Source organism: Herpailurus yagouaroundi, unplaced genomic scaffold, assembly GCF_014898765.1.
Source record: "Herpailurus yagouaroundi ecotype Mexico unplaced genomic scaffold, PumYag 511, whole genome shotgun sequence".
Lineage (NCBI taxonomy): Eukaryota > Metazoa > Chordata > Mammalia > Carnivora > Felidae > Herpailurus > Herpailurus yagouaroundi.
The window spans coordinates 518,998-591,086 of NW_024412728.1; the positions used below are offsets into that span (position 1 = coordinate 518,998).

At 41.9% G+C, this 72,089-nt stretch overlaps 1 long non-coding RNA gene and 1 pseudogene across 1 annotated transcript; both read right to left on the bottom strand.

Annotated features, from left to right (window-relative positions):
- Positions 1 to 10,118: 10,118 nt before the first annotated feature.
- LOC121023091 (uncharacterized) lies at positions 10,119 to 39,527 on the bottom strand. Its single transcript, XR_005787243.1, has 3 exons — positions 39,249 to 39,527; positions 14,804 to 14,947; positions 10,119 to 10,296 (listed from the first exon to the last, which is right to left on the bottom strand). It is a non-coding gene; the product is annotated as an uncharacterized LOC121023091 (long non-coding RNA).
- An 11,849-nt stretch (positions 39,528 to 51,376) lies between these two features.
- LOC121023102 (60S ribosomal protein L6-like) lies at positions 51,377 to 52,804 on the bottom strand (annotated as a pseudogene).
- Between the last annotated feature and the right edge of the window lie 19,285 nt (positions 52,805 to 72,089).

Genomic DNA, 72,089 nt, shown 5'->3' on the forward strand with positions numbered 1-72,089 from the left:
CGGGTAGAGTTGTCAGCATAGGAGCTGAGTTAGCAGAAAGGAGCCAGGGGAGCCAGGTGTCTTTGAGGCCCATGGAGGGAGCATGTAAGGGGGTCATGGTCAACTGTAGCATTTGAGTTCTGCAAGAGATCACTCCTAATCCCTTGACTCAGCCTTTTAAGTATTAAGTTTTATATGTAGATCATCTTAATTTATTTTGAATAGGTAATACATTCCTATGGGTCAAACTTAAAAAGATCTGAAAGTGAATCTTCTCTCCCACCAGATTCTCAGGCCATCCGGTTCCTTTCCCCAGAAGCAATGCTGCCAATGGGCTATTTATCTTTCTGATATTCTTATATCCTTCTGTGTATATACAAACAAATTTATAATATACACATACAAACATACTTTTTTGTTTTTTAAACAAAAACAAGCGTGTTGTGTGTATGTGGATGTACTATTCAGTTTCCCACTTTTTGATATCAGTACATCAAGAGCTTACATATAGTTTTTACAATTGCTAAGCATTCCGTGGTATAGAAATATCATAATTTTTAAAAATGACCTCCTATTGATGGCCATTTTAGTTATTTCTATCCTTTTGCATGAACAATGCTGCAGCAAACCATCTTGTACAGGAGCCATGTCACACATGATTGAGTATGTTGTAGGGAAAATTCACAGAAGTGGCTTTGCTGAGTAAAAGGGAATTTGTAATTTTGATGGACTCAGCCAATTGCCTCCTACAGAAATTGAACAATTTCATACTCATACCACAAATGTAGGAGGGTTTTCTTCGTATAGATTTTGATAGAGATTTGCCCCCATAAATGAACTGACAAAATTCAGAAGTTGAAGAAACTGAGATATAGTTAGAGGCACTGTAATTAAAAAATAAAAAGACAATGAAGGAAAGAAAGAGAGAGAGAGAGAAAGAAAAAGAGAGAGAGAGAAAGAAACCACCTTTTCTTTTGTGTTCAGAAGAGCTTTTGAAACTTTACCACTTTCTCTTTAAAAAAGGTTTTGCTTGGGGTGCTTTGGTGGCTCAGTTGGTTAAGTGTCCAACTTCAGCTCAGGTCGTGATCTCACGGTTTATGAGTTTAAGCCCTGCGTCAGGCTCTGTTTTGACAAGTTGGAGCCTGGAGCCTGCTTTGGATTCTGTGTCTCCCTCTCTCTCTGACCCTCTCCCACTCATACTTTGTCTCTGTCTCTGAAAATGAATAAGCTTGAAAAAAAAATTTTTTTAAAGAGATTTTGCTTACTGCAGCCTACAGATTACTGTCTGAAGCCTGTCCTCTAGGTCCCCTTGCATGGGCAAGTGGCCCTGCCATTCAAACACTAGTTCCATTAGGAATGCTGAGAAGAAAAAAAATCCTGGCTAAGTTAGAAAAGAATAGCATAAAGTAGGACACAGGCATAAATAAAATCTAAATAACTTTTCAAAAGGACTGGAGATATATCAACCAATTACAATATATGGATCTTATTTCTTGATTTTCCAAGAAACTGTATATGTGTGTGTAAAACAATCAGAAAATTAATTCTTTGACCCTGACTTGCTATTTAATGATATCATGAAGGAATAAATGTAGATAGTTTGAGGTGTGATAATGATATTGTGGTTATATTTTTTAAAAAGAGAGCTGTTACTCTTGGAGATCAGAGTAAAATATTAATGAGAGAAATGGCACAATGTTTGAGGCTGCCTCAAAACAATGGGGCAGATGGGGCTGGCAGTGGATGAACCAAGACTGGTCATACATTTATATGCCACAGGCATATAAATGTATACAATGTATAAATGTATACAATGGAGTCTATTACAACATTCTCCTTTTAAATATGTTTGAAACATTCTATATGAAAAGCATTTTTTAATTTAAAATTTTAAGTGTTTTACAAACTTATATTTGCTCCTCAAAATAAGTTTTGATGGGATGCTTGAATTATTCCATCAGATAGATTAATAAAAGAAGGTTTAGAAATTTTTTTTCATAAAATGATTTTGGTAAGAGAAGATGGGGAAGTTCTTATGTGTTCCACATATAGAAGCACTGCTCCCATAGAGATTAGAGCAATGAGGAACAGTGGGAATACAGGAGTGGCTTCCTTGGGTCTGCCTGGGGTGTGTAGGGGGGGGGAGGGGGATACTGCAAAGACTTCACAGAGGAGGCTACACCCAAGCTGGACAGGAAGAATGACTGGAGTTTACAGGTCAAAAAGCAGGGAGGAAGCACTCCAGGCAGAGGGCACTACTACATGCAAGAGCCTGGAGGTGTGAGAGAGACCACTGCAGGCATTAAGTAGAAGGAAAGAGGTGAATTCTTAAAGATTGTATTATGCACATTTATCAGTCAGAATGTTTGTGGCTGCAAGTGCAAAGTTTTTGGGTTTAAAAGGTTTCCAGACAAAAGGTTCTGGGTTAATTTGGTGGCTTGATGATGCCATCGAGGATCTAGCTTCTTTCCATCTCGCTGTTCCCCAATCCTTGGTGTGTTGGAATTCATTCTCATAGACTGTGTTTGGCTGCTGCAACAGCAGATACCACATCTTCAACAACCATGTTCAGAGGCAGAAAGGTTTTCCCAGAAGTGCCCCAGCCAACTTTCCCTCACTTCTAACTGGGCCCAGAGCTCTACTACTAAATAAATCATGGCAAGAGGGATGGAAGAGGCATTAGACCAATCATAGTAATATGTATATCCCTTTGGGCTGTGAAGGGACCTCCATCTCTGAATTTATGAGAGGACAGGATTGAAATAATAAATAAAATTTGTAAAACCTTTGCCATCAAGGAAGCAGGGATGACTGTTTTGTGAGGGCCAAAAGTATCCTCTGCAAAAAGCTTTCATGAGATTATATGGGCTTTCTTAAAGGGACTTGCCTGCCATGCCAAGAGATTTGGATCTGATCCAATAGGTTCTGGAAAGGCTTTTTTTTAAATTGAGCCTGGGTATGATCAGATTTGCATAATGTTATAAAGAATGATATGAAGGGGGGCACCTGGGTGTCGTCTGACTACAGCTCAGGTCATGATCTCATTGCTCATGAGTTTGAGCACCACATTGAGCTCTCTGCTGTCAGCACAAAGCCAGCTTCAGTTTTTGTCTCCCTCTCTGTCTGCCTCTCCCCAGCTCAGGCTTTCTCTCTGTCTCAAAAATAAATAAAAACGTGAATTTTTTTTTTAAAAAAAGAATGATATGAAGGGAACTGAGATCAGAGGCAGGGGTGTCAGTAATACAGCTATTTTTTGTGTGCTTCTAATTCTAAATCATTTGCATATCAGGGAACCAAAGCTGGCAGGTGGATAGATAACCTATCATGACTGCTGGATTGCAGGCAGCAAAAACTGTCCTTGGAGATCTTCCCAATGAACTTCATAGCTCTTGATGCTTGGGTGGAACTAACCTAAGTACAAAGAGCAGACTTAGTGCTTGACTAGGATCCACTGTGGTGGTGGTTGAGGGGGTCAGTGGCCAGGATGGGAGAGGGCTGATAATGTCTTAATCAAAGAAGACTGATACAAGTGCTAAATTCTGCTGCTATGCTCCTGGGACAGACCACCATGTCCCATTCAAGGCACCAAAAGTGACAACCTGGGGCACCTGGGTGGCTCAGTCGGTTGAGTGTCCCACTCTTGATTTTGATTTAGGTCCTGTTCCCAGGGTCATGGGATTGAGCCCTGTGTCTGGCTCTGAGCTGAGTGTGGAGCCTCCTTGAGATTCTCTCTCTCTCCCTCTGCCCTTCTTCCCCACCATCTCTCTCTCTCTCTCTCTCTCTCTCTCTCTCTCTCTCTCTCCCTCTCTCTCTGAAATTAAAAACAAAAACAAAACACAAACAAATGAAAAAAAGTGACAACCTGAGACTTCTAATTGCCTAATTTTAGGCATCATGCCATAGACTATACTCCCATCTATGATACATTCACCTGAGGAGAATGCCCATCTATAATGCATTCATCTCATGCATTACTCAAGAACTTCATAATGACCTGTCCCCTGATCCGAGGGCAATAGTGATACAAGTGGCACACCTCCTTCTCTGTACTGCTGGAGTCCCTCCCTTCATTATAGATAGTTTGCGACAACTACACAACCTACACAACTATACTACACTACACAACTTGATCATCAGCCGAGGCTTGAAGTTTACATCATGTCTCTGGAAAACAGCGTTCAAACTTCTCCACTGGAGGAGTTGCCTGTCCATTTGCCACTAACCACAGCAGGGGCCACATTCAGTGTAGCTGCCACCACCTGCAGGTATTCCTCCAGTATTGACGAGGTGTCCACCTGGAGTGAGGCGTGGCCTATGTGTTCCACAAAAACCCTGTATGGAGTAGTGAGGGGTTAGAGGTACAAGGCAGAGGAGGAAATTTCTCTACCGAGATCTATCCTCCCTTTAATGGGATGGGCCTTTTAAGTCGTTGAACTTACTTTATAACATCATTTACAGAACACTCTACTCATAGAATGAAATTATTCAAATTATGAAAGAATCTCTCACTTGAGGAAATAATCACATGAATCCATCAGGTAATATCTTGTCTTAATGTTATTATAGGGTATGTTTCTTGATCAATAGACACTTCACAAAAGGAGGGACTGAAAGTTTCTGTATTCCAAGCCACAGAACCAGAAATTAAGAAAATAAAAAAGGTGTCTACAGTCATACCACCCTGAACACTCCCAATCTCTTCTGGTCTCAGAAGCTAAGCAGGGTTGAGATTGGTTAGTACTTGGATGGGAGAAAATAAGAAAGGAAATCTGACATTTTAATGGTGTAAAAAAAATTATATATCTGGATTTTCTTGGACAGGAAGCTAATATTCCATGCTGGATTTCAACCCCGGATGACCACCAAACTGAGTTTAGTTTCTCTGGGCTACATGGAGACAGACGTGCAGTGGGAAGACCTGGGAGAGGATGAGAAGCAGACAAAGGGTCTCTCAGTCTTACTGTTTGTTCACTGGATGTTTTCTATGAGGTCCTTTCATTTCCATAGAAAGTGAGGTAAGAATACATCTCCTTCATGTGTTATTTGGTAGCTGGGGAGACTTTTCATTCTCATGTAAAACCCCAAGGAAGATTGGTACTCAAGGTTTTCAAGGCCCAAATCCAAACAGTATAGAGTCTCAGAGGGATGCACTAGGTGCTTCCTGCCTTGTACCTGCTGCCCAGAACTTCGGTTTATCTCTGTGTGGGGTTTCCTAGGCCGACAGAGAATGTGCCTCCAAGACCTCCCTCAGTTCCTCCCGTACTTCTTTCTTCAACCTTCCACTTCCCCCTCTGTGAGCCTTCCTTTCACCTTCTCTCAAAATTTCCTACCTCCCCATGTCTGCACTGGCCTGCCTCCCTCTTCTGCCAGGGTTAACAAATCCTTGGCCTCCTCTTACAGTGTTATTATCAGAGCCACCAGACCATTCTCTTTGCTATCCAGTTTTGCTTCAGGAAATGGAGAGTTTAGGAACCATGGTGTGGAATGGTAGGGAGAAAGCTCTTGGGAAAACACAGTTCATGTTTTTCTTTAACTGTCACTAAGTGTGAAAAAAAATCAGACAATTTTAGCACAGCAAGGATTAATCTCCTGCACGAGGCCCCATGGGATAAGGAGGGGTTGTGCCCCACATGGTGAGGCAGACTGTCAACATCTATTTGCCTGAGGGTTGCCAAGCTTCATGCGCAAAGCTCACCCAAGCAGAAGCAGCAATCATCCACAATGAACTGGACCCAATAACAAAGTCTTGAATGTAAAATTTTAAGTGACTTTTGTTGTTGTGTGTTTTGTTTTCGTCTTGCAACAGGCTGTAAACTCCATGGGTACAGAGACCACATGTATCTTGTACCACATGGCTAGCATGGAAAAGGAATTCAGGAAATATTTGTTGAATTAAAGAGTAAGTGGATGTAATTTGTCATCATCTCTAGTCCTCCTTCCCAGGCAAAAGGAAGATTGAATGTCAATATGAATCTGCAGTTCCAGAAGTTCTGTAAGACCCTGGAGCGCACAGGCATTGCTTGGGCAGCCCTCTAATGAAGTGGAACATTAAAGAGAGGGAAAGCCCTTTCCCCCCTGGGTACAGACATACCCCAGTATGGGATTTTGTACCTTGAGAACTTATTTATTGGGGGCGATGCTCGCAGGAGCAAAATGAAAGTATACCTGGATGACTGGATTTATGAGCATCTGTAAGACTTTCCTAAGAGCCCAGCAGTACTTGGACAGAGAAGGAGGCTTTTAGGAGTTTGGAAGAGACACTGAAATTTGGCTTACTACCTTATGGTAGCCCCATTTGCGCATCTGTGTAGACTAGAAAGAACCAGGGAAACTCAGCTTACGTTTTTGGAACTCACTCTTAAAATACTACCTGTACCAACTCTGGGATCAGAGCCTCTGACCTGGTGGGGATGACAGCAGTGACAGCAGCACTGGTGGAATCCTGCTGCATGTGGCCCTGGGTGAGGTGGCCTGGGAATTCAAACAGGAGAATATGGTGGCACCTGGGTTGCTCACTCCTTTATTCAGACCCTGTTGCCAAATTATTCGTATGGCCACACCTACTTTCAAGGGATGCTAAGAAATGTAGTCTTTATTTGGTGTAGCCACAAATCCACAAAAACTTGGGAGTTCAATTAACAAGAAAAAGGAGGAAAATGAATATTGGGGGACAATAGGAGTTTCTGACACAAAGCACAAAGTGGGAAATGAGAAATCTCTGCATACCTCAATTTCCAGTGAGGGCAGCTGGTCTGTAAATGCCACAAAGAAAGGGGAAAGGCCTGGAATTTAAATAAAGTTTGAAGTTTTTACCATTACATGAGACTAGACCATTTAATTACTGAACTACTTGGGGAATTAGAGTGACCAGATAACCTTTTATTATCTACACATGACCAGAAAGGTCACAGAACCTGCCTTAAATTTTATCTAGGGGCAGAATGAGACTGTATTCCACAAAGTGGGTTTACATAGATACAGAGAAATGAAAATAAAATTGCTTCCTGATCCCACCTTGTGTTAGGGTAGAATAGGCTGTAGTAACAAAAAGACCTTAAAATTTCAGTACATAACATAATACAACATTATTTCTTATATGTAAACTCCTGAGGAGGTTTGGATTCCAAGGGCAGCTCTCCTCCTCGTGGTGAATCAGGAACTTAAACCAACAGTGGCTCTGCCATTTTCAACTATGGCTTCAAAGGTCATCTTGGGTATCAAACTCTCAGTTAGCCAGAAGGGGGAAAGAGAAAGGAGGAGGAATGTGGGAGGTTTTTAATAGAACAAACCTGGAATTTGGTGCATATACATCTGCTCACCTTCCACTGGAGAGAATTTGGTCATGTGACCACACCCGTTTGAAAGGAGGCTGGGAAATGTAGTCTGTGTACAGAGAAGAAAAGGGCATTTTGGTATGTAGTTGGCAGTCTTCACCCCATACCTCATGATTGTTGCTTACCCAATATAATGGTTATAACAGTGAGTTACCAAAAATTCAGTCTTTGGACCAAAGATGAAAAGGATGGAAGTGTTGTGCCAGGTCCAGAGAATAAGATGTTTAAAACATTGGCTGGAACTTTCCTTTAAGACACCAGAGGAGTGGCAGAGTCATAAAGGAGAAAAGAGAAAGAATGAGGCTAGTATAAAGCTTATGGGTGCCACATCAGAAATATGCCTGGTGTCAGTACAGACTGGACTCTGGGGCAGGATGCTGGGGATGGCATGTATACAAAGTTTAGGATTGTGGAGAGCTACAGGGCCATGCCATTAAATTTCAGAGCAGATGTTTGAACACAAAGGAGAATTTCCACGTGTAACTCTTAGAAACCTCTTCACAAAAAGTAGAAAAGAAAGGAACTCTCACATGACAGAGGGCAATTCTCACTCACCCCATCAAGTCAGGAATGGTGGGCAGGAGTGGCCCATCTATCTCCCATGATTAGTAACACCAATACAAAAAGAGATAACAAAAAGAGGAAACCTAAAACATGTGCAAGAACCATTAGAAACTCAGGCCATGGGTGTAGTGCTCAGTAAGTCTCGAAAGCCCAGCACCACAGAGCATCATCCAGGCAGTGACTTTAAAGGTTGCCAAGACTAAGAGGGAATCTGTCCAGCCCCACAAGGGGAGCACTTCTAGACCACTGTCTAACTACTGTTGTAGTCAGGATGGCCTTTTCCTGGCAAAGTGCAACAGTGCTGCAAACAACTACTAGTGACTGAGAAGGTATGATCTCCTGAGAGGCTCCAGGAAATATCAAGCAGCCGCTAACATGAGCCACCAGGATCTTTTTAGGATCAAGCATCATGGCCATCTCCAAATACTTGGGCCATGGGGAAGTATGGCCAACAATATGGTTTTATGAAATAGCCTCCCACGCCAAATGTCCTAGAACACTTCAGAATCTTCCACTGGTGACTCTAAGAGAGATACAGCCCTGCAGTAGGAATGTGAGTGGGTGCTTGCCCTGCCTCCAAACCAAATTGCCACCTTCATGAATGACGTTTCTATGGCCTGTAGAGATATTGGCATGAGTCTGTTCAGAGCAGCCATCTCCCATCATTTTTTTCCCCATTCCTTGTTGCTCCTGACTGAGTTCTTTCCCCTATTCCAAACTTGCCTGGGAACTCAGGCTCCCTTGCTTGGTGCTCAGTTCTCTCCATGCTTTATCTGGGGCCTACTCTCCCAAATCTTCCAATCTTCAGTTATCTTGGGTAAGATGCTCTACTCTACCAGCCCCTGAGGACCTAGAGCTTCGTTCAAATCTAGACTGGTACCTCAACCATCTTCCAAAGAGGAGGGTTCAGGCACTGGTCTCCTGCATTTCTTAGGGCAGCCAAAAGACCTTCAGGCATGAGGAAAAAGCTCAAGGCAGGTAGGACAAGACTTACATGGACCCTGGAGCACCCCAATATTTTCCAGTAGGAGATACAAAGATCTTTAGATGGGACTCCAAAGGGTTTTGAAGGGTTAAGACTCTAATGGTATAAGTAAAGCTACCCCCGGTAATGGATACATCTGGCCTTTTCTGTGGGGTGTGCTTCCTCTGAAGCACTCTGTTTAGGTAGGCAGAGAGAAACTAGCAAGATCAGGCTTCTCTCTACCCAAATGCATTGGGTCACCACCTGAACCAATTTTTCATGTAAAAGTTTGACAATAGTGTTTTAAATTTTAGTTGTCCAGATTAGAATCCTGAGTGACAGTCAAAATTCCAGATCCTAGTGTCTGACTGATAACTTCTGCCTGATAGCTAAATTCCACCAAATGCCCAACACAATTCTTAGCGATACAGTACCAAATAATTCCCATGCTCAACTTTATTCCTTTTTAGCTTTTATATTCAGACAGAGGCCAGAAACAAACACCACGTTCTCAGCTTCACCTGAGCATGACAAGGTCCAGGTACACAAAAATTGTCCTGTTGTACAAAGAAGCTGGGAGTTTTATCAGGCTGCCTGAAGAAAACCCCAGGAAAACCTTGGAGGCAAGCACTGTATCTCCAGGGCAACCTTTTGAACCAACAGGCCTTAGGTCTCCACCCTTGACTCAATGAACTGGCTAGTTAGGACTCCACCCAAAGAATGGATTGTATACCTGGAGGGTGGTTTCCTTAACTTGTGGGCTCATAGTTGTCAGCTTGCAGACTCCTATCTCTTCTTGTTTCAAGTTCCACTTATGACCTGTGCCTGGAGCTATGAGCACACACCTCTGGAAGGGCATCTGCATGCTTTCCAGCACACTGTCCTTCAGCTGTGCTTTTTGAAAAAACATTTATGAAGGTATACTTGATATAAAATAAACTGGACAGATTTAAAGTCTGCACTTTGATAAGTTTTGTCAGATGTAAATCTCTGTGAAACCATCACCATAATCAATAAGTGAACATCCCAGGGGCGCCTGGGTGGCGCAGTCGGTTGGCGTCCGACTTCAGCCAGGTCACGATCTCGCGGTCCGTGAGTTCGAGCCCCGCATCGGGCTCTGGGCTGCTGGCTCCGAGCCTGGAGCCTGTTTCCGATTCTGTGTCTCCCTCTCTCTCTGCCCCTCCCCCGTTCATGCTCTGTCTCTCTCTGTCCCAAAAATAAAATAAACGTTGAAAAAAAATTAATAAGTGAACATCCCAGAAGTTTTCATTCCCTTGTGTAATTCCTTTCTTTCTGCTCCTCCCCACACCCATTCCCAAGCATCCACTGATCCTCTTACCAACACTATAGATTAATTTGCATTTTCTACACCTTCATATAAGTGACATCATGAAGGATGTACTCTTCTTTATCTGGCTCCTTCACTCTGGCTGTCCACTTTTAAGAGACACCATTCTGAGGAGAGACAGTTCAGCTTAGTGAATCCTGTCAAGAGCTCATGTGCAGAGACTAGGTGTCATGAATTCTGGTTAGGCTATATAATTTTTCTACAAGGATGCCAAATCTACTTTCTGTTCACTGGACCTCTCGTAACTGGCAACAAAAATAATTTACACTCTTAAGTTATTGCCAAAACATATAACCTTGAACATTGTTCCCTCTCCCTAATTCTTACCAAAAACTCATGTAAGTAAAACAAAGTCCATGTGGGATTCATTAAAGGGTATGCAGTACCCAGTTTTGTGGATTATGTAGTTCCAGACATTCACAACACTGTGAATTTTGTTCACACTGTTTTAAACCTTTATGATGAATTGTGCTTTGTGATTATGCTCTCAGTTTGCAGGAACTCAATAAGAATCGGGTATAATGCTGAAGAATTTATAGATGAAATACTATGATATCTGGAATTTGTGTTGAAAGATCTCCAGGATTGACTGGGAGGTCTCAGTCGGTTGAGCATCTGACATCAGGTGAGGTCATGATGTCACGGTTCATGTGTTTGAGCCTCACATCAGGTTCACTGCTATCAGTGCAGAGCCAGCTTCAGATCCTCAGGTCCCCTCTCTCTCTGCCCCTCCCCACCTTGTTTTCTCTCTCTGTCTCTCTCTCTCTCTCAAAAATAAATAAGCATTAGGGGCGCCTAGGTGGCTCAGTTGGTTAACCATCCGACTTCAGCTCAGGTCATGATCTCACGGTTCATGGCTTTGAGCTCCACATTGGGATCTGTGTTGAGAGCTCAGAGCCTGGAGCCTGCTTCAGTTTCTGTGTCTCCCCCTCTTTCTATCCCTCCCCGGCTCATGCTCTATCTCTGTCTCTGTCTGTCTCTCAAAAATAAACGTTAAAAAAAAAACATTAAAAAAATCTCCAGGGGCGCCTGTGTGGCTCAGTCGGTTAAGCGTCCGACTTCGGCTCAGGTCATGATCTCACAGTTCGTGAGTTCAAGCCCTGCGTTGGGCTCTGTGCTGACAGCTCGGAGCCTGGAGCCTTTTTCAGATTCTGTGTGTGTGTCTCTCTCTCTCTGACCCTCCGCCGTTCATGCTCTGTCTCTCTCTGTCTCAAAAATAAATAAACATTAAAAAAAAAATTTTTTTTAATCTCCAGAAAAAAATAAAAGTGGTAAGAATAGGTTGTGAGAATGGCCAAATTTTGGCAGTTATTGAAGCTTTGTGATGGACATAGGAAGATTCATTATACTCCTCTTACTACTTTTGTGTGTGTTTGAAAATTATCATCACAGGCAGAGAGTTTTTTCAACAGCTGTAAAGGTCTTTGTTATAGGGATATTGTTTAAGATTTTGTTGATTTCTCACTATAGTATATTTTTGATGAGAAACTAAGGATAGATTTAAAGCTTAAATAAAATATTTATCTTAAGCCAATGTATAGTAGAGAGTAATTACTTAGTAAGATGACTTTATAAGAATTGATTTGTAGGTATTAGTAGCCTGACCTACTTGGAACTTGGAAGTTTCCTTTGATATTGGACAAAGTACAAAGGGAAAAAAGTGTTTTTCTTCTGAGAGGTTGGTTTAGGAGCATATTGGATATAGGAAGAGTTTCTGAAAAAAGTTTTAAGACTTCCAGAGTCTCAATACAGAATGTAAAAATTTAGTATGAAACAGCAAAAAAATAATACACTGTGACCAATCAAGAGTGCAAAGATAGCTTAATATTTTAAAGTATATTCAAATTTATCATGCTTATAGGCCAAAGGAAATAAACCACATGGTCATTTTTATTATTGACACTTGATAAAATTGAACAATCAATCCTGTATAGATACAAAAACAAATGAATCATCAGAACCTAGGCATAGAAAGATACTTATGCTAAAGAATGTCCATTTCAAATCAACCATCAACATAACACTTACTGAACTATTCCTATGATATCAAGAATTAAACAAATTTCCCACTATAACCACTATTATTATTTATATTTTCTAGATAGTCATATCCAATATAATAAGATAATATAAAATTAAAGAGCCTAAATATACATTGGAAAAGAAGCAATTAACGTATTCTTATTGGAGACTTAATTATCTTCCTTAAAAATTGGGAGAGTAAACTGAAAAACCATTAAGTTCAGAAATGTGGGTAATAACAAAATAAAATATAAAAGCAATAGATTTTCCATTTACCAACAACAGCCTGTTGGAAAATATAATTCAAAAAATTATCATTTACAATATCAATATATAAAATACTTGAAACATACTGAAAAGAAACGTTCACATCCATGGAAAGATTACAAATGTTTTTGAAGGTCCATAAACATTAATGCAAATACCACAAGTACTTGAATGTGAATCCTTAATATTATACACAAGTTTCTCCCAAGTTATCTATGAATATAAGGTCATTATGATGAGGGACAGAAGCAGAGAGATGTTTGCCCTTTGCCCTGAAGGTTGACCTAATGCCTACACTGTTTCAATAAGGATCAAATACCTGCTGGTTGCTACATTCTTTAAGGGTCTCATGACTGCCTGTATATCTCACCAATAGTTAATATTGAACTGAATGATAAGCACCAGAAGAACTTTGCAAAAGTAGTTTTAGGAGTACAAATTCAAAGAAATTCAAAGAAACTTTTGTAACTGATACTCTCTTCCTACATGCCCCCTCCCCTTTGATTACTAAGTATATAACCACCAGCCTTACACAGCAAACAGTGCAGCTCTTACTGCCCACGGGTCCTGTCCCCATGCTACTTAAATAAAGTTACTAAGTTGCACCATAAACATCTCAAGAATTATTCCTTGACCATTGTACTCCATGACCCCAACATCAGTTTTGGTGGCCTATTATGGTGACAGTGACAAAGTGAATCCAAAAGTAGCTTGGTAAGCCTTCTTTGTTTCTTTTTCAGAGATTACCTGAATAATACAACCCTTCAGAAGATGCCTTGTCCAAATGCTCAGGAGAGAACCTCTTGCCTGTGGCTACACTATGGGGAGAGACAAATTCCTGCCATCTGGCCAGACACTAGTATCTTGGCTGTAATAGCATTGGGCTCAGAAATCAGGATCTCCTTGTTTTACTTGTTCTTTTAATACTTGTATTCTTTGGACAAAGGATGGCCATACATGCTATTAGGTAGCCGCTGATCCTAAGACTTGCCTGTAAGGTTTCCTCCAAAACAACCTGGCAGGATCCCTCAATGAGCATAAAATCCAAGTTAAGTCCAACCTCATACATCCCGAAAGGGACTGGTTCGAGCTATTACACAGTTGGGTCATTCACTCAACAGGGGACCGCTCCTTTGGGACCGCTCCATGGATAAAGCTCACAAGAAAGTTGCCCAGATTAGAACTAGGAGTTCCACACTTTTGTTTTCTCATGTCTCTCATTTGTCCTTCCCCATGGGCTGTTTGGCATTCCTGGTCTCAGATTGAAAGTACTTTTAGCTTAGATATATGATGTTTGATATGATATGAAATAGCTGCCTTTCTCAACAAAGGCCAGGACCTTTACCCCATCCATTAACACTATAACTAGAAGCTTGCAAGGGGTATTATTATTCGTTGCCAAATATATTTACTCCCTCAATATTGAAAGAGGCAGCCTCAGTGTTTGTTGTATTTCAGTCCATCTACCGGCCCCTAATGTAGCCTAGGATGCAGGAGGGAAGTGAAGGGAGGTCGACATTCCCTCTCAGGTAGTACAGAGGTGTTAGAGTGGTCAAGAAGAGGGATGCCTCTTGCCACTCTGTACTCCAGGAACATTCGGCAATATTCCTGATGGGATACCATTCGGAAACCAAGGGGGATTTTAGTAATGGACTCTTAGTTAATGTACTCTTTTTGCTTTGTAAGGTTTAACTATGGGATCAACTTCCTCAATCCCAAAGGAAGGATTCTCTCTTTGGCTGTCTCCTAACACATTGGAGTCAATTTGGATTTAAAGAAAAAACTCCAGGGGTGCCTAGGTGGCTCAGTTGGTTAAGCCACCAACTTCAGCTCAGGTCATATGATCTTGCAGTTCATGGGTTTGAGCCCAGCATCAGGCTCTGTGATGACAGAATGGAGCCTGGAGCCTGCTTCGGATTCTGTGTCTCCCTCTCTCTCTCTCTGCCCTTCCCCTGCTCATGCTCTGTGTCTCTCTCTTTCAAAAATAAATAAGCATTAAAAAATAAATAAATAAATAAATAAATAAATAAAGACAAGAAAAGAAAAAGTTCAAAACCCTACTTCCCACCCCAAATAATAAATATTCTGCCCCCTAGTTAACAACTGTCAATAAAAGGTCGAAACCCAACCCCCAGGATGTGCAGCTTGCTTTCCCCTCTCAGAACTCCTGAGTGTTTTTTACTTTAATAAACTTTCCTGTTTCTGTTACTCATCTGCTGTGCTACATGTCTGTCCTTGAATTCCTTTCCATGACCAAGAACCTTCAGCAATTCGTTTGGGTCTGGCTGGGTTGAGGCTCCAGGGCCTGTGGTCTCCCCAGTTTACCCGGCAACATCTTTTTGGTGACCATGAAGGGACCTCTTCATCAGTAAGTCTCCAACTCTTGCCTTTCTTGTGCTGGAGAATTGCGTAGTCACTGTTCTCCTTTGTTCTACTCTCTCTTTCTTCTGATCTACTGGGGGAAAAGGCCTAAAAAAGAAAGAAACAAAAACCATTGGTTCACCAGATTAAATGCAATCTCAGTGTAGGGGAGACTTTTCTCCCATTTCCCAAGGAAACTCATGTTGATTGAAAAGAAGGATTGGCAGGGGTTCCCTCTTCAGGCTGCATGCCAGGCCAAAGAGGTAAGCAGGTTGGGCGGGGATGCCCACCTGCACCAGGGATGATAGTTTGATGGATCCAAAGAGATGCCCCAGGGGCCCAGCCTATCCAAGGCAATGTTCTTGGGGTTCAGCAAGGATGCCTCTAGCCCAGGAGACTCACTGTTTATCTTTCCTCTAAACCCTTAATCCTTATCCAACACTCTCGTTGGATGTATCTTGAGAAACTGGAAACAGTTTGACTCCAACACCTCATATGCTTCCTTCCCAAATCTGCTTCTTTTGTAACTATGTTGGCCTCAATATAAACTAGAGGATGGAGAAGTATGACCAGAAAAACTGACCAAAATGCTGTATGGTTAGGTTGTTATGGCCCTGTACCCAAATCCTGATCTGTCCATACTTCTTTAGGGGGCCTGAGAACACCCCTCTCTTCCCCCTCTACTCCTCAAATCCACCATGAGTTCAGCTGTTTCTACAGAAGTAGAAGCTTCTGTTAATCCGCTATATCATCTGTGTTCTGTCATGTTCTCTCTGTGCCCCCTTTTTGCCTCTCTTAAAAACAGGTTGCTGCCAAGATCATGTACATGCCTCCCTTTTTGTCCTGAGTAATTCATCTCCTCTTTTTTGCTTCTTCTTCTGTGTGTATCAGATTTGAAATACATCTTGAGAGGACTAGATGAATGTTGTCTGACACTTGTTGTATGTGGGGGCTTCTCCCTTATTCGTTTCCAGGTTAATGGCTATGATAATTGGAGCCAATTGTCTGCGGTTAGTCTACCTCAGGATGGGGACTTTAAGGAATATTTCCAAGCAGCTGCTGAAACTCCTTTTGTTTCCCTGTTTTCTCCATCTGAACATGGACTGCCTTGTTTTCACTTTTTGTTGATGGAAAGAAAACGTGCATCTGTTCATCTGTCCAAGTTGATGAGCTTTAGGACCTGGAGTCCTCTTTCTTCTGTCTGGCCTTTTATCCACCTCCAGCCCTGATGGTGGCACCTCACCTCTTCTGCCCCCACTTCCCCCTCCTGCTGTTTCTGCACCACCATGGTCATGGCTTGAATCAACTGGCTCTGATACCATCCTCCAGTGCCATTGGCTCTTGTTCCTCCTTCCCTCACAAGGAGCAAAGAGCACTCTAAGCTGTTAGGCCACCTCCTTATGAGGTTCAAGCTGAAGCACTTCCCAAATCAGTATGAAGGGGCCCAAGAATTCCCCTGGACTTAAACTGTCCACTTTAGATTTCCCCACAGGTGCCCCAAGTAAAATCAATCATGGGGAAACAATTGATTGACTTTTACTGGGCATTGGTGCAACATATTCTGTATTAAGGCTAATGTAAGTTTGTTAGTTTAATTATGATAGACATGTCTATAGAGTTATCAACATTAAATATAAAACTATTTCACCAAGGTTTACTAAAGGTCAAATAAGCTCATGTTATCTCTGTTGCAATTTGTCAGCAAAAATGGCTTAAAATGATGGTTAATTTTGTCTGTCTCATAAGAGTTTTCATGGGTAATTGTTAAGAACAAGTAGGTATAAAAAACATTTTTTTAATGTTTATTTATTTTTGACAGAGAGAGAGAGAGAGAGACAGAGAGAGACATAGCATGAGTGGGGGAGGGGCAGAGGGAGAGGGAGTCACAGAATCTGAAGTAGGCTCCAGGCTTTGAGCTGTCAGCACAGAGCCCGATGCAGGGCTTGAACTCACAGACTGCGAGATCATGACCTGAGCCAAAGTCCAACACTCAACCGACTGAGCCACCCATGTGCCACTAGGTAAAATTTTTAAGTAGCTTTCAAAATCTCTGGTAACCTGAAACTTTATAAAGTTTTGCTAAGTTAAATGATAAGTTGGGTTGAACTCACTGGCTATCTAAATCTTTTCCAAAGAAGATAAAATACTAAAGCATGAGTTAATGAATAAGTTTGTGCTTTTGGCCTCTCATCATGGAGAAACTGAGGATACTTGAGTCTGTTGGTAAACACGTTTTATGCCTTACTGAAAGATTGTACTATGGGAAAACATATATTTTTAGAAATTATGAAAAGAGGGGTGCCTGGGTGGCGCAGTCGGTTAAGCGTCCGACTTCAGCCAGGTCACGATCTCGCGGTCCGTGAGTTCGAGCCCCGCATCAGGCTCTGGGCTGATGGCTCAGAGCCTGGAGCCTGTTTCACATTCTGTGTCTCCCTCTCTCTCTGCCCCTCCCCCGTTCATGCTCTGTCTCTCTCTGTCCCAAAAATAAATAAATGTTGAAAAAATAAAAATTAAAAAAAAAGAGATTATGAAAAGCATTTATAAATTTGCCAATCTAGGGAATTGTTATGTGACAGATAGTTCACAATTGGTTACTACTTAATTTTCACTGGAGACTAAGGTTTCTAAGTTAAAATTCTGCTAAATGTAATTAGGACTGATGGAAATGATAAGGAAAGCAACTTTGTATGCACAGAAGTCAGAAATGTGTAAGGAAGGTATAAGAAATAAGAATACATTTTGTTGACAGAAAAAGAAAGTTTTAGAAGGTTTGTGAAGGAAAATCTTTGGAGAAGATTTTGGTGGTCAGGACTAAGACCGAAATGGATGGATTTTTTTTTTTTTTTTTTTTTTTTTTTTGGTAGATGACTGTTCATAGCACCTTTGTTTGTGATAAGTAAAAACTGGAAACAGCCTAAATGATGAACCTGTTTAGGACTTTTTTTTTTTAATTAATTAATTTATTTATTTATCTATTTATTTATCTATTTATTTATTTATTTTTAAATTTGAGTATAGTTGACACACTGTTACATTAGTTTCAGGTGTACAAGTTAGTTATTTGACAAGCTTATGCTATATTCACCACAAGTATAGCTACCATCTGTCCCATTACATCACTATTGGTTTTTTGTTTGTTTGTTTGTTTTACTTTGAGAAAGTTGTTTTTTTTTTTTTTTTAATTTATATATGAAATTTATTGTCAAATTGGTTTCCATACAACACCCAGTGCTCATCCCAAAAGGTGCCCTCCTCAATACCCATCACCCACCCTCTCCTCCCTCCCACCCCGAAATGGATGGATTTTAAAAGTACACTAGTGGGGCGCCTGGGTGGCTCATTCGGTTGAGCAACCGACTTTGGCTCAGGTCATGATCTCACGGTTTGTGAGTTCGAGCCCCGCATCAGGCTCTGTGCTGACAGCTCACAGCCTGGAGCCTGCTTTGGATTCTGTGTCTCCCTCTCTGCCCCTCCCCCACTCATGTTCTCTCTCTGTCTCAGAAGTAAATAAACATTTAAAAATAAATAAAAAATAAATAAAATAATAAAAGAACACTGGTAAAGATAAAAATCTGCCTTTCTCTCTGTTAAAAAGAGAAAGTTTTCTTTGTTGGTCTGCTCTTAGTAAGAAAGTGTAAACAAAGTTTTTTTCTTCTTGATCTGCCCAGAAAACTAAAGCTTCTATGTGTTGTCTTTATCAGGTCTTTGATTACTTAATAGAAATGAAACTTGTCAGTATTAAAGAAGCTGGGTTTTGCTAACAACTATGTAACTTCCTATACAATCCCTCACTGCCACCTTGGTTAAATGTAAATATTAAATTTATAATCATCTGTGATCTTATCTAGGAATGTACTTTGAAATTTCCCCCAGATTTTAATCATAAAGTCTTTTTGACTAATTAGGCTTGTCTATTTGGTATGTTACATTACATGGGAAGCACTGTTAAGCAAACAATGATAAAATTTCTTATGTTGTTCAGGTAAGTGCTATAGTTCTAGAAATTACATGAAATTCCTGAAGTTTTAATATGTTCTGGTATAAGGGCTTCACTTGACCTTCTAATTATATTTCACCCTACATGTTTTTTCATTTGGCTGGTACTGTTAGCCAAGATGCAATAAGAAGCTATTCAAATCAAAGGGCTAAAATCTATCAGAAGGGAAGAGCGGTAAGGGGCAAAAGCAGGGAAGAATGTGTTTTATTTTGCAGAACCAACAGGTTCAGCCAAGGACACACTGGTTAGGTATTTCACCTGACAGCCCCTTGCTATGTATGTCTCACCTGATAGCCTCTTACTGAGGACCTGCACAGAAGGCCCCCTGAGTTGTCCCGAAGATATCTTTAGCTCATTATAAAACTAAGATCTTCTCCTATAGGTAGTTTGCCACCATTTTTTGAACATACGATGCATGCACTAGCAGGTTGATGTGCTAGGCATGCACAATTTAACTGAAGTGCATAAATAATAGAATATGTATGAGTTCTTTAATGTTGTGGGAGACATGCCTCCTAAAAATGGGCCACTTTGACATGAACATTGAGTTAAAAACAATCAAAATCCAGCCAATTGAGGAGAAGCTCTTTACCTTCCCCTTAATGGCTTGCCTGATATTCATTAGCCTGCTTTTTCATCAAAGAGAACTATTAACAGAAATTTCTCTTTACCTTAGAAACTCAACTACATAATAGGGCAACTTTGTTTTTCAAATATCTCATTTTCATCTTCCTGCTAATGGCCTTCCGCCCCTTTATATCCTTAGACCCTACCAGCTCTCTAGTTCATAGAAGCTTCAAGTTGCCTCATTGTCTTTGGAATTTCCATGTCTGTGTGGAATCCCCATAGGTACACCTATTTAATTTCACTTTCTCCTGTTAATCAGTCTCATGTCAATTTGATTCTTAGTCAAGCTAGAAGGACCATGAAGAGCAGAAGAATTTCTTCTTCCCCAAAAACGTATATGCAAGGTCCTTGCCCCTACCCCGTAATACACTGAATAGAAGCTTCCTGTACTAACCCCACAAGGACATAGTGTTTTGAGAGCTATCTTGCTGTCTCCTTACCTGTAACAAATAATAAAAAGCTCTTTGCTTTCAACACTTCCTTGGGTTGTGTTCAATTTGATGCACTTCAAGTACTGAACCCCTTGAGTTCAGTTATGGTCTTTATTAGTATCATTTATAATAAACTGTAATTCTAAGTATGGCATTTTCCTGAGTTCTCTGAGTCATTTTAGCAAATTATCAAACCCGAAAGGGGACCCTCCATATTTAAATCCAGTTGGTGAGAGAACAAGTGGGGACCCTCAAACTTGTGGCTGACATCTGAAATAAGGGCAGTCATGTTAGGGACTGTACCCTTAATCTGGGAGTCTGATGCTAACTCCAGATGACTTGTGTCAGATTTGTGATGCAGTATTCCAGTTCTTTATCCACCTACATTCATGTATTTTCTGTCATGACCTTGCTGGGGTGTCTCCACCTGCATGATTTCACAAAGGTCAGAGGCCAAGGAAGAGCAAATTTACCCAGAGAAACAAATTCCAAATACCTTTTGATATGCATTCCTAAATTTTTACAGTTTCTTGCTCATCAATTCTCTGTTATGCCTTTTGTTTCTCTGATTTTACTAGATTATCTAGATTTTGACAACACTAATAATGTATTTACATAAGTTTAACCTGTATGCCTTCAGGATACATTCTCCTACTTTCTCCATTTTTTTTCCAGAATTTCCTCAGCTGTGTGTGTGTGTGTGTGTGTGTTGCTTATGCAAAGCCTCAAATCACCAAGCCAAGACCTAACTTAATTACAGTTTCAGCCTCTCCCAGAAATAGAATCTTAAATCAGTCAATCAGGAATCACCTGATCAGCGCTAGTTGGGGATCTGACAGACTTCTGCCATCTCCTAAAGGAAAGTGACCTTGCCATAATCAATCTGCTTTCTGCCTCCTTGTTCCAGCTGACATCTGCCTAGAAATGTCTTTTGTTTTATACAGCGCCTTGGAGCTCCTTTTCATCTGCTAGATGAAATACTGCCCAATTCATGAATCATTGAATAAAGTCAATAAAATCTCAAATTTTGAGAGTTGAATTTTGTTTTTTTAAGTGTATATTCATTAGCCTGACTTTTCATCAAAGAGGTTTGTCATCTTGATGTTTCTTTTTACCATGAACAAAGGAATGGATGGATTACACAGAACAAATAAGTGAGTGATTATTATACGATATTGATCACTGCCACAAAGGCAAAATATATATTGCTTAAATTTTCTGGATTGGAGGGGGCATTTTACTTTCCTATTTTTATTTTGTGCCATGAAAAGCTACTCCTACCCTAAGCTACATTGAACTGAGCTGAAAGACTTAATGCTACCCATCCCACAGGTGGTCTTTTCATTGCACTGAGGATTCTTGTATCACTGAGACTTCTTGTCTTTTCCACACACTGTGGAATGGTCTCAGCAATGGTCACAGCCTGAGATAGTTCCTTTCTCAGTGTGGCCTCTTTTCTCGCCTCACAGATTTCCATTAGCTGATTCTCATAGTGGCTTTAGTTGACTACTGGCATCTGGGACCAAACATCATATTAATGAAGCTACCAGCCAGGATGGTGCAATGGTGCATTTATCAACCACATTTCCCATTTTATTTTAGCTTCTTCAAGAGCAAAGCAATCACTACCTCTAGCTCTTGGAGGAGGATTTTAACTACCTCATTTAATTTTATGGGAACTTTCATGAAAAGCAACCATATTTGATCTATGTCCTTTGAGCTGAATTGAAGGCCACCTGCTTGCATTACACGAAAAAGGAAACAATCTGTTTATAGCCTGGAAGCTCTTTGAAGAGATTCCTCTGATGGAAACTTGCTGAGTAACACCATTCCCCCAAGATGGCAGAGGACAAGGTGCTGACACCAGATGTCTTTGTCATTGGCATATGGTTTCATCAGCGGATCCATCCCTCCAGCATTTCTTCAGCCATCCTGTTCCCTCATGGACTTACCAATTCATCACAGAAATGTTGAATATCAGACCAAAATGAAATGTTGTAAGATAAATTCTCATAATAGTTAATTCTGAGGCAGCAAAAACTACACCTAAGTAGGACTATAGGTCTCATATATCAGCAAGAGAGGCTGATCCAGGCATTCTCCCTTGAATCCTTCACTCTGATGGGGTTTTTATACCCTGGTTATTACTCCTTGTGATGGTTCATTTGATGTATCAACTTGAGTTGGCTAAAAGATGCCCAGATAACTGCTAAAACATTTGTGGGTGCATCTGTCTATGAGGGTGTTTCTGAGAGAGATTAGCATTTGAATCAGTAGACTCAGTAGATTGCCCTCCCCATTGTGGGTGGGCATCATTCAATCTGTGAGGGCCTGATGGAACAAAAAGGAGAAAGAAGCTCTTTGCCTGAATTGAAACATGTGAGAAATAAGCCCACTGACCCAATCAAAGGAAGGACGCGGAGATTCAGGGCACAGTGAAGAGATGCTTTAATCAATATTCTTGCAAGAGCGGGTGTCTGATGGACAGGCACACTCAGGGAAGTTACAGTACGCAATTTATCTCCTAGCATGCAAGTCCTTCCCCTGGTTCCTCATTGGCTGAGCACTACAGAAGTTACAACCTTACCCAGAAGTTGCCTATGCCCACGTAAGGCAAAAAGTAGTCTGACTGGAACAAATGGACGGACATTCCTTGAGGTGATGCAGAGACTTCAGTTCTTTGGTACATGCTTATTGCAAAGCCTGTGAAAAAACCTTGTGAAATGGAGAGGGGAAGAAAACCAGGAAGTGAAGTGTCTAAGGGTTTGGGACTCCATTGGGGGTAGAGGAGTTGTACATATTTCCAATAGATTATAAACCTATTGTTAACTAGACAGCACAGCTTTTATTTGGTATTTCTGAAAATGAATCATCTCATTACTTCTCACAGAACATCTCTCTCTCCCGCCCTCAGAGGTCACATTCCTGGTTCTTGAGACTTCATACTCATACATTTTAACATACTAATACACCATCACCTCTTCTGATTCTCCAGCTGCAGACAGCAGAGCAGGTTGGAACTTCTAGATCTCCATAATTGTATATATATATATATATATATATATATATATATATATAATAACCAGTACAGAACCAGTAAGGAAAAAGATACTGCTTTTATTTTTTTATTATTTTTTAAAATGTGTATTTATTTATTTTTGAGAGAGAAGGAGAGCACAAGCAGGGGAAGGGCAGAAAGAGAGGGAGACACAGAATCAAAAGCAGACTCCAGGCTCTGAGCTGTAAACCTAGAGCCCAATGTGGGGCTTGAACCCATGAACCGTGATATCATGACCTGAGCCAATTCGGTCACTTAATCAATGGAGCCACTCAGATGCCCCTAGATACTGCTTTTCAAAAACATTCAACTAAGCCTGCTTTGGATTCTGTGTCTCCCTCTCTCTCTGCCCCTCCCCTGCTCACACTTTCTGTCTCAAAAATAAATAATTTTTTTTTAAATTTTTTTTCCAACATTTATTTATTTTTGGGACAGAGAGAGACAGAGCATGAACGGGGGAGGGGCAGAGAGAGAGGGAGACACAGAATCCGAAACAGACTCCAGGCTCTGAGCTGTCAGCCCAGAGCCCGACGCGGGGCTCGAACTCACGGACCGCGAGATCGTGACCTGGCTGAAGTCGGACGCTTAACCGACTGCGCCACCCAGGCGCCCCAATAAATATTTTTAATTAAAACAAATTCATTTGAGTAAATTTAAATCTAATTGGTTTTATCAAACGATTCAATCAAGCAGCATCCCATCTTTTTTTTTTTAATTTTTTTTTAACGTTTATTTATTTTTGAGACAGAGAAAGACACAGCATGAACGGGGGAGGGGCAGAGAGAGAGGGAGACACAGAATCGGAAGCAAGCTCCAGGCTCTGAGCCATCAGCCCAGAGCCTGACGCGGGGCTCGAACTCGCGGACCGCGAGATCGTGACCTGAGCTGAAGTCAGACGCTTAACCGACTGAGCCACCCAGGCGCCCCAAGCAGCATCCCATCTAACAAATAGAAGAGAGCTCTGAAGATTTTGTACAAAATGTAAGATTTTTACAGACAAAGAGAGGGACAGGAAGTTAAAAGAGTGGATTATTTCAGGCAATGTTACCTCCCCTTCAGGGAAGGCAAGAGATCTTACCATACAGATTACCTCATCAGTATGGATCAGGAAATAACAGACTGATTGGTTAAAAATTCCAGTCCTAGATAGTTGAAGCTGATGCTGGCAGGCCAGGTCCAAGGACCCACAGGACTAGCCGAGAGGGTCCTTGGCTTCAAGAAGGATGGAAATTAGATGGGAGCCAGCAAGAGGTAAAAGCAGAGTTTATTGAAGATAAGATAGAAAGATATGGACCCAGGTCTGGGAGACTCAGAAAGGAAAAGAGAATGAGTCTTATCTTTGCTTGGGGTCTGGAGTTCTTACTGGTGATTGTGATCTAGTGCACATGTTCTCTTAAACATCCAGGAACTGGTCAGAAAAAGGACAGGGTCCAGGTGTCTTTCATAAGTCACTAATTCCCTGAAGTCAGTGGTCTTGGCATCAAGGTGTTTGAAGTCAGTGGTCTTGGAAAACATTTATGACAACCCTCCTGGTCACTCCTTACATGCTATCTATTGTACTGGGAGATTCCAAAGATATCATTATCTATGCCTTCCAAGGAGTACATGTACTATTTGCATTACAAGGCACATGTAGAGTGGGCTAGGGGTGCAGATCCTGGCAAGAATGGAAGCCAGAAAAAAAAGGCAAAGGAAAACAAATGGCTTTTTTTTATGGGATACCTTCAGTTTCCCTATCTCAGAGGTAATTAAGTAGTCTAACATGAAAGAAGAATCTGAGGATGCTCTTAGGGAAATGCCAGAAGGAGAATTAGACTAAGTGCATCCATGTTAGATTTATATAAATCTTTCATTGGTTGGCAAAAGTTCAAAGGTGGACATCACAGTGCATGCGTGAGACTAAGGAAACAGACTATCCCATACATTGCTGGCAGTAGTGCAAATGGCACAGTCCTGAGAAGCAGAACATGTAGTATATGCCAAAATTATAAATGCATTTACCCTTTGATCCAGAAATCTCCCTTCTGGCAATCTACCTTATAAATTTGTCCACACAAACACAAACTTGTTCAGCTTTAAGGTTAGTCATTGTGGCATTATTTGTAATAACAACTTATTATATTGTAATGTAGCCCAAGTGTCCAGCAATAGGGGACTGGTTGAACACATAACTCTGCTATATGTACCGATGGAATACGATACAGCTATCAAAAGGGACCAAGACATGAGGAAGACCTTTATGTGCTTTGAATTTTTTTTTTTTTTTACATTTTATTTATTTTTGATAGAGCACAAGTCGGGGAGGGCAGAGAGAGACAGAGACACAGAATCCGAAGCAGACTCCAGGCTCTGAGCTGTCAGCACAGAGCCCGACATGGGGCTCGAACTCACAAACCATGAGATCATGACCTGAGCCAAAGTCGAATCCTCAACTGACTGAGCCACCCAGACGCCCTCCTTTATGTGCTTTGATATGGAAGTATATCCAGAATATTTCATTAAAATTTTAAAAAGGAAGGAGAATATATAATATTTTTTTAAGATTATATATACTATATATACACTTATATAATATATATATATATATTTATAATATATATAATATGCTCTTTTGTGTAAGAAAGGAGGAAATAGGAGCACCTGGCTGGGTCAGTGAGTAGAGCATGGGACTCTTTATCTTGGGGTTGTGAGTTCAAAGCCCCATGTTGGGCACAGAGCTTACTTAAAAATAATAATAATAAATAAAAATAGAAGGGACAAAATAAAAGTATTTATATTTGTATAAAAAAACTTTGGAAGAATAAATAAGACACTATTACAATAAAAATGGTTACTTACATGGGCAAAGCAAGGGAGAACAAAGGTAGGGATGGGGTGGGAATGATATTTCTCACATACCTGTTGATATCACTTGCATTTTTAACTATATAATTTTAATATCTATTAAAAAGTCTTCCTAAAACTAATGCAATGTTATATGTCAGTTATAGCTCAATAAAATAAATAATATATTTAAAAAAATTTTTAAGGTTTATTTATTTTTGAGACAGAGAGACAGAGCATGAATGGGGGAGGGTCAGAGAGAGAGGGAGACACAGAATCCGAAGCAGGCTCCAGGCTCTGCGCTGTCAGCACAGAGCCTGATGCAGGACTCAAACTCACAGACCCTGAGATCATAACCTGAGCCGAAGTCGGAGGCTCAACTGACTGAGCCACCCAGGCGCCCCTAAAATAAATAATATTTTAAAACTAAATTTTAAACAATGCTGCTTTGGAAGATTGTTAAAAACCTAAACAAGAAGACTTCCAATTTGGGTAAGCTATAATAATTTGTGACAAACTAAAGTGGCCACAAAACTATAGGGGCACCTCGCTGATTCATTTGTAGAGTATGTGACTCTTGGTCTCGGAGTCGTGAGTTCAAGCCCCATGTTTGGTGTAGAGGTTACTTAAAAACAAACAAAAAACAACTAGAAAAACAATGTTTATAATCACCAGAGATCTGAGGAAGCAATTCATACTATAGAACTAATTTTTGTCAAAGTTCTAAAGGGAGAACCTAAGAAAGTGAGCTTTTGATCTGAAACTGCTTTTTTCCCAGAGGCATTTGCTGACTCTGGGCTCAGGAAAAAGGTTAAGACTCTGAGCTTGGTTCAGGCAGAGTGCCATGGATGGAGATAGGGTGACAAAACTGGAGAGTTAAGAGGTCTCAAAACCACAGTATCCCTTTAAGACATTTGCCAAATTTTGAATGCACATAGGGCTGCAAGCAGAAACCTCTGAAATGAATAATGTTTTCCACAGTCTTTCAGAGTTTTGAACACTAGAGATTAGAGTTAAGGACCCTCCAGGGGAAAGATTCCCAGTGAATACACTAGGCTCTTACAAAACCTTGTAGAATTATACCCTAGGAACAAAAACAAATAAAAGGTGGACTACAGTCTTAAAAACTAAATACATAAATAACTGCAATTCAGCTTTAGCACAGCTAGGTCACCAATTAGATCAATGTGGTCAGCTTCCATTCTGTTTGCCTAGCAGAAAAAAAAAAGTGAACTCTGTAGTAAAAGACATCATCATCTGAATAAGTCACAGTTTTTATTTATTTTTTATTTTTTAAATGTTTATCTATTTTTGAGAGAGAGAGAGAGAGCGAGGGAGGGTCAGCAGGGGCGGGAGGGGTGGTTGGGGAGAGGATCTGAAGCAGGCTGCGTGCTGACAGCAGAGAACCTGATGCAGGGCTCAAACTCATAACTGTGAGATTGTGACTTGAGCCAAAGTTGGATGCTTAACCAACTTTTATATATATATATATATATTTTTTATATTTATATAAAAAATTTATATTTATATATTTATATATATATTTTTTTATAAATAATATTTAATATCAAATCAAAATCTGCAGACATGGTGAGAGTCACTTCCATAAAAATGAAAATCAAGAGAAAAACAGGCAATAAAAATAGAAACACAAGTGATCCCAACATTGTGTAACACAAAAAGGGCTTTAAAAGGACTATAGTTAATAGGTTCACAGAAAGAGAGGAAAAGATGGAGAAGCTATATTAAAATGGAGACTTTCACCACAAAATTGAACTCTATAAAATAATCAAATGGAAATTCTGGAATACAAAATTACATCTAATATTAAGAACTCAATAGACGGTTAACAATGGGTCAGAAATAGCAGAAAACATACTTGGTGAACTGGAAGACATACCAGTTTCTGAACAGAAACAGAGAAAAGAATGAAAAACCCAAGAAATATTTGTTAGGAGAAAAGAGTAAACTTTTTAAAAATCTCTAATGATTTATTAAAGATTAAAGAAATAACTGGGGCGTCTGGGTGGCTCAGTAGGTTAAATATCTGACTCTTGGTTTCAGCTCAGGTCATGATCTCACAGTTCATGAGTTTGATCCCTACATTGGGCTCTGTGCTGACAGCATGGAGCCTGCTTGGGATTCTCTGTCTCCCTCTCTCTCTGCCTTTCCCCTGCTCACTCTCTCTTTCCCTCTCTCTCACTTAAATAAATAAACTTTAAAAAATAAAGAAATACTGAAAGCAGATATTCAATAAGCAAGAAATAAGGGACATGCATCAAAAATACTTGGGGTTTCTTTTTCTGAGGAAGCCTCTCTTCTGTTTCCATTCCCTTCTTTTTGTAAAAAATAAAAAAATAAATAAATAAAATAAAATAAAATTTCCAACCTTGGAGACATTTCAGGAGAATCCTACAAAGGAAAATGCCTAGAATTAGATGGACATAGGAGCCGCAGTGCAAAAAAGAGAAGGTCATAAAATGTTCCAATGCCTTGAGAATCATGTTTATTGATTTTGGTTATAAAATTTATACCAAATGTCACATTCCTTCTTTTTTCTCAATCAAATGGAATCTACTCTGTGCCCCAACCTGCCAGGCTGGGAAGAAATTCAATCCTCGTCATTAGTGGGGCTCTGTCCTCCCTCTATAAGGTTACAAAATATCAGGGGCTTATGCGGTATCAGAAAAATTGAAAGCAATGCCAGGTCCTTTTAGTGGTAGCTGCCTTAGCTCAAGCTGCTATAATAAAACACCATAGACTAGGTGGCTTAAACAGTAGACATTTCTCTCACATTCTGGAGTCTAGGAAGTCCAAGATCAAGGTGCTGGCAGATTTAGTGTCTAGTGAGAGCTCTCTTCCTGTTTTGCATGCAGATGGCCATCTTCTCACTGTAACCTCACATGGCAGGGGTGGGGGGTTGACTCTAGTCTTTTCCTCTTCTTATAAGGGCACTAATTCTATCATGTGTGGGGAGGGGGCCCCATCTTCATGACCTCATCCAAACCAAATTATCTCCCAAAAGCCCCACTCCAAATACCATTGCACTGGGGATTAGGGCTTCAACATAGGAATCTTAGGGTGGCATAAACATGCAGTCCATTTCAGCAGCCATTGTTTTTGTTGCTCCCCCTGCTTTCAAGCCCTCCAGTCCTGGCTGACAGAGAGTCTACCTGGGAGACTCTGGCTTATTTGCTCCTACTAGGAGAAACTGCGCCCAGCCTCTCTAAGCATTCTGTAGCAATCCCTCGGACTAAGAATGTCCCGGACAAAATTAGGTGCCTGGGTCTCCACCACTGATAGGGAGAAAGTCCCAAATTTCCAGATCCCAGAGAATCTCAGCCTCTGCTCAGCACACACCCAAAGGCCACTTCTGTCTCTGTCAGCCTACGTGTTAGTACATAATCCAGATGCCAACAACCACCCATCTGCTCCATACCCAAAAAGAAGCTCAGAATTGAGAACAACTTCATAATTTTCTCAGTGAGGAAAATGTACATAGAGCAACAAAAACAAAATAAAAAATAATTCCACAATAAACTATCTTGCCACAAGCCTGGCAGCTTAGATAAATTCTAATGGAATGAAGAGATAATAAATACTGTAGCCACAATTTGGCAAAGTGAGTTAAGTAAATGAGTTCTTACAGAGCCAACAAATGAAGGCACAGGTATGAAGGCTGTGCTCCAGGTAAAGATTAAACTTTTCCAGTTACCTTTTGTTGAGAAATAACTATACCAAATCCAGTAGCTTAAAACAACAACCAGTGCCTCATAGCTCATGATTTTCTCTGTCAATTTGGCAATTCTACTCTTTTTTTTTTTAATGTAAGAGTTACAGTTAATTTATTTATTTAAGTAATCCCTACACACAATGTGGGGCTTGAACTCATGATCCCAAGATTAAGAGTCGCATGCTCTACCAACTGAACCAGCCAGACACCCCTCTTCTACTCTTGATGTTGACTGAAATCACTTGGCACCATCAGATGGCAGATGGGCTTGGTCTAGAGTGTCCAAGACAGCATCCCTCACATTTCTGTCTCTGGTGGGGACAGCAGGACTCTGATGGTAGTTGACAAGAGTGCTACACATGACTGCTCCAGGCTGCAGCCTTGGGGAATTTGAACATCTTGCATGGCAGGTCAGGGTTCCCAGAGTGTTCCAAGAGACAGGAAGTAGAAGTTGGCTAGGTCTGGAAACTAGCTCAGTATCACTTTACTGAATTTTGTTGATCAAAAAGCCATAGAATCCACCCAGATTCAAGGGAACCTCAACTCTTAATGGGACAAGCAGCAAAGGATTTGTAGTCATCTGTAATCTCCTTCACTGGATAGAAGTGGACCCCTCCCTCTGGGTGATTCTAGGTGAGTTGTGTCCTGCTTTAGCAACAGCACCTATGAAACTTGATGGTTCTGGAGAAGATAGTGAGAAGACCTCCAACTCGATCAGTAGTGTCTGTGTGGCTGCTGTGAGCAGCACACAGGCCTTACTCATGGATTTACAAATGCTGATGCTCATGCTCAAGAGTCCAGCTAGTATTTTATAAAGGAGGCAGCAAATTAGGAGCTCTCAATAACACAACCTGTCTAATTCATTTCAGTTTTTCCAGGAGCTTAAAAATGCATGAGATCAATTCAGGAAGCCATTAAAAGGGTAAGCAAAAAAAAAAAAAAAAAAGTCCTTCATGATTTAAATTCTGCACCACCTCCCCTCCTCTTGATGAGACAAGAGCAAAGATCCTACGAGAAGGGCACAGAGGACAGTGAACACGGAGATTGACTAAAGACCATTCCCATGTTCCTCACTCCATTCTGTAGTTTCATTTCTCATACTTAAATCTTTCTAAAACTGTTTTACATAAATAGAGTACACATACAGAAAGGCACACAAATCGTAAGTGTGCAGACGATGAACTTTCACACACTGAGCACATCATGCAACCAGCGCCTAGATTAAGGAATAGAACATTCCCAGGATGCCAGGGGCCTCCTTCATGTCCTCTTTTAGTCACTACCCTCCCCACAGAGTAACCACTCTCCTGACTTCTGCAGTCTTGCCCGGACTTGAGCTTTATATAAATGGAACCTGACAATATGTGCCCTTGTATAGACTTCATGCCTGCAGATTCACCTGTGTTGTCACAAGTTGCTGTGAGATGATGCATTCTCATCCCTGAGAAGTATCTCACTGCATGAAGCCATTACAATTTTTCTTCCTGTTCTTTTGTGGAAAGCTTTTTGGGCAGTTTCTGGTGTAGGCTGCAGCATGGTCCCTCATAGGCATATCTCTGTCGGGAGCCGTTCTGATTGTCTTGCTTCTTCCTGAGGTGCAGGCCCCCGCCAAGACACAGGGCCCCACTAAGATGCAAGGCATCACCGAGGCACAGGCCCTGACCAAGACACAGGGTGCCACCAAGGCACAGGGCACCAGTCTGAGGCATTTGAGACCTGGCCCAGCCGGCAGCACCACACAGTGCTTCTTTCCCAAGGGCTCCAGCCTGCTAGGGCTCAAATAAGCAAAGCCTCCCTCCTATCCCACAAACCATCCTGGCACTTCTACCACCTCCCCAGAGCTTAGCCCAAAGACTCTTTCCTCTGGACCCATAAATGTCCCCAGCCTCATCACCTTCCCTCTTCCCCTCCAGTCCAAGGGGAGAATGTTGCTCTCAGTCTCCCCTTCTCCTAAATCCTGGGCTTTTGCTGTGAACCTTTTCAATTCTCTCAAAGGTCTAGTATTTAAAACTCAGGAGCCATGGAAGGATCACCATGTCCTATCTGCCACCCTTTCTCCACTTAGAGCCCTCCTTCCTCCCATCTCTTACCTGCAACGTGGGCAGCGCTCTGTGGAACATGATACTTTTCCTGGGAGAGCTTGGCATTTTCTCAGCCTGCACCAGAGAATTACAAGCCCCATGACCCTGAATTCCCCCTGACTTACTTGACCACTTCTAACAGCACAACCTTACAGTGTTTTAACCCAGGCAGGGGAGCCTGTGGTGCTTTGTAAGGAGCCAGACTGTCTGCTATCTAAGCAGTTAAAGCTGGAAAGGTTGCCCCCACCTTGCGCTGCTCAGCCTCTCTGCCAGCTGTCACCCAGCTTGCTGCCCCTAGTTGCTCTCCAGCACACGCGAGGCAGGGTTAGCCACCTCCCTTCCTCAGATGTGACCACAGCATCCTCGCCCAAGCAGTGTCTTCCTTGAGCACTCCTTGAACCGCCCCACCCGTGGTCTCCAGAGCACAAGGCAAGAATGGAAAGGGAGAATTTGTTGGTAGCCAGGGCTATCTGTTCTAGTGGGGATGCCTGCCTGAGAGCAGTGGAGCCCATCGAGCACCCGACATACTGATCCACCTCCCATGCCTCTCTCCTCCAACTGTCTGGGACCCTGAAGCTTCAGAACATTCTCAGAATCTTGGTTACCAGGTGGGGTGGACAAAGCAGTATTTGGCGAGTGAAGATACATCACTCTCGTTTCTCTCTCACCCCACACTGCAACATAAGCCTGTAATGTTACGTAACTACAGTCATAACTACTCTTATCTGAAGCACGATAGAACCTGAACCATGGCAGTAGATCAAGTATAATATGTGAGTTAGGAAAAATGGAGGCATGGTTCAATGTTGTATCATATAAAAACTACATCAGTGTGCACCCACACAAATACTCTGGGAGGCTGACGGAGACTCACTGGGGCAAGATGTGGAAGGGGCTCCCCCTGGTGGGATTTCCAGCAACTCCCCATGGAACTGCAATCCTAACTCAGGCCAAAGGCCCAAGCTAAGCAGTCTGCCATCTCAGGCAGGATTGGAAGACTTTCATTTGCTGCAGGGCCAAGTTATGACTCCTGACATTCTCTGTCCTGAAATGACACTCAGTTCCAGGAAGAACTGGCCTCTGGGACAAACTTGCACTAGTGCCCAGTCTGACCAAGCAGGTAGCCCAGTGTGTCTGGTGTGAGGGAAGCCAGCTCATGTCTGCTCCTCAGCCTCACTGGGCCTGAGCACAGACTGCTCAAGGGGAGCTAGGGCCTTTGGGTGGGGCAGAGGTTGCTCCCTACTGCCTCTCAATTCATAGCCAAGAGGGGATTCGAGCAGGAGCCCTGGTTCTATTTATATTGCAAAAGAGGCTGGTGTAGTTCTAAGTTTAGATCACCTTGCTGTGCCACTGAGAAAATGGGTGTAGCAGGAGAAGGGAAACAAACTGGAGCCATGCATGAGCCCTGCCTCTATCTGGAAGCAACTGGGAATCCCGGGCTCACTCAGACCAGAGTGGATTTGGAATATTGGGTGATTTGCTCACTGGGTCCCAAGGACATGGCTACATAATGCCTCAGCTGCATCCTGCTATCATATACACCCATGACATATGAAACTTGTTTGTCCATCCAGGGACCATCTCCAGCTTCCAGTGTTTGCTCTCACATCCACCCTCGTGCTGGATCCAGCCTGGCTTGAGATCTGTACTGAAATGTTGGCATGGAAGCCCAAGCAGAAACCTTCCTCCTATCCTAAAACTGCCATCCCAGGGCCCCTTGCATGCATCCTCAGGTTGGGTAGGAAAGAGCACCATTTTCCCCATCCTCATCTTGGGTAACTGCTGTAGTATAGAGCCTCCTACCTGATCTAGCCTTGAGGAAGTTATCAGAACTTTTGGAGGAACTGGTCAGAGCAGCCCCCTAGCATGGAGCATAAAGCTACAATTAATGCTTGCACAAAAGACACAGACACGTGAGGGAAACAGAACAGCAAAAGAGGCTGGTGCAGTTCTAAGCTTAGATCACCTTGCTGTGCCACTGAGAAAATGGGTGCAGCAGAAGAAGGGAAACAAACCGGAGCACATGGTAGCCCAGAGGCTACCATGCAAAGCAACGATGAATAAAATATTGGAGAAAATAAAACTCTATGTTCAACAAGGGAAGAATATCCCCATAGGTATTCTCAGAAGTGGGATATAAATGCAAAAAATGAATAGGGCTGAAGCTGTGATCTGTGGAGCTCTGCGTCTAGATACAGTTAAGGACAGCTAGGAATTCAAGGTCTGTCAAGTGATGAGAAAGAATTAAATTGCCCACTTGAGGTGGGGGACCAGAGTCATGTTCACTGATCAAAATTCCAGAAGCTGTGACTGGCCTCTCCCTACCCTCTTCAAGAAAATATATGGATAGGGACGCCCCCGGACACCAAAACGGGTCTGCGTGTAGACCTGACCCAGCCTCCTCCTGCCCTGAGTCATCCTCAGGGTCATAGCAGGGCAGCAGCCCTGGCTGCCCAGGAGACCTCACTCTGGACGGACCCCAGGGAGGGTAAATGCTCAGTCACTGGAAGAAAAGAGTGAAGAACAGAGAAGGGAGGCAGAGAGAGAAAATAACGAAAAATGAACCTGGAGGCTGAGTTCCAAACTACACGAAAACTCACACTGAGAAAGGCAGCCAACAGCATCAACAGTCTAGAGACAGATTCATATCAAATGAAGTGAAAAGAAAAGAGCAACCAGAAAGAGACTTCAGTATCCTCAAAGAGGTGACTGAACATATAATGCTCATTAAAAAACAAGCAATTATGAAATAAAACCCAGGAGAAAGGGGCCATTCTGAAACAATGGAAGCAAAAATATCATTTGATAAACAGTTTGAGAGAAATAATTGATTATTTGGGAAAATACATATATGTATAAAACATCTAACATACTAAAAAAAAAATCCAAATATTTTCTGATCTCTAAAAAGAAGAGGATGTCCTAAGCTGGCTGAAAAAAACAAACAACAAACAAACAAACAAAAAACCCAGGCCAGCAAAAGAAAAGAATAGACTAATAGATTTAACTATAAATTTTTTAATATTTATAGTTAATAAGGGGAAACAGTCAAACAAATAAATTCGGGAAATATTGCCCATTTAGTAGTTTGCACAGGCTTTGAATCCAAACTTTCTTGGTATGACCTGGGACAAGATACTTGATTTGTTCATGTTTCTGTGTCCTCCATAAACTGAGACTAATCATTGCATCTGCTTGCTGGTAAGTCAAAATTAACTGACTTACTACCTGTGAAGCTCTTAGAACAGTAACTAGCACATGGAAAGCACTCAACAGCTATTTTTATGTTTTACTGTACTGTGTGAGAAATTCAGACACAAACAGTTCACAGCAGAGAAGCCATAACTAGTTAAAAATCACAGTCAAAAACTTCAACTTTGCCAATAATGAAAAAAATCAAAATAAAATTTAATTTTTACCTTTTTAGTTGGCAAACATTGTTAAAATGACAATAGAGTATTCCTTCTCTAACCATCCTAAAAAATCTCCTTGGATGAAAGCATTATGATTTTTTTAAATTTCTTAATGTTTATTTATTTTTGGAAAGAGAGAGCACGTGGGGGAGGGGCAGAGAGAGAGGGAGACACAGAATCCGAAGCACAAAGCCCAACGCAGGGCTCGAACCCACGAACCCTGAGATCATGACCTGAGCTGAAGTCAGACGCTTAACTGACTGAGCCACCCCGGTGCCCCTGAAAGAATTATGATTAAAGAACTTAGGACTTTATGCAAAGTTTGGGGTAGGGGAGATCAAAATTTTTAGTAAACCTATGTTCTGAAAAGGCTTTATGCCACCGCTTACCCATTAGGATGACTACAGTAGACACAGAGAGCAACAAGTGTTGACAAGGGTGTGGAGAAATGAGAACACTTGAGCACTTTTGGTGTGAATGTAAAATGACAAAGCCACTATGGAAAACAGCATGGTGAGTCCTCAAGAAATTTAAAATAGAATTGCCATATGATCCAGCAGTCCTACAGTTCCCAAAAGAATTGAAAGCAGAGTCTCAAAGATACAGTTATACACTCATGCTCATAGCAGCACTATTCACAATAACCAAAAGGTGGAAGCAACCCAATTATCCATCCATGGATGAATGAACAAAACATGGCAAAACATGATATATATATATATATATATATATATATATATATATGGAATGGAATACTATTCAGCCTTAAAAAGAAAGGAAATTCTAATACATGCTACAACGTGCATGAACCTTGAGGACACTATGCCAAGTGAAACAAGCCAGCCACAAAGACAAATACTGTAAGAACCTACTTATATGAGGTAGTCAAATTCATAGAGACAGAAAGTATAATGGTGGTTGCCAAAGCCTGGGAGGAGGGTGCAGTGGGAGTTGTTTAACCGACACAGAGTTTCCATCATGCAAGATGAAAAGGGTCCCAGGGATTGGTTGTACAACAATGTGAATGTACTAAACACTACTGCATTGTACATTTTAAAATGATTAGGACGGTGGGGCACCTGGGTGGCTCAGTCGGTTGAATGTCTGACTCTGGATTTTGGCTCAGGTCATGATCTTGTGGTTTGTGAGATCAAGACCTGAGTCAGGCTCTGCTCTGACAGCATGAAACCTGCTTGGGATTCTCTCTTTCCCTCTCCCTCTGCCCCTCCCCTGTTCATGCTCTCTTTCTCTCTCTCTCTCTCAGAATAAATAAATAACCATTTTAAAAAATTGATTAAGATGATAAATTTTATTATGACAAATTTTAAATGTTTAAGATTTTGTTTTTTTATGTTTAAAAAATATTCTTTATTTTTAGTAAGTTAAAATTATAGATTATCAATTTTACAAAACAGATTGGTAACTTCTTATTGAATAATGATTGTCCATTAACCTTCCCTTACTGCAGAGCAGCTTCCTAAGAATCCCTCTCCTATAGTTTCAATGAGATGTTTGCAAATTAGTTCTAGTTTATTCCCACTAATGGGCCTATGAAGAAGGATTTTGGTGTTTGCTTACATGTAGTTCTCCATCTAAACACTCAGAGCCTTTCCACTATCAGTGGGACTATGTAATGTATTGCGATTATGTAATGTAATTATGAAACAGAGAAAAATAAAGTGTGGTTCAGGCAGAACCACCTATGGAAGATCATGGCAGGAAGAGAAGCTTGTGTGCTCTCCTGGAATGAGCCAGTGGTCCCAGCCCAGGGATTCTGATTGGCTAGGTCTGGGCCCAGGCACATGTGTTTGGATAGGCTCCCTCAGGCGGTTCTAAAAGTGGGGTCTTTGTTCTATGACAAGGCAAAATGACATCTCAGAAAAAAAACACAGGCCTTGAGGTCAGGCCACCGAAAGTGATGTCCTCTCCCATCATTCTTCCTCTCCCTCAGCTTTATATCCATCCTTCCTACCCGGAAATCTGTCTCCTATCTGTCCCTGACTGCCCTTTGGCTGTTGTCTTAATTCAGACTTTCATTGTCTGTCAGTGAGACAGTTTCCATAGCTTCCAAACTATTTTTCCTGACACCAGTCTTGATCTTCTCCAATACACTTCTGCACTGCCTTTTGGTATACATCTTTCTTTCCCTGTGGTTGGAATTTCTGGCTTATAACAAGGGTGTATTTGCTCTGCTTTATACACTAGTTGTTTTCTCAGATCATCAAGATCCTGGCAATGACTAGGAAGCAATTTACACTTTTGCAACATGGTTCCCATTATGCTGCTTTTTCCTTCTTGCTTCAGCAAACCCTCAGTATCTTCCCTTGTATAAGAAATGAACCAGGATGTTATCATGAATATTTGCCACTTTGATTTGTTCCTTACGATCAACAAAGTTTGAAAGAAATTTTGCTTCAATTTAGAGTTGTGTCTCCCTCCATACTTGTGGGCATTGAGTGTTTCCTAGGACCTCAGGTGAAGAGCCTCTATTGGGATCTCATCTTGTCCTTGTAGGACTAAAGACCAAAATTAGAAAGTGCCTTGAAGCATAGAGCTCTGCTTTATTTACTATTGAACCCCAACTCCTACAGCATGCCTGGGATATTTATTGAATTAATTAATTAATTAATTAATCCATCCATCCATCCATCCACCCACCCACCTAAAATAAATGTTAGAAATAGTTCTTTAAAATTCCCCAGGGTCAAAAATGGATAGAAGCACAAAACAAGCATTGAATGTCTTTACTGTTCTCAGTTCCCTCTTGCCTTGTGCCTCCTACTCCCACATTCTCCACCACAAAGACCTATGGCACACTCTCAGGCACTCACTTCTTACCTTGGACTACAGATTCTACAAGTGCCAAATCCAATCTGAATGTAACCAAAAGATATAGGCTAATACTCAGGGTCAAGTCTACTCCTCTTCAGACACCCACAGGACAGTCAGCACTTCTCTTCACAAAATGGGATACATATTTTAGTTCAATAATGTTGATATTAGCAATAATTCCTCACTGACCTCTTCTACTCTAGTATTCAATGGCTCAATGGCAAGGAGACCATAGCAAAGAGAAGTACACATTAGATGCAGATAAAGACAAGCCCACTTCCAGTTTTTACTCCCAGGTGGCTTTCTATACACAAGGCAGGAAAGGAAAATACAGACTAAACAGGGTCAGGAGGCCCATATTTGTTATTTTAAGGTTAAGAAAGGAATTTGTCTGTACCTTGATGGTAAGAAAACCACATCAAAATATCAACTGTGTCACTTAGAGCAGACACGTGAAATGTGCTTTCTTGTGGGCATTTTCAGCGTTGATTACAGGTTTCCCTCCCTTTCCAAAAATAGAGCATTCCTATGAAAACTTTTGGAAGCCAAAACGGCATAAAGCAAAGAAACAATTAGTATTAACTTATATGAAAAAAAAATTTAGCATCCCCAGAACCAAAAAATAACCTCCCTTCGGCTTTTCTGATACCTTAGGACACATCTTGCTAACGGAAACACGAAATAAATCAAGATAAAGCACAAGATGCTCACGGACACAGTTCAAAGCTCTGGCAGGTTGATACCGAGATGCTGAGCGTAGTTCCTCGCGAAGGCGCTTGGTGGCACCACTCTGCTGCTCGTGGTCGCTGCTGCTTCCATAAGGGCTGCGATGGAAATCAGTGCTGAGTGCTACCTTCACTTTTTTTTCCGTAAAAGCAAAAATCCTTTTCAGATTTCTTTCGGTGAGCGCAAGCAGGTACTAATGTAGGTCTTTTGTAAAAGTGAAATGGCATATGGGGCGCCTGGGTGGCGCAGTCGGTTAAGCGTCCGACTTCAGCCAGGTCACGATCTTGCGGTCCGTGAGTTCGAGTCCCGCGTCAGGCTCTGGGCTGATGGCTCAGAGCCTGGAGCCTGTTTCTGATTCTGTGTCTCCCTCTCTCTCTGCCCCTCCCCCGTTCATGCTCTCTCTCTGTCCCAAAAATAAATAAAAACGTTGAAAAAAAATTAAAATAAAAAGTGAAATGGCATAACGCAAACTTCCAAAAAGCAGGGTGTACCTGTGTCTAGTAACTGTTTTGTTATTGTTTTCTTAGAATGGCGGACATCCTTTTTTTTTTTTTTTTTTTAAGGCACACTGTTTCGCCATCTGGCGGCCAAATAAATTAGAAACACGCAATTACACTGACCTTGAATTCTGCCTTTGTAGTTGCAGAACGTGTGAATAGAGTTATTCCCTTTTCCTTTTAATCCTTACCCCCATTTTCCCATGAGAATATGTCAGTCATTGGGCGCCTGCGTGGCTCAGTAGGTTGAGCCTTCCACTCTCAATTACGGCTCAGGTCGTGATCCTAGAGCCCCGGGATTGGCCAAGTCCGGCTAGGAGGTGAGAGCCCGCTTAACGTTCTCTCTCTCCCGCTGCCCTTCTCTGCTCGCCGTGCTTGCTCTCTCTCTCCCTCTGAAATTAAAAAACAAAACATTTTAAAAAAAGAATATATCAGTCACTGCATAGGGAGTGGCAGGGCATTGAGCTTGATAGTATCTGGTTCCCTACAGGGAAAGATAAGGAGGTTTGATCTTGGGATGGTGTGAAACTGGTTATGACAAAATTAAAAAGGAAGAAGGAATGCGTCCCGCCCTCATGCCAGTCATACAGTATTCCCAGATGAGGGATGGACAGCAGAATCTTTGAGTGCTTTCAGTTTCTCAACAAGAACCATGGCCTTTGAATGGAAAGGGTAAGGTGACCATTGGTAAGTAGGGGTCAACCCCCCACCCCAAAAAAGAAGGTAAGAGAAACTGTAATTGCACCAAATGTGTTCAAATACCTGCTATGAATGGACTACAGGCCAGAGTTAAAAAAAAAAAAAAATTATGATACTAGGAGTATCACCAAGTCACCATCAGTGATCTTTGAGAAATCATGGAAAGGAAGACAGGTGTTAGAAGGCTGGAGGTAGCTTTGACTTCCAAAGATGGACAAAAGGCGAATGTTGAAAATTACAAATCAGTGGCCTTAACAATGACCATAGGCAAAAATCCTCAAATGAGATACAAAAAGGTGTCTTGTGGGGCACCTGGTGGCTCAGTCAGTTAAGCATCCGACTTTGGCTCTGGTCATGATCTCGCGGTTCCTGAGTTGGAACCCCCGCCTCGGGCTCTGTGATGACAGCTCAGAGCCTGGAGCCTGCTTCGGATTCTGTGTCTCCCTCTCTCTGCCCCTCCCATGCTCATGCTCTGTGTGTGTGTGTGTCTCTCTCAAAAATAAATAAACATTTTTTTTTTAAGTGGTGTCTTGTGAGACCTTAAAAGAAGTAAATGTGGCCACCAGGGTCATGCCAGACTGTCCTCATTTATGTTGTCTTGTCAGGGAGACTGACAGAATGAGGCACTATAGCAGACCCAAGGGGGTGCATTTGATTAAGGCATTTCATGACATGTCAAATTATATCCTTCTAGAACAAATGGAGAAATATGGAATTGATAATTGTACAGTTAGGAGAAACTGGAATTGGTTAAATGACAGAATTCCAAGGTGCTGGAGGGTTCTCACGTCAATCCTGCCCTGATCAACATTTGTATCATGTCTTGTGTGTAATACAGAGGATGTGTTCAGCGGATATGAGGATGGCATGGAGTTTGAAGGCATAGAAAATCCTTTGGATTCTGGAATCAGTACACCAAATCCATCTAGTCAGACCAAACAGATTCTAACAGGAAGAAGTGGGTCTTCTATCTCAGATCTCTATCTCTATCTGGGTTTTGCCCAGAGTTTCTCCTCTTTTTACAGCTCTGCTAAAAGTTGCCCTGCTTCCCCCAAATCCTCACTGGAGGTGAAAGCATCTAATCCACCTTAACCTCGAGGATTCCTGCTTTCCTCTCTCCAGCAATTGGTCACTGAAGTCCCTGAGCAGAGTGTTCCTCACTTCCTTGACTACCCCCAAAAACAATCTAGATTCACCCAATCAATATACCATCAGCCTCAATCTCAGAGACTGAGCAACTGATCCCTCTTATTCCAAGCCAATCACTCTTTTTGGCCTTAAAGTCCATCCTCCGCCTTCTCCCCAGGCTTCACCTCCTAACCATCCTGTCCCCTTCCAGTATCGTCAAGCACTCCCTCTCCACGGGCTCCTTCCTCTCCTTCCTGCTCTTAAAACAAACAAAAGAAAAAATTTTAGAAACCCTTCCTTACTCCTTCCCACTAAACTCTTCAAAGACTTGTTTCCACCACTGTGTCAGAGATTGGGTTCTCTGGAAGCAAACACCAGGATGGAATTTGAGATGTAAGATGTTGATTAGAAATCAACCTCTATGACGGTAAGGGGAGGGCCTGCAGAGCTTCAGACAGCTATGGAGAGCCCCCACAGAGCAAACCAAATTGGGTGAAAACAGCCAGGCCTTTCCAACCCCAGCCCTGCTCAGTCATCATGAGGGGCTTGCCCAGAAAAAGCAAGGACCCTGAAGGAGCTGACATTTGGTGACCGTCACCCTACTTCTCTGTCTCCACACTCTCCTTGTTTCTCCTTTCTGGCACCTTGGAAATTCTCCTTTCATCTCCACTTTTATCCCATGTATCCCCTCCATTTGCCCCACTCCAAATCCAATTGATACTTTGTGATTCTCCCCTTCCCAGAAACTCTGTTTGCATTCATTGATGTTATTTCTGTCTCTCTGTCTCTCTCCTCTCAGAAGTCTCAACCCTTGATTTCCACAATAATTTCCTCTCCTACTTAGTTTTTTGTTTTTGTTTTTTTTTCTTTTTTTAAGTAGGCTCAGGGCTTGAACTCACGACTCTTAGCTGAGATCAAGAGTCCAATGCTTGGGCACCTAGGTGGCTCAGTTGGTTAAATATCTGATGTCAGCTCAGGTCATGATCTCACGGTTCGTGAGTTCGAGTCCGGCTTCAGGAGAACTCAAGCCCCGCTTCAGGTGAACACAAGACCATTTGAAGTGAGCTCCTCTTCTCTCTCTCTCTCTCTCTCTCTCTCTCTACCTCTCACTCACTTGCACCCTCTTTCTCAAAAAAAAAAAAAAAGAGAGAGAGAGAGAGTCCAGTGCTTAACTGACTGAGCTTCCCAGGCTCCCCATCTCCTACTTAGTCTTAACCTCTATGGCTGGCCCTTCTTGGCCTTCTCCAGTGTCTTGTCCTCTACTCACCACCTAAGTGTTCAGATTCCATCCTCCCCTTCCTTCATACCCTCCCAAGGTGATCTTGCCCAGAGTCAGGGTTTAATCTCCATTTACGTGCCAGTGACTCCAAAATCTACTCTCCAGCCCATTCCCTCCCTCTTCAGCTTCCAATTCTCACATTTAATTGGTTGCTAGACATGTCCACACTAACACTGTCAAGACAAGGAAGTTCTGCTTCTCCTTTCCTGCTATGTTCCTATCCTTAAGAAGACTTCTCCTAGTGCAACAATTGGATCCTTTGAATCTGCTCCATCAAGTTCCTTTTCCAGGCAACTACCGTTGCTTCATCCTGTTTGGACATGTGTGTGAAAGCACTCTGAACAACATTAAGGACTCTACGTGGAAACCTACATCACTGCTGTAGAAATAGCTGATGCTGGGTGCTGAATCCAAAAGAACATTCATCACTTCTTCCCTGATCACACCCACTACTTACCTAACCAGGTGTGAACCTCTGACTCACTGGATCCCCAGGAAAGAGTTATTCAGAATTTCCTTATTACAGGTGATAAGAGGTGATCGTGATTTCTTTTACAGCTTGTGTTTCTCCTGAATAAAAGGGTTCTCCAAGTGGGTGGTTTACAGCTATGCCTTCTTTCCCCCTGTCCTGTATATGTGTGGCAGAGGCCTGTAGAGGAGGCATTTCTCTAAGAAAATGAAATCTCCACTTTATTTAAATACATCGTGCTTTGTGTGTATCTATGTGTCTTCTCTTCTCAAATTGGAATTTCCAGTTGAATTCAATGAATACTCATGGGCCACATACAATGTGCTAAGGGCAGGGCTGAGTACAAGACATTCCCTGCCTTAAGGAATTTAGAGGGTAATAAAAGGAATAAGTCTAATCAAGCACATGCCAGTATGCTGGTGATCATAGAAGCCACAGAAACTACGTGCTGTGGGGTTACAGAGAAGGGAAATGTCTCCATCCAGGCTGGTTTCCCAAAAGCATCTGGGACACACCTTGAAGGCTAGATCAAATTTCAGGGAGTGAGCATGTAACAGAAATAAGCAAGAAAGAATGCTGACACACAAGGAATAGAGAAAAAAGAGTGACAAATGGCAAAAAGCTATCAGAAGAATATCTTCAGAGAACTACAAAATAAACAAAGAATAATAGTAAGAAATTTTTCTCATAGCTGAGGCCAAATACTGAGACTGTAGGAATATCCTGGGAGACAGAGTGGGAGAAAGATTATTAGGATAATATTAGGACAAGGAGGTAGGTAGGAGAGGCAAGATCACTGCCCAATTAGCCCTTCATAGGCCCCAGCTGAGACCCAACTTCTTTGGATTTCCCTTTCTTACCATCAGGCAGGATGGGTGTTAGTGGCTCCAAGACCCCACCTCTCTCCAGCTCTGCAAGGAGGACAGTGCTCACTAAGAAAGACACTGCTGCTGTGTTGACCCATCTCTTCTGGTTTGGTAACATGTCCCCAATGTTGCCAGAGGTGTTACCTCACATCTATACCAGTCCATCCTTCTGCCTCATGGGTGTAAGGTAGCTGTTCTGCCTGCAGGCATCATACCCACATTTCAGGCAGAAAGGAAGAGGAAAGAGCAAAAGGTATGTTGCAACTGAATCTATCTGAAAGCAACAGAATTCCTGAAAGCCACACCAAACGGACTTCTGCTGATGACTCATTATCCAAATAGTCATGTGGCCACCCCTAGATGCAAGGGAGTCTGGGGAAGTAAGTGTTCTTAAGTAGCACACTGTCCCTCATACAAGATTCAGATACCATTGCTGAGGGAGAAGAGGATGATGGAGTTTGAGGCAGCAATCAGCTCTGTCAGTGTCAGAGATACATAGCCATCAAGATAAACAGTCAAATGATAAGACGGAGGAGGCTGCTGAGAAAGGACCTTCTGAGTAGATGACAGGGAGGGGACATCTGGGTAATTCTCCACTGGGGTGTAGGTGCCTGTGTGGGTTGTTCTCCCATTCCTGCGGGTGTGGGCATGAGGCTAACAGGGAGTGAGTGGCTTATTTCACTTGCCCTAGGTTACTCAACAGCAAAGCAGGAACGCACACCAATCCCCAACTTTGAGTCTGAGTTCTTTCCACCACCCTATACATTTGCAAACCATGTTCAAGGGACACTTGGAGATCCACAGAATGGCCTCCAGGGGCCCTGGCTAGTACGCAGATTGGTACACAGTGGCCAGGCCTTAACTCCTGGGCCTCTTCATCCAGAGAGGTTCCACCTCTGTGTTTTTCTCGTATAGTGAGCTTCTTTCTCTATGAGATTTAATTTTATTTTAAAAATGTTTGTTGGGGCGCCTGGGTGGCGCAGTCGGTTAAGCGTCCGACTTCAGCCAGGTCACGATCTCGCGGTCCGTGAGTTCGAGCCCCGCGTCAGGCTCTGGGCTGATGGCTCAGAGCCTGGAGCCTGTTTCCGATTCTGTGTCTCCCTCTCTCTCTGCCCCTCCCCCGTTCATGCTCTGTCTCTCTCTGTCCCAAAAATAAATAAACGCTGAAAAAAAAATTAAAAAAAAAAAATGTTTGTTTATTTTGAGAGAGAGAGAGAGAGCAAGTGAGAGAGAGCAGGAGAGGGTGAGAGAGAGAGAATCCCATGCAGGCTCTGCACCACCAGTGCAGAGCCTGACACGGGCCCAGTCCCATGAACCACGAGATCACGACCCAAGCCAAAATCAAGAGTCAGACACTCAACCAGTTGAGCCACCCAGAAGCCCCTAAACTGTTACTTTAAAAACCATTCTGGGGGCGCCTGGGTGGCTCAGGTCATGATCTCACAGTTCAAGCCCCGCATGGAACTCTGTGCTGACAGCTCAGAGCCTGAAGCCTGCTTCAGGTTCTGTGTCTCCCTCTCTCTCTGCCCCCTCCTGCTCATGCTCTCTCTCGCTCCCTCTCTCCCTCTCAGGAATAAATAAACATGGAAAAAAAATTTAATAAAATAAAAAATAAACCATTCTGCTGTATAACTAACTATTGTGTACATTCATTATTTGGTGAGCATTTTAAGATAGATCTAATTATTTCATACATTCAATAGGTCCTCTGAGTTTGAAAGTGTGACCAGTGCTCAAGGGGCTCCAGAAATAGCTCATACCTGTTTGGTGCCAGCATCAGAAGACAACACTGTCTAAAATGGAATTAAAATGAGGGGGGGATGGGGTTAGACACCTCCAGAGGCAATCTGGAGGGAGCCAGGATATGCCCCTGACAAGAGTCCCTCAGTGGAGTACAGTATGGGCTACATGCACTGTGAGCTTTGTAAAGGCCTCTTTTAGGCAGCAAGCTTGAGCAATGGAAAACTGAGTAAGGTAGCAGGGCCCACAGTGACCACCAGGCAGAGTGCAAACAGGCCCATTTAGGTGACCCACCTCAAAATAGCCATAAGTCCTAGTTGACCAATGGGCTACTTGCAACTGGGCACAGGTACCAAAAAAGGAAAATTCCACACGTTCCCATACGTTCTCATACCCCCCCTTAACTATAGCCCCTCCCCATCCCCCACTGCCTCCAGGCAGAGTCTCTTCTTTGATCTCCTGGCTGCTGCTCCCTTACAGTGTATTCAATAAGCCTCTATCTCCTTTGTCCTGCCTTGGGTGAATTCTTTCACTGCCCGCCCAACCAGCTTCCAACCCATCCAGTTGCCCCACAAGCTTGGCTTCATCTCTCTGGCAGGGCAGCATGCCTAGGGAGAGACAGTCTTACTTAGAAGGTGTTGGACTGTGTCTGTCTTCCGCTTATTTTCATTCAATAGTCACACACGGACTAGATGAAGGAAAGAAGGAAGGGAGAGAGTGGGGATTTCAGTGAGGACTCACATGCAGATCTCTGGCTCTCAGACTTAGTAGGGGAGAAATCTACTGACCTCCATACAGGAGAGCTGGCTACAGCCTGCTTACAGAGAGACTTTGTGTGCATTTTTAAAAGACTCCTCCTGGGTTGAATTAAATAGGCGCAGGCAGCCCATAGGTATGTGAGCTTCACAACAAGTGGCACCTTTTGTGCAAATTAGGAAAAAAGCCACCTTCCTTTGGGCAGGCAGTCTGTGCCCTGCTGGTGCATGAGGCCAAGGGAGCTGAGGCTGAGGCTGGAATTTAGCCACACTCACCACCTTTGTGAGTTCATAGGCAGGGCCCAAGGTGCCCAATTCTCCCTGTGCCTCAGGTTATCTGTTGGAATGCACAGTCCTGCATTGTACACATCAAAGCATTTTTTAGCTCCAGACAGCATCTGCCTTGAAAGGGAGGAGGAAGAGACAAGGAGAAGCTTCTGTTCCCTTCCCCTTTTTTTGTGATATGTGGACACAGATCTGTGCACATGTGAACCCATGCATACACACTTGCATGCCCATGCATACATGCAAGCACACACAAAGTCAGAGGCCTGTTGGGTAGAGCTTAAGCCACTGAATGTTTCAAAAAGAATAGCAATACCTAAAATAGAATAATTGGTAGATTAAAGATGAGGCTTATCTTACTATTCATGGTTCTTAGTATTATATGCAATTACATTTTAGAAACCCAACAGGTAAATGGTAAGTATGGAATTAAGGAATCACAGTGTAGTGAATTCAAGGAAGCTGATGTTACTCACAAGAGTAAATTAAGTAGGAGGCATAGGGCATAGGGCCATGGTCAGGAGCTTTGTGTAGGATTTCTGGAGCTTCATGCATTCAGAGAGTGCATCAGAGCCATCTTGCAGAGACCCAGTATCCATTCTCCATTCCTCATACTGACAAAACTCCAGTTTTACTTTGGTTAGAAATGTTCCTCTGTTTTAAAAATAATTTTTTCCCTCAGCTTCCCATGCAAGTAGGAGTGGCTCTGTGACACAGTTCAGTGAGACTCCTAAGTTACTAAGTGGGACTTGCAAGAAAATCCTTTTCTGGAACTGACTCTACAGGCTTGGGTCTTCTTTGGCCTTTTATCCTCCCATTTACCCCTGCCTGAAGCATCAACATGATAGCCGGACCTCCAGCAGTCATCTGGACAGCATTTCTTCATTTACTCAACAAACACATGGTGTTTTCAGTGCTAGGGACTCCTCATGAAGAAAATAGACAAAAATCCCTTCCCTCAGTGAACTTAGTCTAGTGAGAGGAGACAGATCATCAACTAATTGCTATATAATATGTCAGAATATAGTAAGGGTTAAGGAGGAAAATAAATGAAGAGATGATGCAAGACACAACCAGCCCTAGAGAAGAGACGGTTCAGGGGCTGAGGGAGCCAGCTTCTTGCTACACTATTAGGAGCTCTGTTCTCACCTTGAGATTGATTTTAAATGCAGAAAAATTAAGCCCCTAAATTGTTATGTCACTGTTTTTCAGGTTTCTGTTACTACCAGCTGAATGCCATCCCCAAGCTGATAATGATCCTAAAAGAAGGCTGTCTTGGGCATGCACAGTAAACATTTCCTCAGCTCTTATCCACATGAATAGGTTGTTAACCAGATGACACAAATAGCAAGACGAGTAATAGATTCTCAATAAAGTAAATACTCCAATCCATGAACATATACAAAGCACCACTGCAAAAATATGATGATTTTTCACAGAACTTTTCTGTAGATTGAAGATTGAAAGTTTCAGTAGTGGTCCTGAAGTTACTTAACCTTACAGTGCTGCATTAAAAACTAATCTTCGCACGAACAAAATGTGGGCGGGGTACTACGGAAAAAGAGGAGGTGAGGGTAGAGAAATGGGGAAGGGAGATAGGGGTCTTTGTCTATAGCAGAGGTTGCAGACTTTGCCGCCTGCAGAGGCAAAGCAGGAAATGCAAATGATAAAGCACTCAAGGGTGAGAAAAAAACAAGGCTTTTGCTGTCTCTTTGTTCTCCCACTTTTGATTAAAGATGTGGGTTAGAACAGAAATTTTTCTGCTAATGGAAAAAAAGCTGCTCAAACTAAATGATAATTGCTAACTGACATTTTCCCTCAGTGTGAGGGAAACCAGGGAACACCAAGTAGACTCTGGTGACCTGAGAGGGGCCGCCACCATCCTGCTTCCTCGACTGTTGCCGTTATGGGCCTCATGATGCCAGATAGTTTCAATTTTTTTAGAAATTGAAATCTGGATTTTTTTTAGGTGAAATATCCCATTTTTAAATGTTGGGAATGAATTCAATATTTTTGGTAAGCATTCTGTTACATATTATATGTCTCTGCAGTTATCAGGCAGCAGGCCATGAGTTTGCACCCTCGGGGTATGCTGAATGGATGGGATAAAAAGCTGTTGCAGTGAAAAGTGGGAGAAAGCCAAGAAGTTAGGTAAGGCAAGGAGATGGGAAACAAGGAGGAAATGGAAGAAAAGACTGAAGATGGTGGAATGGAAAGATTAAAATATAAGTCAAAAGAAAAAGATGTTGAAGAATGTGAGCGAGAAGAGATTGGGAGGGAGTGAAGAAGAGAGGAAGAAGGTAAAAAAAAAAGTGGGAGAAGAACTAGTTTAAGGGGAGGATATTTGAAGAGGTAGGAAGTAGTGGGGCCTCTATAGACTGAGGGTGGGGATTTGGAATCATTCCACAGAGACACAGGAATATACAGGCACCACAGGGAGAACACCAGCTCCATATGGTGAAAGGGAAGCCCGGGTTCTCAGCCTTTGGCCATCATTTTCTTTTTTTCCTTCCATCTTTCTGTCTTTCTATCTTTTCTTTTCTTTCTTTTTTTTTCTTTTCTTTTTTTTTTTTTTTTTTTTTTTTTTTTTGAGAGAGAGAGCACCCAAGCAGTGGGGAGAGTCAGAGGGAGAGGGAGAGAATCTTAAGCAAGCTCCATGATCAGCCTAGAGCTTGAAGTGAGGCTTGATTTCACGATCCTGAGATCATAACCTGAGCCGAAATCAAGAGTTGGACGCTCAACTGAGTGAGCCACCCAGTCTCCTCTCACTTTCTTTTGATAGTCAAATTGAAAGAGGACTGCAACTACCTCCATTCTGATCGCAGTCAGTATTTTCTGATTAAGTTCCTCTTTCCAGTTTCTCTCTTAACTCAGATAAAAGACCCTTTGGGCAAAGCATCCACTGGGGACAGAAACTACCCCCTCAAGCAATAAGGAGTGCTCTGACCCAGCAAGACCCCACATAACTGACTCCAAGACAATGAACAACCTGATTTTTGCTGCCCACCTGCACATACCCACCAACATTTGTCCCACATTTTCCCTTTATAAACCTAGAGGCAGGTGCCTGGGTGGTTCAGTCATTAAGCACCTGACTTTGGCTCAGGTCATGTTCTCACAGTTTGTCAGTTTGGGTCCCACATCAGATGAGTTTGAGTCCTGCTTTGGGTGAGCCCCACTTCTCTTTCTCTCTCTCTCTCTCTCTCTCTCTCTCTCTCTCTCTCCCTCTCTCTCTGCCCCTTGCTCACTTGTGCTCTCTCTGTCTCAAAATAAAATATAATATAATATAAAATTAAATAAATAAATAAAATAATAAACCTAGAGGCTTTTCCAGCACTTTGGAGACAGTCTTTGTGACACTAGTCAGTCTGCCATCCTCCCAGTATAGGCCTCCCTGAAATGAATTCCTTTCTTGTTTCACCACCACTCATGTCTCTGACTTTCGATTTTGTCAGTGGAAAGTGATCAAACCTCGTCTGTTTGGGACCCCTGCAGCAGGTGCTCTTGTACTCCTGTGCCCCAGTTACAAAATAACTCAAACCCCTACTGTTCTACAGCTACAGGAAGTCTAGGACCCTGACCCAGGAAGTGCCACCATTTTTCTGGTCAATATTACCTCTTCCTTCTTCCTCTTACCACTTCTCTGTGAGCATCCAGGCTCTGTAGCCCTTCCCTTCCTTTACAAGCTAACAACGGGCTAGGGGTCAACTCAGCTTAGTAGAGGCTTGAACCATGGATAGGCCAATGAGTAGGGGAATTACAACCCAGAACAGGGACACATTAGAATTCCATACCAAAGGTGACTGTTCCTAAAATGATTTCTGTCTCAGGGGACCCACTCTAGACATTTCTCACCTCTCTGCTCAAGGAATTGTGCTCAGCAATGGAACACCTCTTGGATCAGCCTCTCAGTTCAGACTCTGCCTTAATTTCCTCTCAGTTCAAACTCTGCCTTAATTTCATGTAATCAAAGAGTACATTATAGATTTTCTCTTACAAAGAGCAATAACTCCCCAGAATTAATGGAGCACCTGGGTGGCTCAGTCAGTTGAGTGTCCAACTCTTTTTTTTTTTAAATAATCTTTTTTCATTTATTTTGCAGATCTTTTCTTCTTGTTAAAGTTTATTTATTTATTTATTTATTTATTTTTTGAGAGAGAGAGAGAGAGAGCATGAACAGGGGAGGAGCAGATACAGAGGGAGAGAGAAAATCCCAAGCAGGCTCTGAGCTGACAGCACAGAGCCCAATGCAGGGCTCAAACCCATGAACTGTGAGATCATGACCTGAGCTGAAACCAAGAATTGGACACTTAACCAACCATGCCACCCAGGTGCCCCAAGCATCTAACTCTTGATTTTGGTTCAGGTCATGATCTCACAGTTTCATGAGTTTGAGCCCTATGTCAAACTTGGAGCTGACAGCTCAGAGCTGACCCTCTTTCTGCCCCTCCCCCCTCAAAATAAATAAATAAAACTTAAAAAAAATTTTTAAGAAAGAGCAATACGCCCACAAATTAATGATACCATCATACCCTAAGGCAAAAACAAAGGACAGAAGGTAGGAAGGAAAGAAGGAAAAGAAAAGAAAAGGAAAGAAGAGTAGCCAACTTGTAGAAGTTGTGGTACTAGAGAAGAAAGAAGAGACAGGTGAGAGAGAAGCAGCAAAGGTAGAAGAAGTTTGGAGCTGATGTGGAGGTAATCTGTTCAGGCCCCAGAAGAGCTGTGAAATGAAGGAGTTACTGTCATTATGCTCAAGGACAGAGAGCAGTTTCCTCTTCTCTGCCAGGCCACCCCATCCCATGTTATATCCTGAATGGCACTCCAGCTCTCCTCAAGGCCTACACAGACCATTTCCTATTTTTCTTCCATCTTCCTTTCCTTTCCTTCCTTCCTCTCTCTTTCTCTCCTTCTTTCTCTCTTCCTTTCTTCCTTTCAAGTAGGCTTCACACCCAGCATGGAGCCCAATGCGAGGCCCTAACTCACAACCCTGAGATCAAGACCTGAGCTGAGATCAAGGGTCAGATGCTTAACCAACTGAGCCACCCAGGTACCCCTCTTTCTTTCTTTCTTTCTTTCTTTCTTTCTTTCTAATGGATCAGTTATTAAATTAGATTCTTTGTAAGAAATTTAGAACACCAATTTGTGAGGATACACTCCATTTGTGACATAAAACACAGAGCAGAGGTAGCCTTGAAGCTGAGGAAGAGCTGTGATTTGTGGCAGAATTTGCAAGTCCACAGCTTTCTGATCAACTTCTCACTGCTCTGTAATCTCATATTTCTCCTTCACCATGTCAGAGATCTCACCTTCCTGGTGTCTGGGTTTACACAGCTTCTTCTTGAAGCAAGCATCAGTGAGATGTTTTGGTGGAGGCGCAATGACAAATTTCTGCTGTGTTCTACACAGAGGAACTCGATTGAGGGCCAGAGGGCCAGTCACAAGTAGCAAGCCACTGCTCAGCTGCTTCAGGAAAACAACCCTCTTGCCTCTGTTGCCCCCAGTGAGGATGATCAAAATGGTCCCAGGAGTGGCACCAGCTCACAGTTTTCTCACATGCTGACTTAAAAGTTTTTTGCCATGGCTCAACAGCTTTCAAGGCACATCTTCAGTAGGATAATATCTAGGTATTTTTCAAAGTTTAATCACTAGGGTACCACCATTGTCACCACCAACTGGTTTTGTGACAATAGCAAGAAACTTCTTTTTCTTTTCAACCCTGGATTTAGCTGCTGAATACTTCCTCTTATACATGGCCCTTCTGGAATACATAGTCAATGGGGGAATATCTGCCAATTCCTCTGACTAGGACAGGATTTCAGCTATGATGGGACTTCCCACTTCCCCTTCTTTGCCGTTTTAGCCTTGAGGTTACCCTTCTGAACCCTGCCACCAGCATCAGCCTTCTAGGTTTTAGGTTTCTTCTCCTTAGTATCTCACTTCTCAGCTTTTTTCACCCACCATCTTGCAAGATGGGAAAAAGCTATTTCCTATTTTTCTTACTTACCTGTATAGCCTTAGAAAAAGTTCCTCCCTGAAGGTAACTTGAATGTTTCTCTGTTCTTTGCAACCTGAAAAAGCTCAATACCTTCTTCACCTTAGCTTGTTTGTAGAAGACAGTCAGGGTTTGTGTTTGTGTTTTGTTTTCCAATTGAAAGGACAGTTGAGGACGTTTGAATATGGAACAGAAATATTCAAAATCTGAAGGATGGAAGCAGAAGTGCATATCTGCTGCACAGAGGGGAGCTCTGTTCAGTCCTGGACCCATTAGATGATGTATTCAGAAAATAAAATGCCTCTGATAAGGGATAAGTGACAGAAAATTACTACAGTCTAGGTCATTTCCTCATGATCAAGTTGTTAAAAAATTGAAATATTTCTTAACCTGCAAGTGACAACTTTTCTGTGCTTCTGAACAAACATCAACATGGACCCCTTCCAGTCACCAGTCCAGCACCTTCCAGCCCCTCTGTCTTACCCCTAAATCTGCCTCTCTCCCCCTGTGCCTCCTCTACTCCTGCCTCTTCATCGCCAACACACATTTCTTTTTCCCGTTCTTTTTCACCTATTCAATTATCCAACAGATATGTAATGAGTATCTATAATGTGCCAGGCACTGTGCTGGCAATGGAATAAAAGATGGCCAGCATGGGGCCCTCCCAGGCCACAGAGACTTACAACCCAGCATGAGGGCTGCAAAGTCTAGAGTCAACCACACTGCCCACATCTGAGCTCAGTGGATCTGGGGAGTGAAATGGGATGAGGTTAGTCCTCAGATGGAAGAGGAAATATAACTATAGGGTATTATGAACCTTTTATTATGGAGGCCGCAGACTTAGGCATGTTGAGCCTGGAATTTAATGTCATGCAGACTGACATCATCCTACTACTTACAAGTGTGACCTTAATTCTGAGCCTCTTTTCCCTTCTGGTAGTAACAACCTTAGCCAACTAACAGGTCAATATTAGATGACCTACTCCCCATAAAGCATTTAGCAGAGTACCTGGCACTTGGTTGTAGAAAATGGCAAGGGGGAGCTGGCATTGATGATACGGAGCTGCCCTGACTATCACGTGAGTATAGAGGAAGAGAGGTTCCAATCTCTGTATTCCATTCTTCCCTTTTACTGCCCACTTCTCTTCCTTCTGTCACCAGTCTTCCTCAGTTAGATAATTGGTACTTTCAAACATAGAAAACAAGAGCAGGAGGTACATGGGAACAGGAAACAACTGAGCTCCTGAATGCTCCTGAATGAGTACCCCCACTTTGCCCCCAGGAAACCACTTTCTACCCAATCCTATCCTCACCCCCAAGCAGAGCTGGCCCTCCTCAGCCTCGGCAGGACCTGCTCCAGCTTGAATCACTCTCTGGACAGATCTTTAGCCCACTCTTCCTGAAACCCAAAAGGTCATAACTCCCTTGAGCTGCTGGAAAAACACTGTGCAGAAATCACAAAGAGTACAGGAAAGAAAAACAGGCAACAAAATGGATCAAGTGCAGGGAGTCGAACAGATGTTTATTTTGATCCATGTCCAGTTTTGGCAAACCTAGGAAAGAATACAATGTCCAGGAAAAGGCAGACTGAAGGAAGGGAGGGAGGGGAACTAGTAATAAATAAATTTGAGACTCTATACAAAAAGAATAAAATTTGATCCATTTATCATAGCATACAAAAGGATAACTTCTACATAGGATATTTTTTAAAAATTGAAACTGTAGAAGGGGCACCTGGGTAGCTGTTAGTTAAGCATTAGACTCTTGGTTTTGACTCAGGTCATGATCTCACATTTCATGAGTTAGAGCCCCACATTGGGCTCTGCACAGACAGTGCAGAGCCTGCTTGGGATTCTCTCTCTCCCTCTCTCTCTGCCTCTCTCTCTCTCTCTCTCTCTCAAATAAATAAATAAACTTTAAAACAATTTAAAAGCACTTTCATAAGGAAAACATTACCATAAGCACGGTAAAATGACAAACATGTCACAAATGGCTAACATCCTTAATATATAAAGAACTTCTAAAATTAGAGGGAAAAGAACCAACAACTTTATTTTTTTTATTTTTTTTAACGTTTTATTTATTTTTGAGACAGAGAGAGACAGAGCATGAATGGGGGAGGGGCAGAGAGAGAGGGAGACACAGAATCGGAAGCAGGCTCCAGGCTCTGAGCCATCAGCCCAGAGCCCAATGCGGGGCTCGAACTCACGGACCGTGAGATCGTGACCTGAGCTGAAGTCGGGCACTTAACCGACTGAGCCACCAGGAGCCCCAAGAACCAACAACTTTTTTTTTTTTTTAATTTTTTTTTTCCAACGTTTATTTATTTTTGGGACAGAGAGAGACAGAGCATGAACGGGGGAGGGGCAGAGAGAGAGGGAGACACAGAATCGGAAACGGGCTCCAGGCTCTGAGCCATCAGCCCAGAGCCTGACGCGGGGCTCGAACTCACGGACCGCGAGATCGTGACCTGGCTGAAGTCGGACGCTTAACCGACTGCCCCACCCAGGCGCCCCGAGAACCAACAACTTTAAGGGGAGCAGAATAAGCCACTCTAAAATGTGCCACTTTGGCATGTGAATTATTTTGACCTGAAGGAAATCAACACCCAGCAGACTCAGGAAAAGCTTTTTATCTTCCCTCAATGCCTAAAAGAACTTATATAGGGACCTGAACCATAAAGAGAGCTATTCAGAGATAACTTTTTTTTCAAGTAATGTCTACACCCAACATGGGGTTCAAACTCACAACCCCAAGATCAAGAGTCACATGCTCTACTGACTGAGCCAGCCAGGTGCACTGATAACTTTTTATCTGACTTACCTGCTTGACAGGGCAAACACATGACTACAAAATAATGCCTCTTTTCATCTTCCTGTGAATTGCTCCCATCCCCTTTGAAGCCCTAGGCCTCTATCCCATTCCTTAGCGCTCAGGCTAGCAGATAAACCTCAGTTGCCTGACTGTCTTGGAATGTCATATTTTTTATGAGGCTCTTGTAAGTATAAATTGTGTTTTTCTTCTGTTAATCTTTGTCAATTTAACTATTAGACCAGCCAAAGAACCTAGAAAGGAAGAAGGGAAATTTTTTCTGCCCCTACAAACTCAACTTAAAAATTGCAAGAACAGGGCACCTAGCTGGCTCAGGTGAAAGAACATGCAACTCTTTTTTTTCTTTGTTTTTTTAATGCTTATTTATTTTTGAGAAAGAGAGAGAGAGAGCACGAGTTGGGGAGAAGCAGAGAGGGAGACAGAATCTGAAGCAGGCTCCAGGCTCTAAGCTGTCAGCACAAAACCGAACACGGGGCTCAAACTCATGGCCTGTCAGATCATGATCTGAGCCAAAGTCAGATGTTTAAACTACTGAGTCACCCAGGTGCCTGAAGCATGCAGTTCTTGATCTCTGGGTTGTGAGTTTGAGCCCCATGTTGGTATAGACATTACTTAAATCAGTTTTTAAAATTTTTTTTTAAAATTGGAAGAGACATGAACAAACAGTTCACAGAAATAAATGAAAAGGGCTCCATAACATATTTAAAAAATGTTCAACTTTTCTTCTAACAAGAAAAATACAAATCAAAACTGTACTAAAGTAGTGTTTTTTACTTATCAAATTGGCAAAATTCAACCAATTTGTTGGCAAAGCTGTGGGGAAACAGTCATTCTAGTATACTGTTGATGGGAATGCAGAAAGAGGCAACCCCTATGAAGGGTAATTCGGTTGGCCATATCTAGTAAAATTACATATTCATTTCCTCTTTGATCCAGCAATACCATTTCTCAGAATCTATCTAAAAAAATCACTGGCAAAAATATGGAAAAGTGTTTACATAGGTTATTTATTGCAGCCCTGTTGGTAATATAGAAACAGTCCAAATGTACAACTATAAGAAACTGGTTGAACTAAATATGAAGTACTGTGCAGCATTAACAAAAGGGGGGGGGGTTAAAAATGTCTCTATATACTGTCATGGAATGATCACCAGCATACATTGTCTAGAAAAAGCAATGTAGAACTATATAGAAATATCTCAATAAAATAACTTTTTAAATAAAAAGTGAGGAAAACTACATAAAATGTTACTATATATCTAAGAATAAGTGAATATATATATATATATATATATATATATATATATATATATATAAACAATGGAAGAATAAGCTAAAAACTTTTTTAAATGTCTATGTATGGGAGAAGGAGGAAATCAAGTAGAGGAGATAAGGATAGAAATTAGGTTTTTCTGATATACTTTGTTTTGTAGATCTGACTCTGAAACTGTGTAAATATTTTAAATAATTACCAAAAAAATTAACTTTAAAAAGCTTTCCCCAGGGGTGCCTGGGTGGCTTAGTCGGTTAAGCATCAGACTCTTGATTTTGGCTCAAGTCATGATCTAATGGTCATGAGACCCAGCCCCTAGTTGGGCTTCATGCTGGGCATGGAGCTTGCTGAAGATTCTCTCTCTCCCTCTCCCTCTGACTTGCTTGCTTGCACGCGCAGTCTCTCTCTCTCTCTCTCTCTCTCTCTCTCTCTCTCAAAACAAACAAAAAGCTTTCCTTAAAAAGCAAAAGAAAAATAAAACAAAACCTATCTGCACAGTTAGTGGTATAATCACAAAGAGAAGAACTATTTCAAACAACTTTAAACCATACTAACTTGACTGTATATGCCTTGTGAGATATATCCTAAGGACAAACAAAATTGAAAAATGGTTTTCATTTCTATATTAATTGATTAATGACTAATCAATTAAGGTGATAATATGGAGAGATAAAGCAAATGTTGATATGTTTGGGAACTGAAATATTTGGTTGGGAGAAAGAGTAGATATTAGATGAAGTCATGTAAAATAATGGAAGTCTTATTTAAATCAAAAGTATTAGTATAAACAAAGAATGACTTTATGTTAGAATATATATGTTTGTACTTCCTGTCCACCAGAAGGCCCTAGAAAACAAGGATCAACCCAATAGCAATGAGTGTCCTTGGGATTCAGACTGTGGTCTCTAATTGCCATTTCCTATCAATGGAAACCTTAAAGAAATGCTTTGTTCTCAAGCTGGAGAAGGAAATGTATAAGATGTGCTTGGATGTTTCATTATAACAAAAACTCAAGAAGCTATCAAAGTATCTTAGGACTACATCAAAAGGAGGTGAGGAGACTCTTGCCAAAGATGGGACAATTCAAGCACTCATAAGAATAATAATCGCAACAGACTGCAATAAACTAAAATACATCAAATATATTTAAACCCATGACTTTATAATGATTTTTTTTAATTGGCCACTTTTAATTGGTCACTTTTAATTGGAGAGTTGTAGGTAAATAACTCAATAATTTGAAAACTGGTCATAAAGAGAAGCCAACATTTATCTTGCCTTTCCTATAGGAACCATAACTGACCACGTGGTTGATGAGGAATTTCTCTTACAGAAGTAGTCCAGCTAGTAAATGAAGAACAGAATGATAGAATTCCAATATCACCATTTTGCAACCTCTTAGAAAATCACAGATTAGTCAATGATGACTAATGCCTGATAACATAACCAAGAGAGAGGTAAACAGACATTATTTACCTTCTGTTGGCAGTTCACAACATTCTCTGAGGAATCCTGCAAAATAAGCCAAACCCAGACTGACGTAAACTCTACAGGACAAAAACAAAACAAACAATAACAACAACACAGTGTCTTCAACAAATACATTTCAAGGAGAAAAATAGAATGGATGAAAGAACTTACACATTAAAAGAAACATAAGGAGAACCTAGGTAGTTCGGTCGGTTGAGCATCTCTTTTTTTTCTTATGCTTATTTATTTTTGAGAGAGAGAGACAGAGACAGAGACAGAGTGTGAGCAGGGGAGGGTCAGAGAGAGAGGGAGACACAGAATCTGAAGCAGGATCCAGGCTCTGAGCTGTCAGCACAGAGCCCTACATGGGGCTCGAACCAACAAACTGGGGGATCATGACCTGAGCCAAAGTTTCACACTTAACCAACTGAGAAACCCAGGCGTCCCAAGCATCTAACTCTTAATTTTGGCTCAGGTCATGATCTCATGGTTCATTAGTTTGAGCCCTGCATCAAACTCTGTTAGTGCAGAGACTGCTTCAGATTCTCTGTCTCCCTCTCTCTCTGCCCCTCTCCCTCTCGTGATCTCTCTCTCTCTTTCAAAAATAAATAAATAAGGGTGCCTGGGTAGCTCAGTCAGTTAAGCATCCGACTTCAGCTCAGGTCATGATCTCATGGTTCCTGAGTTTGAGCCTGCATCAGGCTCTCTGCTCTCATCATAGAGCCTGCATCAGATCCTCTGTCCCCCTCCCACTCTGCCCCTCCCCAACTTGCACTCTCTCTGTCTCTGTCTCTCAAAAATAAATAAACATTAATAAACAAACAAACAACAAACAATCATCAGGGCGCCTGAGTGGCTCAGATGGTTAAGCATCTGACTTCAGCTCAGGTCATGATCTCACAGTTCGTGAGTTCAAGCCCCACATCGGGCTCTGTGCTGACAGCTCAGCCTGCTTCAGATTCTGTGTCTCCCTCTCTCTGACCCATCCCCAATCCCACTCTGTCTCTCTCTCACTCTCTCAAAAATAAATAAACATTAAAAAATTAAAATAAATAAACATTAAAAATAAATATTTAAAAAATAAAGATAAAAATATCAGCCTATTTGGAATTTATTTCAGTTCTGATTCAAAAAAGATAAACTTGGGGCGCCCGGGTGGCTCAGTCGGTCAAGCGTCCGACTTCGGCTCAGGTCATGATTTCACAGTCTGTGAATTTGAGCCCCGCATCGGGCTCTGTGCTGACAGCTCAGAGCCTGGTGCCCATGTCAGGTTCTGTGTCTCCCTCTCTCTCTGCCCCTCCCCTGTTCATGCTCTGTCTCTCTCTGTCTCAAAAATAAATAAACGTTAAAAAAAATTTTTTTAAAAAAGATAAACTCATAAAAAAATATGAAACATTTAGGGGAATCTGAAAAAAAAAAAATCTGAGGCTCCTAAACTCCAGGCTGTTTTCCCACTGATCTGAGCCTAGGCATCACCGTAGGTAAAGACCACTTCAGAGCCCAGAACCACAGAGTTGGAACAGCTCCCTCCAATTGGCTCTTTACTATCAGAGGAAGATCCTAAATAACAAGGCCCTCGCAGCTCCCCACCCTCCCTTCCTCCCAGGCCAACTGACTGCAACGGAGAGAACAAGGAGTATAAAACATTCAACAATTCATCATGAGGTTCCAGGCAAGAGGTTCTCTTGAGGTGGTTCTCATTCAGGTTCTTGCCCATCTGGCATCATTCAGGGTGCCCCAAATGAACAAGTTCTGATTGTGTGAAGTAGCTGACATCCCTGATCACAACTGGGCCTGTGATATGGAATGGAAGACAGATGGGATACAAATACCACTACCAGCACTCCATGGACTAGAATAACTGTAACCTACACAGCACAGGACTCCATCTTGAAAAAGGTAAAAAGTCCCTAGGACCTGAACTTTTTTAAGTTAAAAGACCTGAGAATTCGCCATTATCCCTATCTATGACTATATCTGCACCTGAGGTCCCTCGCTGCTCTTAGCTCTTCAACTGTGAAGAAGAACTTAAGATAAACAAAAGAACCCGAGGAAGGATAAGAAGTGAGCAAGTTGGGAAGTGTTGCTGGCACATGAAGCCAAGGGGGCTGAAGCTGCTAGGCAGATAATAGTAATAATAATTTCACATTTATTGAGTTCTTACTACCTGCCAGGTGCTGGGCTGTCCTTTTCATGCATCATCCCATTTAATACCCTCAAAAACCTAATAGGTAACGCCCTCACCTCCTCTTAAAGGCAACCTCGCTCCCTCTTCTCAGGAACGCATTCCTTACCTATTTCCTATTTTAAACACCTGGCAGTTATACATAATAACTGAAGTTTCATACAATATATAGGCCAACATATATACAATATATGGGCCAAAGACCTCTATAACACAGTCAACAAAACTTCTTCCACTTAATATCTAAGCAAGGCCTACCTAAAGAAGTCTGTCATCTTTGCAAAAGATGTCCAGAAGATACTACACTTCTCTAGTCAGGGCTTTGCATGTGATGTGACCCATGACCAGCCATTGCTCCCCTCACAGTGTTTCGTTTGGCCATCACCATTTTGGATTATTTTCCAGGAAGTAGAGCAAGCAAAGCATGAACCACATCTCTAAACAGAGATGGACTTTTACAATTTTACAACAAATGAGTAATGCTGAAAGTTGAGTGCATTTATTTGTAAGAAGTCACACTGTAATTGGTAATTATAGAGCAACTGACTTTTTTCCATCATTTCCTAACAAGGGTCAGGCCTTGAAGATTCACTAATGGCGAAATGATAATGACAGAATAGGGCAAGGAATTGACACACAAGGCAAAGAAGCAAACTAGATCTCATGTGAGATCCATCTGACCCCTGTAAAGGAGCAACATTTGGATTATATACCCATTACTTTGGCCCCCCCAAAACACCAAAACATAATTAACAATGGGACTTAACTCTTTAGCTGTAACTAATCATATCTAGAATTATTGCAGTGAAGCAATAATGGGGTGCATGTCTTTATTACTTGTTTGTGTCTTCTTGATATGGATATATCAGTACACATGACATCTGCAAATTTTATATTCAGGCTGTTTCTTTTTTTTTTAATGCCTATTTATTTTTGAGACAGAGAGAGACAGAGCATGAACGGGGGAGGGTCAGAGACAGAGAGGACATAGAATCTGAAGCAGGCTCCAGGCTCTGAGCTGTCAGCACAGAGCCCGACGTGGGGCTCGAACTCACAGACCGTGAGATCATGACCTGAGCCGAAGTCGGAAGCTCAACCGACTGAGCCACCCAGGCTCCCCTATTCAGGCTGTTTCAATTGTCTGTGAAGACCCTGCTGAGGCACAGCAAGAATGGCACTGCCCAGCTGGGTCTGGTTGGGCGAGGAGAGCCGACCACCCAGCTTCAGGAAGCAGCTCCGTGTTTCTCAGTGGGTAGTCCAGTAGGCAAAGACCTACTGGAAAAAGCTTTTTTGTTGTTGTTTATTTTCATTTGGGGGGGGGGGGAGGGGCAGAGAGAGGGAGACAGAGGATCTGAAGCCAGGTCCGCACTGACAGCAGAGAGCCCAACATGGGGCTCGAACTCACATACCATGAGATTATGATCTGAGCTGAAGTCGGACACTTGACCGACTGAGCCACCCAGGCACCCCTGGAAAAACTTTTTAAAAAACTTTATTTCTTTGTGAAAATTTCCCAGAAAGAAAGTCAGTCATTAACACTAATAGAAGGAAAATGTGAAGCATTCTGAAAAAATAATGGTTTTTAGGAATTGCAAATTAGGGTAAAGAGAGGCATTTTGATCTTGATGGCAGCTTAGCTTTATTAATCCTCAATAAATGCAGATATTTGAAAAGAGACTTGAGAAACAATTTCAGGAAATGTTTTCAGGCAGCTTAAAAGTTTTTCACAGAGCAAGATACAAAACTTAAGTGAAAGTAGGGAGAACGGTTAACTCGTGGTAAGAGAATACAAACAGGAAACAGCAGCCTCTTAACATAAATGTAATTGAGAAAGGCCTGGAAAATCTGGATAAGTATGTATCATCTAATTTGGAGATATGCAAGATCTGGTGCTTCTTGTAAAGGTCAAAAGGGTCTGCTATCCTTTCTGCAAATGTGGCCAATGGGTGCACACACATCAATCTCCCCTTCATTTCGCCATCCCTCATCCCAAACTTGCTACAAACAGATTTTGGAGGTTAAAAAATTCTGAACTCGTTGGAATGAGATTGTTTTGGGGGGGTAGGAAGGTTGGTAAAAGCCACCAGCATGCCAAGCACAGAGGCCCCTTTCCAACAGGAAAGGCTTCTGATTCACCTTCCAAGGGTTCATCCTCTCTCTACATAGATATTATCTAGCACTGTAAACACACCTTCTCCTCCCTTTCTACGTGATTTATTATTCTACTCTTGTCTGTCATATCCAGGTTTATCGTGTTTATGTCTTTTCTTTTAACTACCAAAGTCCTTTTGGATATAAGTTTGGTGTACATGAAAAATAACAGTACCTACCAAGTATTATAGCTATTAATTATATTAACAGTTAAGGTACGTTATAGTTATTATACTGTATATAATACTACGTTATATATAATACTATACTATTTATGATAGATATAATAGTTATACTATAGTAATAGTTATAGTATTAATGTCACAGTATACATTGCCTTATATCTTTACAATGCTAGGAGATAGAATTTACAAAAACAAGGCACAGCAAACGTGGGCAACTTGCTCAAATTCTCATAGCTAGTAAGTGGTAGATTCAGGGTTCAAACTCAGGTGGCAAGGAATCTATGTCAGGGCTTGTTCTATTAGTAAGCTGCCTCTAATGGTGAATACCTCATTAATATCATGCTCTTACCTATCATTAATTCAAGAGGATCAGCAGTTTTATAAAAGCTGCTTACCAAGCTGAGCTAAAGGAGGGTTAATTACACAACACACACGCGCGCACACACACACACACACACACACACACACACACACCCTTTATTCAGCTAGACTCCTTGGTTCTCTCAACCAAACATGTCCATGGTTACTCCATGCCAGACACTGGCACTAGCATACAAGCTAAGCATGGTCCCTGTCCTCTTGGAGCCTCCTGCTAATTAGGTACCTCATAATACACCCTATACTTTTCCTTCATAGCACTCATCACCCTTTAATTATTTGTTCAATGTCTTTCATCACAATGTCCTGTGACCTCCAAGGGGGCAAGATGGCTGTCCTATTCACTACTATATCTAGTGTCTTGTGTAGCACCTGGCATCTAAGAGAAACTTAATAAGTATTTGTTGAATGAATGGATGTGAACAAGCATTGGGAGCAGACTCTCTCAAAGGTTAGAGAAGGTGTTGTACCAGTCAGTAGTTAGGTGATATATTATCTGTCTCTGTGTCATGGTCTTCTGTTAACCTCTGCCTAACAGAAACCAGCAGCCTCTGAGTTCATGTCTCCTTCCCATTGCACACACCTTCTGCTGTCTGCCTTGCCCCTTAAGTCTACCCAGGCCCGCCTAGCCTGGGAGCTATACCAGTGGGTGGAAGCCTGCCCTGCCCAAAGGGCTAATTAACCCTAAAAATCACATCAGTGTCATAGCTTTGGCCCATCCAATCAGGTGTCCCTTTGATCATAGTCTCTAGCCCTAGGGTTGAGAGTCACAACACCTGGAACAAAGGACAATGCCCCATTCCACCCCTCACTGTATGAGGTTACCTGGGGACTGTGGCTTTCCTGGTGTGCCCTGTAGGCCAAAGTCACATGCCTGTCAGTAAGCATGGTCTCTTAGAGATGCACATTTCTGGCATCAGGCAGGCATAGGTGAGGTCGGTCCTCAGGCAAGGACCTGGAACTCAGAATGAGAGCCTTGGGCAGACATGGATATGAACTTGCAGCTGTCTATCCTTCTCCCTCAGACTCAGGGAGTCTTTCTGAGATGGAGGCAGCAAGCCAGGAGCAAAGGAGGAGCAATCCCTGTAATTGCCTGTGGGCTGAAGATAAATCAGCTGTCTTGTGAATCAGATTATCTAGTTACCTGCTACTCAGTTCTTTACTATCCTCTTCTTAACTCTAGACCTTTAGGGAAGTATTATTTAATTGTTCTGAGTCCATGCGGGGCCAATGGCTTCAACAGTGGTTGCTTGCAAGCATAAAGGGACAGGGAAACTTCTGGGGACAAGGCAGGGCTGGGAAGTCCCTTCCCCTCCCCAAGGAGATGCTCCCTCCAACTGCATCCCCCAGATGTTCCTCTTTTATTACAAAAGGTGGCTGTTTCTTTGCAGCACGTAGACCAGTTGAGGAAAGTCCCTGACTCCAGTCCTCAAATGGAGGTGACTCCAAAGCACCCAGAGTTGGCTCTGGAGATTGTTCTCCTGATGCTTAGAGTTATTTTGCTCTTCACAGACTCCTGTAGCCCTGGGTAATCTGGGAGGCTTGTCACCACCTGGCAGGTAAAAGGATCCCAGCTGCAGTCTCGGAATGTGGTCTATAAACTGCTCTCAGGGGCACCTGGATGTCTGGGTCGATTAAGTGTCCATTCTTGATTTTGATTTCGGCTCAGGTCATGAGTTCAAGCCCCACATAGGACTCCACGCTGAGACTATAGAGCCTGCTTAGAATTCTCTCTCTCTCTCCCTCTCTCTCTGCCCCTCTCCTGCTTGTGCACACACACACTCTCTCTCAAAATAGTAAACTTTAAAATAAAATAAAATAAAATAAAATAAAATAAAATAAGGGAGACTGGGTGGCTCAGTTAGTTAAGCATCTGATTCTTGGATTCGTAAGTTCGAGTTCCACGCTGGGAGTGCAGGGCCTGCTTAGGATTCTCTGTCTCCCTCACTCTCTGTCCCTCCCCCACTCACGCTTGTGTGTCCTTCTCTCTCAAAATAAATAAATAAACTTAAAAAATAAAGCAAAATAACAAAAAGCAAACTGCCTCCCACCCCAAGACCTCAAGGCTCAGAGTCATCTTTCCTTCCACAAATGAGATTTCCCCTCTTCTGTGCTGTGCAGAGCCCCCACCGCCCACCCACCCCCATCGACCCAGGGCACTTTTCTAGTTCCCACAAGAATCGGATCTCTTTCATTGCTCTGAAAAAAAAGAACTTAATGACAGATAACAACCCCTCCTCCCAAAATCCCCATGATTAAAAACGCTGGCATTTTATTTACGTGTGAATAACCAATATTTTACAGTCTCTTTTCTCTCTCCCATGTGCACACACTTCCTCATTTTCCAATGGTTATGTCTATCCTTCCTCAGCCTGCACCTGAAGGTTTGTGACCACTGGGGGCATTCTCAGCTCTCACTCAAGGCCTCAAAGTTAAGGCTCTGTTAGGGCATCTGTGACCTCAGAGGAGAGTTCAGTTACAGTGGTGTGCTGATAAACCAGCATGTGGGGTTAGAGGAGTAGGACCCTGATTACCAATTTCCATGATGTAAAAGCTCCGTCTCATCATGATCTCTTTCCAACTAAAAACCCATTTAACAACCAGCTTGTTAACAGATTGTTCTCACCATTTGGACTGAGCTGGTTGAAGCACACCAATGGTTCAAGGGGATTCCCCAGAGCATTCTTAGGTCCCCGAACTGTCTCAACAAAATAAGCAATAGATTCAGTGGAAGTGAAGGGAGGGAGGGGCCCTTATGTACCATTTTTGCCTTCTGGCTTTCTTGGCTCAGAGTACCAGAAAATGTATGGACTTTAGGGAGTCAAAGCTCTGGGTTCAAATCCTGGTATGACTTTGGGCAAGTTTCGGTTTCCAACTCTACAAAAGACGATTGATAAAAACCTACCTATGGGATTACTTAAGAATGAAATGAGGGGTGCCTGGGTGGTTCAGTCAGTTAAGAGTCCAGCTTTTGATTTTGGCTCAGATCATGATCCCAGGGTCATGAGATTGAGTCTGGCATGGAGCCCACATTCAGCATGGAGCCTGCCTGAGATTCTTTCTCTCTTCCTCCGCCCCTCCCCCCACTCGCACACTCTTGTTCTTTCTCTTTGTCTTTCTCCAAAATAAAATAATAATAATAATAGTTTTAAAAAAGAATGAAATGAAATGCCTAAACAAAATGCCTAGTATATAGCAAGCTCTCCATAAACATTATTTCTTTTGCCCCCAGCCTTATGTTAATTTTTTGTAGTTCACATAATTATTTTCCAAAGGGCCCAACAGGGGGAGCCCAAACTCATCATTGTCAGGGTGGGGGCTGGTAATTCAGCCCAACTCTCTCACCAGTCTTGGCTTTAACTGGGGAAGCTTTAAGGAGCAAAGGTTTCTCTCTTCCAGGCTCTCCCTTGTCCTCATCCCTAAAGAGGTGAGTCCATCAGAATGTTTTAGAACTGAGGTTTATGCCATCTGGCTTCTTTCTCTGAGATGGCATGCTATACCCTGAATCAGAAACCATGGTCTATGAAGGGAGCACCAAGTTGGGACTAGAGCAAGGGCAGGGGGCTTCACCCAAACTGTACTTCACTCAGTGCAGAGCACATAAAGCTTCCTGCACAGTCAAAATGTCTCCCACACCAAACCAGGTCCCATAATAAACTATTATACCTAACACTCATGGGGATTTATGGTAAAATTCTGCAGCAGAAGGCTGTGGTCAGACATCTAGAAGAGTTTTCCAACTACAAAACTTCCACAGAAGAAGTAGAGTCTTTGTCTCTGTGGCTGGAGAGGGTGGAAAGAGGAGGGGAGTCAGAGGTGGAAGGGACGTGAGGCTCACTAGATTTGAGAAGTGTGGCTGCCTGTTCATAAACAATGGAATTATTGGAAAGGTACAGAGAGGGACATCAAATGAAACTTTGAGGAAATCTGGTTTCCTGTGATAAAGAGCTTTTGGTAACCTAAGACAGTTTTGGAAACCTAGAGGCACAACAACTCGTAATTAGAAATGACTGGAAAACCTTGGGTTTGAACCACATATGGCCATTTTCCAGCTGACTGACCCATGTAAGTTATGTAACCTCTCTGAGTCTCAGTCACTCATATACTCATTCACTCTGCCTGTATTTATTGAGCATCTTGTATATGTCAGGCATGGGGCTAAATGAATCCTGAGGAGACAAAGGTGAGCAAAATCAGGCACTGTCCCTTTTTTCACTCTACAATGTATTCATCTGTAAAAAGGCATACTGATGCTGCGACAACTGGATATCCACATGCAAAAGGATAAAATCGGATCCTCACCTCATGCCATATAGGAAAATTACTTCAAAATGGATCAAAGACCTAAATGTAAGAGCCAAAATTATTAAACTCTTAGAAGAAAACATAGGCATAAATCTTTGTGACCATGAATTAGGTAATAGTTTTTTGGATATGACACCGAGTACACAAGTAACAAAAGAAAAAAATAGCTAAATTACACTTTATAAAAACTTAGACTTGTGTGCTTCAAAGGACACCATCAAGAAAATGAAAAGATGACACACAGAATGGTATAAAATACTTGTAAATCATATATCTGTTAAAGGGCTTGTATTTAGAATACATAAAGAACTCCATGTGGGGCTCTGTGCTGATAGCTCAGAGTCTGGAGCCTGCTTCAGATTCTGTTCCTCCCTCTTTCTCTGTCCCTCCCCCACTCGTTTTCTCTCTCTCTGTCTCTCCCTCTCTCTCTCTCAAAAATAAATAAAAACATTTTTAAAAATTATTATAAAAAAAAAAGGGAGGGGTACCTGGGTGGCTCACTCCGTTGAGCATCCAACTTTGGCTCAGGTCCTAATCTCACCATTCATAAGCTCAAGCCCCACTTCAGGCTCTGTGCTGGCAGCTTGGAGTCTGAAGCCTGCTACGGATTCTGTGTCTCCCTCTTTCTCAGCCTCTCCCCTGCTTGTACTCTGTCTCTCTCTCTCTCTCTTGCTCTCAAAAATAAATAAAAACATTTTTAAAAATTTTAGAATACATAAAGAACTCTTACAATTCAGTAATGAAAAATAACCAAATTTAAAAATGGGCAAACAGGGACGCCTGGGTGGTTCAGTGGGTTGAGCAACTGACTTGGGCTTAGGTCATGATCTTGTGGTTTGTGAGTTTGAGCCCCGCTTTGGGCTCTGTGCTGACAGCTTGGAGCCTGGAGCCTGCTTCGGACTCTGTGTCTCCCTAGCTCTCTGTCCCGCCCCCACTCACGCTCTGTGTCTCTTTCCTTCAAAAATAAATAAATGCTAAAAAAAAATTTTTTTTAATGGGCAAAGGATCTGAATAAACATTTCTCCAAAGAAATACAAATGATCAATAAGCACATAAAAAGGTGCTCAACATCATTAGCCATCAGGTAAATGCAAATATAAACTACAATGAGACACCACTTCATACCCACTAAAATGGCTAGACTCAAAAAGACAGATTGGAGAAACTGGAACCCTCAAACACTGCTAGTGAGAATGTCAAATGGTGCAGTCAATTTAGAAAATAATCTGGCAGTTCCTCAAAAGGCTAAAGAGAAGTGCCATATGATGTAGAAATTCCACTTGTAGGTATATATCAATGGGAAATAAAAATATATATCCACACACATTCTCTGTTTTTTAATTTTCTTTATTTACTTTGAGAGAGAGAAAGAGTGGGGAAGGGGCCGAGAGAGGGGGAGAGAGAGAATCCCAAGCATGCTCCGCACCACCAGTGCAGAACCTGATGCAAGGGCTCAAACTCACGAACCATGAGCCAAAGTCGGACGCTTAACGACTGAGCCATCCAAGGGCCCCTATCCACACATATTCTTGTACATGAATGTTCATGCCAGTATTTTTCGTGATAACCAAAATACAGAAACCACACAAACGTTCATCAATAGATGAATGGTTATATAAAGTGTGTATATATCCCCACTGTGGAATAATATTTGGCAATAAAAAGAAACAAAGCACAAGCCAAAACAATTATTAGAAAGGAGAACAAAACTAGAGGTGATGCAATCCCATATTTCAAGATAGACTATAAAGCTGTAGTAGTCAAATAGTATGGTACTGGTACAAAAATAGACTCAGGTCAATGGAACAGAATAGAGAGCCCAGAAATAAACCATAAATGAATAAGTATGGTCAATTAATCTACAATAAAAGAGGCAAGAATATACAATGGGGAAAAGACAGTCTTTTCAATAGATAATGCTGGGAAAACTGGACAGCTGCATGCAGAAGAATGAAACTGGACCACTTTCTTTTTTTTTAAGTTTAGTCTTATTTATTTTGAGAAAGATACAGATAGTAAGTTGGGGGGGGGGGGGCGGTGCAGAGAGAGAAGGAGACAGAATCCCAAGCGGGCTCCGCACTGTGAGGACAGAGCCCAATGCGGGGCTCGAACTCATGAACCATGAGATCATGACCTAAGCTGAGACCAAGAGTTGGACGCTCAACTGACTGAGCCACCCAGGAACCCTGAAACTGGACCACTTTCCTACCCCATACACAAAAATAAATTCAAAATGGATTAAAGACCTAAATGTGAAACATGAAACCATAAAACTCCTAAAAGAAAATATAGGCAGTAATTTCTTTGACATCAGCATTAGCAACTTTTCTCTAGATATGTCTCCTCAGGCAAGGGAAACAAAAGCAAAAATAAACTATTGAGACTACACCAGAAAACAAAGCTTTTGTACAGCAAAGGAAACCATTAGCAAAACTAAAAGGCAACCTACTAAATGGGAGAAGGTATTTTCAAATGATATATCCAATAGGAGCTAATATTCATAATATATAAAGAACTTATACAACTCAATACCAAAAACAGACAATTCAATGTAAAAATAGGCAGAGGAATTGAATAGACACTTTCCCAAGACATACAGATGACAAATAGACACATGAAATGATGCTCACTATCACTAATCATCAGGGAAATGCAAATCAAAACCACAATGAAGTATCACCTCACACGTGTCAGAATGGCTAGAATCAAAAAGACAAGAAATAAGTGCTTGTGAGGATGTGGAGAAAAAGAAACCCTTGTGCACTGTTCATGGGAATATAAATTGGTGCCGCCACTGTGGAAAAAAATATGGAGGTTCCTCAAAAAATTAAAAATAAAAATATTATATGATTCAGTCATTCCACTACTGACTACCCAAAGAAAACAAAACACTAATTCAAAAAGATACATGCACACCTGTGTTTATTGCAGCATTGTTTACAATAGCCAATATATGGAAGTAACCCAAGTGTCCATTGGTAGGTGAATGGGTAAAGAAGAAGTGCTATACGTATACAGTGGAATATTAACCATAAAAAGGATGAGATCTTGCCATTTGTAACAATGTAAATAGAGAGAAAATATATTATGCTAAGTAAAATAAGTCAGATAAAGACAAATACCATATAATTTCACTTATATATAGAATCTAAAAACCAGATGAATAAACAAAACAAACAAACAAACAAAAAGCAGAAACAGACCCATAAATACAGAGAACAAACTGATGGTTGGTAGAATGGAGGGAGGTTGGGAGCATGTGAAAAATGGATAAAGGAGGGTGGGAGATACAGATTTCCAGTAAGGAATGAATAAGTCACAAGGATAAAAGGTACAGCATGGGGAATATTGTCAGTTAAATTATAACAGCATTCCATGGTGACAAATGGTAACTACACTTGTAGTGAGCATAGCATAACATGTAGACTTGTTGAATCATTATGCTGTACACCTGAAACTAATGTAACATTGTGTGTCAACTACACTTCAATAATAAATAAATAAATAAATAAATAAAACCAAAACTGTAAGGAGAACAAACCACAAAAAATATATCAGAAGGAGAGGAGGAGGGAAGGAAGGAAGAAAGGAAGGAAGGAAGGAAGGAAGGAAGGAAGGAAGGAAGGAAGGAAGGAAGGGAAGGAGGAAGGAAAAGAGAGAGAGAAGAGAGAAAAAGAACTGATACATGCTATAATGTGAATGAACCTTGAAAATGCTGCACTAAATGAAAGAAGCCAGACACAAAGGCCACATATTGTATGATTTAATTTACATGAAATGTCCCGAATGGACGAGTCTATTGATATAAAAAGTAGATTAGTGGTTGCCCAGGGCTGAAGTCAGGGGAGATCTGAGGGGAAATCGGGACAATTAATGGGTATGAGGCTTCTTTTGGGAGTGATGAAAATGTTCTAAAATTCACTGTGGTGCTGATTGCATAACTCTGAGAACACTAAAAACCATTCAGTGCACACTTTAAAAGGGTGAAGTGTGTAGTATATGAATTCTATCTCAATACAGTTGTTATTAAAAGTAAAGGCAAAACTCAAATAGATATGTGTATATCCACATTCATAGCAGCATTATTCACAATTGCCAAAAGGTGGATATAACCCAAGTGTCCATTGATGGAAGAATGGATAAACAAAATGTGGTGTATACATACAATGGAATACTATTCAGCCTTAAAAAGGAAGAAAATTCTGACACATATTACAACATGGATGAACCACAAAGACATTATGCTAAGTAAAATGAGTCAGTCACAAAAGGACAAATACATGGCTCCACCTATATGGGGGATCTACTATAGTTAAATTCATAGAGACAGAAAGTAGAATAGTGGGGGCACCTGGGTGGCTTACTTGGTTAAGCATCTGACTCTTGATTTCAGCTCAGATCATGATCTTGCAGTTCATGAGTTCAAGCCCTGCATGGGGCTCAGTGCTGACAGTGCAGAACCTGCTTGGGATTCTCTCCCTCTCTCTCTGCCCCTCCCCTGCTTATGTTCTCTCTCTCTCTCTCTCTCTCTCTCTCTCTCTCTCTCTCTCTCAAAATAAATAAATAAACTTTAAAAAGTATTTTTAGGGGTGCCTGGGTGGCTCAGTCGGTTGGGCAGCCAACTACAGCTCAGGTCATGATCTCGCGGTCTGTGGGTTCGAGCCCCACGTCGGGCTTTGTGCTGACAACTCAGAGCCTGGAGCTTGCTTCAGATTCTGTGTCTCCCTCTCTCTCTACCCCTCCCCCACTCATGCTCTATCTCTCTCTCTCTGTCAAAAATAAAAATAAATAAAATAAATAAAAAAGTATTTTTAGGGGCGCCTGGGTGGCTCAGTTGGTTAAGCTTCCGACTTCAGCTCAGATCATGATCTCATGGTTTGTGGGTTCAAGCCCCACATCAGGCTCTGTGCTGACAGTTCAGAACCTGAACCCTGTTTCGGATTCTGTGTCTCCCCCTCTCTCTGTCCCTCCCATGCTCATGCTCTGTCTCTCTCTTTGTCTCAATAATAAGTAAACATTCAAAAAAAAACTTTTTTAATA